The following is a 60,948-nucleotide window of genomic DNA, read 5'->3' as shown; positions in this document are numbered from 1 at the left end:
TTGGGGTAAATACATTCTCCAAATGTATTTTTTTCTGAAGTATTTTTTGCTCACTCTCCGTTCTGAAGGCGTATGGGCGACTCATATACAATAGGGCATTGCATATTTTCACAGCTACCAGAGACTATATTCTGTTTTCCTAGTAGGGTCTAAGTTTTTCAGATAATTTCTCGGGTTAGATTCCTTATTAATCTTTAAGGCGACTTGAAGTCTTCTTTGGGACTGATTAAGTTTAGCCTTTACGTTCAGAGATCGCGATTGTTGCCATTGACGTCTTTGAGTGTTCTCTTTTCTTTGATAAGAGACTCAATGTTTTTAGGACCTTTTGAATGTTTGTAATTCCCCAGGGTGACTGGGGGTGTGGACACTTTAACGGCGTTTGTTAAAATGTCTGTAAATATATCGACAGCGGATTATATTTCATATTCATTTTTCAATGAGATGTTCTGTGACAAGTGTGAGCTAACATACATTTTATACTTTAACCAGTTCGTTTACTTTTTAGGGAAACAAGAGTAATAAGGAGTGAGATCGAAAAATTCTTAACACACGTTTTTCATTACATTTTTTAACCCAAGTATTATTTGAATTTTTTTTTGATCAAGTTACCTTTGAAAAACATGTCAGTTATTATGTGTAATGTCAATTATATTAATTTTTTTGTTAATCTGATTAAAATGAGTGACCAGAAAAAAGTGCGTACTGAAATTATTAAATATTTTCAACAAAACCCAACTTGGTCTTACAAAAAGTTGGCCAAGCATACAAAGGTCTGCCGTCAAACTGTTTCCAATGTTATTAAACAGTACCGGGAGAACTTGTCAGTTGATAGAAAACCTGGTTCAGGTAGAAGGAATGGTCCACATGATGTTTCTAAAGCCAAAAAAATAGAACGCATTTTCAAAAGAGCTCCCAACACATCCGGTAGGAAAGCAGCCCGGTTAGCTCAGTGCTCGGACTATTTGGTACGAAAAGTTAAAGCTAATGCAGGTTTAAAAACATACAAGGCTCAAAAAGTTCCTGACAGGAACGCTACTAAAAATTTAGAGGCCAAAAACAGAGCACGGAAATTGAAGTCAAGTTTTATAAAAAAATATTCTTGCTGCATAATGGATGACGAAACGTATGTTCTGGCAGATTTTTCGCAACTTCCAGGTCAAAAATTTTATGTTGCTGATGCTCGAGGGAATGTTGAAGAAAAGTTTAGGACCCAAAAGCAGACAAAATTTCCCAGAAAGTTCTTGGTATGGCAAGCAATATGCAGTTGCGGCAAAAGAAGCCACTCATTTGTTACAACGGGCTCTATAAATACCGAAATTTACATCCAGGAATGTTTACAAAAAAGGCTGCTTCCATTCATAAGACTTCATAATGTGTCCACTTATTTTTGGCCTGACTTGGCATCCTGTCACTATGGCAAACAAGCCCTTGAGTGGTACAAGAACAATAATGTGGTATTTGTACCAAGAGAGGCAAATCCTCCAAACTGCCCGGAGCTAAGGCCAGTGGAGAGATATTGGGCTCTTGTTAAAAGAGAATTGAAGAGTACAAAAAAGGTGTCCAAAAGTGTGGTAGATTTTAAACGGAGATGGACTACATGTTCGAGCAAAGTGACAGAAAGCACTATAAAAACGTTAATGGAAGGGTTTCCGAAAAAGGTTCAAAATTTCATCACTAGTGATTAAAACTATAAAAATAATTTTTTTTGTAAATTGTAATAATAATTTCAATCAAATAAAAAAAAAATTAAAGCTGTAAGTTTAGTGGTTTCTTTTTTATAAACATATATGTATGTTAAGAATTTTTCGATCTCACTCCTTAGTTTTCCAATTTACTTGGTTTCCAATTTACTTCTAATAACGTTAAAACTGACGAGAGGTCCATCGAAGGGATCACTGAAATAAATTCTCGTTTTATATTCTTGATTACAGCTAAGTCAATTAGATCGGTAATCTTATTAAGGTCTGTAGGCCAATAAGTAGGTTGGCCACTAGATATGGCATCTAGTCTGTTAGACGATATTGCTTCTAACAGTTGCCTCCCTCTAGGAATAATAAGACGAGAGCCCCAAAATGTATGCTTTGCATTGTAATCACCAGCTGCTATAAATTTTGGACCTAGAGACCTAAAATATTCGTGAAACTGCTCTCGATTAATATTATACCTAGAAGGACAATATATTGAAGATATTGTAACTCTCTATCCATTTTATATTCTGTCATTGGGAAATGCCTAATATCTTTCCCACTAATATAGCTGTTCCGCCACAAGCTCTACCACTTGGACATTGTGTATCATAAGTATAGTATCCGTTAATTCTGAAACAGTTATTTATGATAAAGTGTGTTTCAGAAACGAGTAGTACATCAATTTCCTGATGGTGGAGAAATTGTTGTACTTCATTCTTATGTTGGCTAAGGCCGTTAGCATTCCAAAAACAAATTCTTAGAGAATTCTGAAGGATATAATGAGTAATACATGGGTTACCCTTATATAGGTTCCTGGCCATGGTAAGATATAGCTGCACGTAGATGTTTCAATTGAACACCTTCTCCCTCATAGTCTGGCATTTGGGGATTAAATGTATCACAACGGAACCTTTTACTTAAACTTTTTATCTCAAAACAATACAGTGTTAGTACCAGTAACTTAGTAGTCTTCCGGATTGAATGTGTTAAAAAATACCAAACTTGTACATCCCTGGCAGAAATGTAATTATTGTGTGAGTGTAGTAAGTACGTGCGAATACGATTACGAGGTACGTTTGACATACAACAGCAGGTACAACAACAACAACTATCAACTTGTACTCACAACTTAATGAGACAATTACGCAGTATAGAACCAAAGAACGAACGAACGGATGGATGGCTGAATGGACTGTGAACGTAAGATATTTTTAATAAATAACAACAACAGCAAGGAAATTATAAAAGAAGGCGTATCATTTGTTGGTTAAACATTGAACACAACACGAATTCCATGTTATTGATATTTGTGGTTTTAATTTTAGTTTTTTGTTTTGTTTTGAAAGTTAAATTATTATTGCCTAACTACTAGATATCCATGTATTGTAATAATTTGTACTTGTACACACTACTTACTTATAAATTTGACCTAACTCTTTCATTCGTTTGCTTGGGCAGCGTGCCTTTAAAAGGTCAGATGGTTGGGTTCTCATGACACGAACTGAATGTTTGAACGAACTCAATGAATATTCAATAAATAAGGAAGTTCCTGTACTATTTAGTGCTTAGGTATTGTTTGAGTATGATGGTGTGTAATGTAACTAATTTCCGTTTCAATAAATTTTATTTAATAAATATGAGTTTATTATACAAAAACACCACATACTAGGTAACTATACGAAGTGCATGCTTAATATTAATAATAGTTTTAGTTAATTTATATAATATTTAATTTGTAGTTTCTATACATACTGTAGATATTGGAAATGTATGGTCTACCTGTGTTCAATTTATGTAAATTAGAAGCCGAATAAGGATGACAAGTGTCAGTTGTCGTTGAAATTATGCTCGTAATAAATAATTTAAATGTGAATTAAGTAAATTCCATTTAAATACACATATTAAAGTACGTAAATCCTTTTATATTCAAGATATAGACAGTTATATGCAAATTTCACAAAATTCCAACTGCTGCATTTCTGCGATTTCCAATGGTATCATTTTAACGGACTTACAGAAAACACTTACATTTTAATGCCATGGCTTTTGATAATCTTCAGGTCCTGCTATCACTTATTTCATGTCCCATCAAAATGGCCACCATACAAGATTTTCTTCATCTCCAATGGATATGGAAGCATCCCACAGCTATGATAACGACGTTATCGATATCTTGTCTTTTCTACTTAAAACACTGGAAAGGATCATTGATGTCTATATCAGATCGTCTCTCGGACCAAGTTCTCTATCAATAGCTCAACATGATAATACGTAAGGTATATCTACCGAAATTACGCTACACTATAAGGAATACAATTCCAATAATGTTAAACCAGAAACCGGCTATTAAAGCTATGAGCCAACTGTTTATTGATCCTGTGGTCATCGCATTTGTTGGAACACTTTTAAAATATAGCGCATTGTATCTATTCTAAGGAGGAGGAGTACTCTCTCCACTGCTTTGGAACATTAATATCAACACTCTGCTAAATACATTGAAGAAAACATGTTGCATTAATATTGGAGATGTGGCAGTGTAAGGTACAATGGAGTAACACCAACATTATCCCATATTGCCAAATATCTTAGACTGACACTGTCAGTAGACAGCGGTTTGTTGGCTAGCCCTCGAGAAAACAGATTCGAACGTATTATGAGAATGGTGTCTGTTGTGTTAAAAGATGTACAACTCCATTTAAAGCATTGTTCACTATTCTTAAATGATTACCACGAGATAAATAGCCACAAACACATCAATGAGTCTAAATGCTACGAAAGCAATGAAATAATGGTCATACCCAAATGTTTGATACTGTCAATGTGGATCCTGTGGACTATACCTGAACTATACGATACCTGAAACCGTATTCGCACAGATCCGATTGTGACAATGGCCTCCATCTTTCGGAGAATATCATCCAGATCTCCATCTTTTAGGTCCAACTGAATCTGATACTGTCCCTAAAATAATGGCTAAGTAGCAATAATGTTTTATTGAAGTCCATATTGTTCGGAAATGCTTAAGGCCTTATTCATAATAATATTTATACCATACACCACCATAGTGGGGAGGGTATTATGCGTTTGTGCAGATGTGTGTAACGCCCAAATATTGGTCTAACACCCACCTTAAAGTATACCGATCGACTTAGAATCACTATCTGAGTCGATTTTGAAGATATTTCGATTAAATTTGGTACATATAATTTTTTCGGCCCAAGGACGAAGCCTATTGAAACTGGCTGAAATCGGTTCATTATTTCACCTAGCCCCCATACAAATGTCCTCTCGAAATTGGACTTTATCGGTCATAAATGTTTAATTTATATATGTACCTCCACAAATTCCGCTCCAAATAAGTTTTATTTATACAAAATTCATATCACCAAATTTTGTTACGATCGGTCCATAATTAGTCATAGCTCCCATATAGACCCGCCTCCGAAAATCACATTAACGTGCTTAAATCACTTAAAAATGTATGTACATATATACACAAAATTCAACATAAATAACTTTCATATAGACATAAATCACACGACCAAATTTTATGGTGATAGGTCCATAATTGGTCATAAGGCCCACTTCCGAAAATCACTCACGAATATAAATTATTGATATTTTAAAAGAAAAATATTTTCACTCATTTACTTGGTGTAGGGTATTATATGGTCGGGCTTGACCGACCATACTTTCTTACTTGTTTTAATTTAACAAAGGTTTATAAAACATATTTTCTATGGAAATTTAGTTTTATGTATAAATTTAAAAGTTGATTACACTATGCAACAAATGGTAGGGGTCAGTGATCGGCGGGTGTTCTGCCCACCGGAGAAAGGTATGTACAGTGGTGGCCACCAATTTAAGACAAATACTTGAATTTTTTTCATCAACCGAATTTTAAGTGCGATAGAGCCAAAACAAAAAGGGTATAAAATTTATTATTAATGTTTCTAGTTTCTGAATTTTTTTTTGGAAAAATCGGTAAAACATATATGGACAAAGATATGTGGAAATACGTTGACCCACCTCAGCGAACATCCGCTGTTAATAACATGATATGACCGAAATATAGTGTCCAAAAAACCGGCAAATTTAAAAAACCGGTTTCCGGTTTAACCGAAAAAATGTGTTTTTGAAAAAACCGGTTTCGATTATTGTCTTTTAAAAAACCCGGTTAAGCGGTTTCGGTTTTTGTTTTCAAAAAAACCGGTTTATAGTAAATTTTTATTTAATGGAAATTTAGCATTTTTGAATTCTTTATGCAATTATTTTAAATCTTTTACGAAATGTTGTCAAATGCTAAAATTTTCTATAAAATAAATCAATATTTTTAAAAATGGTATCAATGTTTTTCATAAATATGTTTGAATGAGCTTTAGAAAATATATTTCATTAAAACCGGTTAACCGTCTTACAAAAACCGGTTTGTTAAAAAACCGAAAAGTTAAAAAAAAACCGAAACCGGTGGAGTTAACAAAGATGAAAAAACCGGTTGACCGGTTTCGGTTTTGGATACTCTAGACCGAAACTAATGGAACTAAAAATACGAAATTTGGTCCGAATATTTTATAATAATAAAAATATAATGATACAAATGTGAGAAAATATGTTTATTTAAAAAAAAATTATTTTGGTCAAGTTGTAGAATAATTGTATGTGTTCGTGGTGAATATGTATGAATTGACACAGTCGAATAAAATACACTTGTGTGTTAAAACAGTCCTCATGCATACATATTTGTGGAAATATTTGAAAAAATAATTGACAATCAATTGGAATTTAGCAAACAATTTTTGTCTTAAATTCCTGGCCACCACTGTATATCGCTAAAAAAAAGTTAGACCTGTCCCCGCGTTTCGCTGGGGAAACGCGAGATATGTATATCTATGTATTTGAAGTTGGTAAGTATCGTATAGGGAAAATTGTAATTTGTGTGCCTTTTTCATACATTTTAACCATCTAATATGTAGGTATACACATTTTGCATGCAATATTTAAACAAGTTAGAACGGTATATTCGGCTTTGCCGAATCTTAAATACCCTCCACCTGCATACATATTTTTTAGGTTGATATATATGGTAGCTACAACCAATTATAGGCCGATCATCATAGAATTAGGTATAGCGATTTTGTTATATATGGGGATTATTTATGTCGAATTTCAACTTAATAGCGATATTTATGCTAATTTAAGTGATTTTCGGAAGTGAACTTTATATGGGGGCTATAGTCAAATATGGGCCGATCCACAAAAAATTTAGTGTTGTGATTTCTTTTAGCACGAAACTTATTTTTGCTGAATTTTGTATGGATACTGCAATTCTGAAGGCATTTATAGACCATAGAACCATATTTTGGGAAGAAATTTGTATGGGGGCTAAGAGAAATCATGAACCGATTCTTATAATTTTCACCAGAGTTAGTCCTTTTATTATAAGAATAACGTGTGTAAAGTTTTATGGTATTATCTGCAATATATTTACACAAATAACCAAAAATATGTGAAAATTGTTATTATACCCTTCACCTTCGTTAGAAGGGTATATATAAGTTTGTCATTCCGTTTGTAATTTCTACATTTTTCATTTCCGACCCTATAAAGTATATATATTCTGGATCCTTATAGATAGCGGAGTCGATTAAGCCATGTCCGTCTGTCTGTTGAAATCAGTTTTCTGAAGACCCCAGATATCTTCGGGATCCAAATCTTCAATAATTCTGTCAGACATGCTTTCGAGAATTTTGCTATTTAAAATCAGCAAAATCGGTCCACAAATGGCTGAGATATGAGGAAAAAACCAAGACAACCTCGATTTTTTACCTATATCTGGATTACTAAGACATTAATGTAGACAATATGGATATCTAATGATAGATATTTCAAAGACATTTGCAACGACGTATATATGACCATAGTAAGTTGGACCTACAATGGGTCAAAATCGGGAAAAATAATTTTAACCCGAATTTTTTTTTTTCAAAAAAAAAATTTAAAAAACCAAAAAAAAACTTTTTAAAATTTAAAAAAAAAAATTTTAAATTTAAAAAAAAATTTAAAATAACAATCGAAAAATTTTTTTTCCAAAAAATGAAAAAAACAACTAAAAAAAAATTAAATTTTGTTTACCTAAAAATATTTAAAATTTTGAAGTATAATTTGGTGAAGGGTATATAAGATTCGGCACAGCCGAATATAGCACTCTTACTTGTTTTTTTTTAGGTTGTCTCACATTTTGGTTCATAGCTCTGGTTCTACTGAACCGATTTTGCTAATTTTTAATACCAAACTGCTTAGGACAACAATAATCATATTCTTTGCAAGTCTACCAATTTTGTTTGCGTATTTTGGACACACAGACTGACAGACAGACGGACATGGCTCAATCGACTTAGAATTTCATAAGGATCAAGAAAATATATACTTTGTTGGGTCTCAGATGAATATTTCTCAATGTTACACACGGAATGACAAACTTATATATACCCTCATTCACCACTTGTGGTGGTGGAGGGTATAAAAAAACTTTATAATTTTTATAATATCTCTAATAGTTCCCGAAATACCGAATTATTTCCAAAAAAAAAAACTTTTCTAAACCACTGTGCGTGCACTCTTAGTTGATTGAGATGCAGTAAAATATTTTTTTCTTATTTGTATTAAAAAGCATGCTAAAGTAGCTTTTCAAAACAGTTAAGTTTAACTCAGCCATTTTCTAACAGATTTTTTTCAAATATTTTCTGTTTAAAGATTAAAACTCATAGCCATAGAGAAATCTACATAGAGACGAGACACTCCGATTATATCTTCGGCATCCAAATCTTCAAAAATTCTGTCGAGAAGTTTGCTATTTAAAATCAGAAAAATCGGTCCACAAATGGCTGAGATATGAAGATAAAACCAGGACAACCTCTTTTTTTTACCTATTTTTGACGTATATCTGGATTACTAAGTCATTAATATAGACAATATGGATATCTAATGATAGATATTTCAAAGACCTTTGCAATTTTTAACCCGATTTTTTTTTCATCAAAAGTTTTTTTTCAATAAATATTAAAAAAAAATTGAAAAAAAAGAACAATTTTAAAATTAAAAAAAAAAAAAAAATTAAAACAATTCGAAAACTATGGCGCATATTCATAAACGATCACCAAGTGTTGACTTTTTTAAGTACCTATTTAAGTTATTCACAATTGGTTACTTTCAGCACAATTAGTTAGCACTTAATCATGGGTAAAGTTGTAACTAAATGCCAACTACTAATACATTCAAAAAACAGCTGATTGATTTCATTTTAATACATGTATACAGAAAGAAAATAATCTAGAGATGTGTTTTTTTTTTGTCAACAACATTCTATTGAAAAATTTCATTCTATATACCCTTATTTTAATTGATTTACATACAAACTATAACTATAATTTTTTTATGTACTTTTAGAGAACAAAAATAGTTTCTTAATAGCTTTATAGGCCTTTTATATATCGATCAAAATATTATCGATATTTTGTTTTCTCTATATGTCAAAGCAGTAACTAATACCATGTTCACACGACGGCATTATTCGCCATTCAAGCTCTCATTCGTCATTCAACTCCCTATTACGAACTGAATTACATGATACGCCATACAAAATTTCAAGTGCGAATTACCTTGTTCGTACGTAATTCAGTTTGAATTACCTTATGAATTACGAACGAATGACTGTCATCTCTAATTTTTATCGATTATGTATGTATCAAAATCAGCTGCCCAAACAAAAATGTCATAACAAAACAAAATAAAGAAAAAGATTTTTGTATTAAATAAATAAATTAAAATAAATAAAAAGTCTGATTAAAGTTAAATTCGTTTGTAGAAGTAGCAGCTCTTCCATTCTTTAATAAAGCCCGCTCGCTGCCCTGGTCCCACTTGCTTGCACTTTTTCTTTTTTCTAATAATGAAAATAATAATTAAATTATATTTGTTTAATTAATAATGCTACAATTTTATGTTTTTACTTATCTTTTTTATCCATTGCCAAATTACAAATTTAAAATTCGCACCAAACAAACAAAATAAACAAAACATGTAAACAGAAGAAAAAAAAACAAGAAGAAGAAATAAATAAATAAATGTCAAACTGAATTACGAATGTTGTCGTGTAAACAGGTTGATTCGCAATCGTAATTCAAAACCCGAATTAAGTAATTCAGACTGCCGTGGAAACATGGCATAAGCTAGTTATGAATTGTGAATAAGATCTACAACTATCTATGAACTATTTTTTAGTTTCTATTTTACTAGTTCCGACTTTAGTTATGATTTCTGAATATGCGCCTATATTTTCAACCAAATTGTACAATTTTATAATTTATACCATGTTCAGGCATACGTTAGACTGATCAAATATTTGTCATATAAATAAAACGGATTTCGAATACGTACCTGCGATCGCGCCTTGGTCTTGATGTATAACTTGTTAATGGCATTTAATATGAAATGATAACACATTTAGAAGAACGGTGTTGTTTAAAGTAATCGATAATTATTATATGTAATCGACAGGTTCGAGACAAAAAACCCGGTTTGTCGAATAACTTGAAAATTTAAAAAAAACAGTTTTTGGAATAATTCGATTGTGCTTTTTCCTATCAGCCATAGGCCCATGTTATGCTTTGTATTTTACGTTGAAATCTCAGCATCTTAGCGATTTTTATTACACAATTTTACCATAAATCTTTACTGTAAATCTGCATATTTACAAAAATTATTTGTAAAAGTGGGATACACACATTAATTAACATCAAACAAATAATGTTAGCTGAATAAGGATTGTCATTCTCAATTTTTTTTTATATAAAAGCCGCGATGCGTCGAAAAGGAAAAAATACTTCGTTAGAGCAAATAATATTTGAGATTTTCATTACAAAATAGGAAAAAAATATAAATATATTGCTGATATATTGAATATGAGGCCGAATTCTGTCGGTGACATTATCCGAAGATATAAAAACCAGGATCGAATTGATTTTAAAAAACAAACCGAGCAGGCAAAAAAGCTAACCGAGATGGAAGTGCTCCGTTTTGTTAGAAAAATCAAGGCTAACCCATGCTTAAGTGCCCCCAAAATTGTTACTGAAGTTAAAAACCTTTCGTGAATTTAATGGCTTTTTTCGTGCAATACGGCCGTTGAATAATCGGTTAAAATTTATTAAGGATCTTATAAAAAAAGATGTAAATTGGTGGGAAGACGTAATTTTCTCGATGAAAGCAAATTTAATTTATTTGAAAGTGAAGCCGAATTAGGAGTTAAAAGGAAAAAATATTACTCCAATATTAAGCATGAAGGAAGAAGTGTAATGGTTTGGGGCTGCATATCAGCGAAAGGGGTTGGGAAACTGGTATTAATCGAATGCATAATGAACAAGAATGTTTATTTGAACATTTTGAGAGATTTGAAACAATCTGCAGAAAAAATGGGAATTGCAAGAACTTTTGAATTGTGTCACGAACGATTTAGATCGCCGAGTCCGCGGAAATCCTGTTTCTTATTTCTTAATATGACTTATGAATAAAAAAATATCACCGGTTTTTATTATTTTCTATTAGTTTTGTTGACTTTTAATAACTCAAATAAAAAACCGAATATTAATGAGAGTCACTGTATATTTTGAAGCTACCTATAGCTTTAAAAATTATAAATTTTTCTTCAATTCAAATTTATTACAAAAAGGCTTAAGACAATTTTTTCAATTCAGACTGTAAAATAATATTGTAAAATAAGCTTTGTAAGCTTTGTTTGATAAAGATTGCAGTAAAATTATAACTGTTTGCAACAAAATAGCCACGTAACGGTTAAACTTGACAATGCTGAATTTGTGGTGCTAATTGTTTATAGAAGCGATTGCATTCGACATATTTTAAGTTAAAACTGGACTTTTTTATAAACTATTTTCAAAAACTTTTGTTAGGTTTAAAATTTTATAAAAAAAGCTTAAAGCAAAAAACGGTGGGAACCCCTGGTGTGTTTATGTTTTAGAAAAAATTATCCATTACAATTGTTGAAAACACAATTTGCACAAATGTATTTTTTTTTGTTAATTTGATTCCTTATAAATTGGTCACTTAAAACAGTCCAATTGTGCTTGTTTATTAATGAGCGGGCGTGGTAATTTTCTTGTCTGCTTATAATGCGGACAATTTCATCATTATAAAACGAATCAAGCTGAACGCAATTAAGGCAAAGAAAACATACAAACACACACTCTCAAATAAACAAACAACAACATTAGAAAGAAAATACAAAATGATTCATGATAAACTAAACATAATTAGCCACAGGAAAAACAAACATTCAACTATAATAACAACAACAACACAATGTCACAAACCACAGCAGTTTATGTTGTTTTTGCTTCACACACACTCAGGCACTTGCATACTTACATGTTTGACCAACAACAATTCTTATTTGAATTCTCATTGGCATGCGCCATATTGAATTGGTATACACAAGAAAGGAGGAGCCAAAAACAAGTGAGCAAACAGTGTTGCTATTCGTTTATTCTCCGTCATGGAAAGGTGGTTGTTCTGAAAAGTACCCAAGTTGAGGAAGGGGGCATGAATGAAAGCCATAGGTGGTAGACAGTAGACAGCACAATAACAACAGTGTGAGTTTGTCAACCAACAACAGCGCAGTTAGTACGTGATGTTTCTAAGCACCGGTTGTGCGTACAACGACAACATTTAGTACGTCAAAGACCTTTAAACGGTTCACTGCTTCGTGTAGAGTACGTGTGTAATCAACAAACGTTTTTATAAAATATATTTATTGAGAAAAGAAATACCCACAATAGAAATTTATTAAACTAAACAGAAAGTAATGAACGAAAAAATAACTTGATTATGCGGTAGTGAACAAAAAATATATGAAAAAGATAATTTAAAAAAAAATATTCCTATTTAAAAGAATTTATTATTTTCTTAATAATAGTGTATAAACAAGGTTTATTTTAACATCAATAAAATGGATAATACTACTACTCATAATATGGATACCATAACGTCAACAAAACTTACCAAATTTCCAACACCATTTACCATAGAAAGTTTAATAGCCAACCACCACCAACATGCCGCCACAAAAACTTCAGATGATTCTATGAATTCGGTGGAAGTTTCGGAGGAATTGAGTGCCCGCGCTATGGTGGCTTCATCGGCCTTAGGTTTAACCAATTTCCCCCTCTATAATCCCTGGCTACATGGCTACTTTGCCCAAAATCATGATCGAATTACACAACTCTTTGCCAATGGCGGTGAATACAATATGCCTCTTAACCTGCTGACAAAAGAACCACCAAGTGCCAACGAAAACTTAGGAAATAGCAATTTACCACTAACACCCAATTCCCAAACTTTAAATCTATCAAAATCCTCTAGTGATGCAGAAACTCGACTACAGTCACGTTTGTTATTTAATCCCAACTTTGGTTTAAGCATTGGCTCGACCTCCAATAACGTTTCAGCGGTCCACACAATCTCACCGCCCATGTCGGTCAATGAAGCTCTGCTGCATCAATCTGCCCTGGCCGCCAGCGATTTAAATTCACGCCAACGTCTTGCTGAAATAATGGCCGCTAGCGGTTTAAGTGATAATGTACAAAATCTAAGTATGGCTAATCGTTTTGCCCAGAATATGGGTAAAGTGTTAACAGATGCCGCCGCCTTAACCTCTAACACCGTTCCACCGTCTTTGTTTAGCCACCACGTAACGGCAAATTCACTACAAGAATCGTTGTCGAATAGTGCCAGTGTGAAGAATCATTCGGAGGCATCGTTGGATGTTGGTGGCATGGAAACTGATTATGATTGTAGCGGCGATTCTTGCAGTGATATAAGTTTGACAATGTCACCAAAGAATTACAGGACTGAAATGGATAAAAATCAAGGTAAGATCAGCTCAAGTATTTAGAAGTGGAAACATTTGTTGGCTTTATCAATTTACATGCTTTTACACAGAGAAAACAGATTCGTAATAGCAACCGAATTTGTTGTCAATCGAATGATTCGGTTGCACACATACAATTTTTCGGTTCTATCAACAGAAAGTCAGTTGATAAAGAAGAATTTCGGCTGAAGCAACTAAACTTTTGTTACCCGTTCTAAAATTTGGTAGCCAAAACTGTAAAATTCGGTCACTAAGGTAGAATCATTCGATTGGCAACAAATTCGGTTGCTATCACGAATCTGTTTTCTCTGTGTATTAATATTCTGTATTAGAAATTTGAAGAGTAAGATATCTCCTGTTCCCCTCCGGTCTCCGATATCTAAAATTAATTGATTACACATTTGATGATAACACGTGCAGAAAATCTATTAAAGTTGTAAAATTGAGTATATGTTTACAAATAAATTGCAATTAAAAATACATTTTATTTTTAAGGGCACGATTTTTAACAGAATAAATAAGTACATTAGACCTGCCCTTTAAAATAGAATTGCATCCAAAGCAAGATCTATTTTTGTTCTTTAACAGCTAAAACTAACTGACTCAAAATATAACACTAGAATACTAAACCCTGCAGAGAGGTACAAATTAGATTTTTTCTTTTCCGGCACTTTTTCCTTTCCCGGGAAATCGGGATTCATTTTTAAATTTCCCGGGATCCCGGGAATTCCCGGACTTCGTTAAAAATCTGAAAAATGTCTTTGGTTTTAAAATGCAATTGGATACAATTTATGCACGTTAAAGTGATTTTCGGAAGCGGGTCTATATGGGAGCTATGACTAATTATAGACCGATCGTAACAAAATTTGGTGACATTAATTTTGTAATAAAACTTATTTGGAGCGGAATTTGTGGAGATACATATATAAATTAAACATTTTGACCGATAAAGTCCAATTTCGGAAGGAAATTTGTATGGGGGCTAGGTGAAATAATGGACCGATTTCAGCAAGTTTCAATAGGTCCTTCGGCCGAGAAAATAATATGCCAAATTTGATCGAAATATTTTCAAAATTGCGACCTGTACCCTGCGCACAAAGTTTCCATGACGGACGGACATGACAGACGGACGGACATCGTTTAATCGACTCAGAAAGTGATTCTAAGTCGATCGGTATACTTTAAGGTGGGTGTTCGACTAACATTTTTGGGCGTTACAAACTTTGCACAAACGCATTATTACCTCTGTCATCTACAAACACAAGAGACTTGCGCAACTAAATTGGCTAGTGTGAAAGGGGTCAAACTGACACGATTTCCAATTTTGGTTATATACAAACCTGTCACCATTTGTCCTTTGTATCGGAATGGCTTCAATTTCTATTTATTTCTGGTAATTCGCAAAAAAATAAATATGTTATTTTTTTTAATTTTGCAATGCAATTCAAAATTATTAAATAAAAAATTAATTTTTTTTTTCATCATTTATTTATTGTATCTTCATTATTTAATGAACTAACAATAAGTGGTTCAAATCTTATATCTAATAATTATTATTTAATTAGTCCAGCCAGTGCCGGACGAAAAAATTTTGTATTCATGGTTGTTTTGGTTAAATTGGAATTCTTCCTTCTAGATTAGGTCTGCAGTGTCCCTCCTTCTTAATCGAGTGTGGCCACGGTTATCTAATATGTTGCGGGTTTGGGTGAACTTCAAGTTTTTTTAAATATTTTTGTACATTTTTCAAAATATTCAGTTCTTTTTTAACAATAGCCCAATAACTAAAATACTAACCCACATTTTCTCAATCTCTGGTTATTTTTTATCGCGACGATAAACTGACAGTTCTCATATAAAAACAAGTAAGAAAGTATGGTCGGTCAAGCCCGACCATATAATACCCTACACTAAGTAAAAGAGCAAAAAAAAATTTTCTTTTAAAATTTCAATAATTTATATTTTTGAGTGATTTTCGGAAGTGGGCCTTATATGGGGGCTATGACCTATTATGGACCGATCACCATGAAATTAGGTCGTGTGATTTATGTGTATATTAAAGTTAACTATGTTGAATTTTGTGTGTTTACCAACATTTTTAAGCGATTTATGCACGTTAAAGTGATTTTCGGAAGCGGGTCTATATGGGAGCTATGACTAATTATGGACCGATCGTAACTAAATTTGGTGACATGAATTTTGTGTATATAAAACTTATTTGGAGAGGAATCTGTGGAGATACATATATAAATTAAACATTTATGACCGATAAAATCCAATTTCGGGAGGACATTTGTATGGGGGCTAGGTGAAATAATGGACCGATTTCAGCCAGTTTCAATAGGCTTGGTCCTTGAAAAAATAATATGTGCGAAAAAATAATATGTGCCAAATTTCATCGAAATATCTTCAAAATTGCGACCTGTACTCTGCGCACAAGGTTTACATGGACAGCCAGCCAGCCAGCCAGCCAACCAGACGGACGGACGGACATCGCTTAATCGACTCAGAAAGTGATTCTAAGTCGATCGGTATACTTTAAGGTGGGTGTTAGACAAATATTTTTGGGCGTTACAAACATCTGCACAAACGCATAATAACCTCCCCACTATGGTGGTGTAGGGTATAAAAATGTTAATTGGAGGTTTATCGTTACGATAAACGATAACCAGATATTGAGAAAATGGGGGTAAGTGAAATTAAACTACATGATTTTTTTTAGTTTTTTTTTATAAAACCTTGTTCATTGTTTTCCATGTTTTTTTGAAATTTGTTTAATGCAGATGTCTAAAAATTTACGCAAGCTTTGAATTAAATAGAAAACACACAGTTTTTCATTAGATTATTATACCCTTCACCTTCGTGAGAAAGGTATATATAAGTTTGTCATTCCGTTTGTAATTTCTACATTTTTCATTTCCGACCATATAAAGTATATATTCTGGATCCTTATAGATAGCCATGTCCGTCTGTCTGTCTGTTGAAATCAACTTTCCGAGAAAATCTATTTAAAATCGAGAAAATCGGTCCACAAATGGCTGAGATATAAGGAAAAATATAAAAAAAATTTAAAAAACCAAAAAAAAAATTTTAAAATTTAAACACAATTCGAAAAAAAAAATTTCCAAAAAATTCAAAAACAACTTTGGAAAAAAATTAATTTTGTTTGCCTAAAAATATTTAAAATGTTTATTTTGAAGTATAATTTGGTGAAGGGTATATAAGATTCGGCACAGCCGAATATAGCTCTCTTACTTGTTTTTTAATTGAATCATAAAGAACGTAGAATATGTGGAATAGAACATCGAGCAAATTACCTTCATGACTTTGCTGGCACATACGCTCTCTTTTGCAGAAATATTTCTTGACCATATTGTTAAATGTGGAAGAATTACGTTGATGCAGCATTGAATTTCTTCCTACAATGCATGTTAGCATAGTTTGACTTCGAATTCAATTAACCCCAAATGCGAAAATTATCACTAGCAACAAACCATCAAATAGAAAATGTGCCGTCAATCTTTAATAATTTTTTAAATATTGTTCAATAATAAAAATACGTCGTTCTCTCCTTTAATTATCGTTTTTTAACATCCCTAAACTGTCAGCTGTGACAGTTTATTTATCAGCTGTTTAATACCAGTTGTGCCTTGTAACTTTTCATAATAATTTTTTACAACTAACAACAAGAAAAACAAAATTTTAGCCCGATTTTTGTCATAATCCGAAACCGAATAATCGGTTGGCAACATTCTAATGCAAAAATGGCGTTAAATTCAAAACAAACCTTCCAGAATGGGATCAAGCTTCATTTTGGAAAATGTCAAACCCTCCCCAAAGTTTTTAAATCACTGAGAAACTATATCGAGGGGGCTAGGTCCCGAACCTATCATACAAATAGTACTTGTTTCACATTCATAGTACATACTAGGGTATTCAATCGATTAACCGAGTAATTTTGGTTGACCGTTCGAATAATTCAAAATTTAAAATTAACCGATTAAATCTAAACACCGATTAATTATTTGCTCGATTAACCGATTAAACCAGAAACCCTAGTAAATACTAATTTTGAAAAAGACAGGATTGCAGTTGTCTTCGCACCACTCAAAATGGTTTACGAATCTCTTATTTCACTACGGCGGAAGTAACCCAGTAGAGAAAATTAACACAACATTCTTATACAACAAATAATCGTCAGAATGTGTACATTTTTCTTTATAAATAAAATTGAGATTTGTAATTATTTATGGGAGTAAGTACCACGGTACTTTTGAATATGAATTGGTTGCAACAAAAGTACGATCGTATTAACTTTTCCATACCTGGTTTCTGTTATTTATCATTCTATTTGCTTGTTGGTTCATCTTCATTTTATCGAGCATATCAGATCGAACCAGACTATACAGTACCTATCATAAAAAATGCAACGCTACACTAAGGGAAAAAACGTGCTAAAATAAAGATTTTACGTCCAAAATCAAAGCATTTCAATCTTAATAGTCTGTTAAATGCGAAAATTCTTAATTCAAGAATAAAATCTTATTTTTTTACGATTGCTTATTTTAAGATCGTATTTAAGATTGTGTTATTATTTACAATCTTAAATTAAGAATACATTTTGCAAAATTTAAGAATGTAATCTTAACGAAGTTCTTGATTTGAGATCGGTTTTAAGAACATAGTCTTGTTAAAAATCTTAATTTAAGATTGTATTCTTTAATATTAAACAAATTGAATTAGAATGTCGAAATAAATGTATTATATTTGTATTTATATTTAATGTATTATATTTGTGTATTTTAAAAAAAAAACGCAATTATATTATAATACATACTTAATATTATATCAACTTTGGTCTTACATATATTCTTCCATTATTGATTGGATATAAATGAAAAGGAAGGCCAACAAATTCAGAAATTTTAATAATATAAATTTTACTAAGTAAAGAACCAACTTCATAGGATCAAGTGTTTATCGAAAGTGTTTAAGGATTGCGTTGCAAATAACATAAACTTCTTCGTTTTGAATTAACAAAATTGATCTTTTCCTGGGTACATAATTTGAAAGTCAATTTTAATCTGAAATTTGTAAGGGAAAATAACTTAATCTGAAATTAGCAATCGAAAACAACTTTCTCACTAATTCCGGCACTCTTGAATGACTTATTTTTGGCCACCTTCGTAGTAACTCAAGACTTCCTATTTTTGCCAAATCTTTCGGGAGCTCACTGTATGTGAGTTTCCATTTATGACAAACTTCCTCCCAATCAGCGCTATCTCTGCTCAAGTATAGTTTATAAGCAGCTGCAACTGATTCATCAATTTCAGAACTTTGCATTTGATTTGTTGATCCCATTTCAGCAATATCTTCTTTATCCAAACGAGATGAGCTTGTATCTAGGCTATTGTTGTTGAATGATGCAGCTTTAATAATAATTTTGTAATAAAATCTATAACAATATTACCTTAAGTTCATTCTCAGTGGGAAAAACTTTGCAAATATCAGCCAAGTATGAAAGTGTATCCTTTCTTACGGCGTTCTGCTCAGATGATATTGTCCATCAGCCAGCGTCAAGAAATCTTCACTCACAGATATACTTATAAGAACTAGTTCGTCTGAGATCTGATTTTCTATTAATAATTAAATATTTTGTATTTTGTAAATATATTTATAACACAACAAGCTTTCATTATTGTCAAATTTCTAAAAAATCAAGAATTCAATCTAAACTTTGAGAATATGTTCTTAAATTCAAAAATACAATCTTAAAATTAAGATTATGTTCTTGATTTTTAGAATGCGTTCTAGAAATCAAGAAATTATTCTTAAATTTGAGAACGTAAATCTTACTGACCATAATTTAAGATTAAAAGTTGAAAGTTCAAGAACTTTTTTCTTAAATTTAGATCGTCATATTTCTCTTAGTGTATGCTATGTGATTTTCAACATCACCGATTTTGCTCAAAAATTTATTCAATTGTCCACGTCTACTGTTTTTATATTCTTAGTGATCATACGCAATTATTGTATGACATTTTGTCATGATTGTAGGAATTCTCTTCAAAATATTGTTTTCTAATTCTAGTCAAAAGATATTTACTTCTTTCTAATTCTGGCAACTTGTATTGTGAAATTAGCTCATTTAAGTATTGTTGTTACATTATATTTTTGATATTGTTACAAGAGTTGGCACAATCACACCAAAAACATATACATTGTATACTCGATCAATCAGCTGGGCCCCTTTAGCAAATTATTTATATAGAATCCCAATAAGCATTTTTACTGGAATTCAAGTTGAATGCAATTGTAATTCAAGCCTTTAATGTTAGTCAAGCAATTGAATTACAGTTGTATTACACTTTATTTCAATAGCATTCTCCAGTAAAAAGGAAACATAAATTCAAGCCATAAGTTTTTTGTTTGAAAAATATTTAATTTTTCAAATATTTTTCAAGTTAAAAACATTTAAATCAAATTCCAACAAAATGTTCAAGTGCTTGAATTTTTGGGGCTTTGGTGCTTACTGGGATAATACTATTTTGGAGTTTTGAATAATGAACCCAAATTGCATCTATGATTGTTCCTAACTCTAAAAAAACATATTCCCTATAGAATTTGCCGAAATTTTGTTATTAAATATTCATCTGGCGTGTAAAAGAGTATAATTCGAATTTGAGAGCACAAAGAAACGTAAAATTTGAAATGCAAATTTTTGATTTTTCCTATGCCTGCATATTTTCCAGTTTTATTGCTCGCTTATTTATTTTGTTTTTGAAAGTTAATTCTGTTTAATGTTTAATGTATATATTAATTATCATTTATTTAATATCCAACTTTTTTCTTTCTAAATTTCCTTTTTCATAATTAATTAAGACAATTTAAGTGTAACAATAGAGAATAACAAAATTAGCATAATAAACATTAAGAAATTCTATGTTAAATGTCAATCAAAAAAAGTAAGACTTTTAACTCTTGCGAATGCTTATCAAATATTTCTGACATCTTGACACTTGCTAGACTTCAACTACTAAAGTATGTACCTCTTTTTTGTAACACTATGCTATGGATGAGCAGCGACAAATGGGAAACAATTTATAAGAAAGTATAAATTATATTCAGCACAGATGAATGTAAAATTTAAATCATATTTCAACCAAAATTCATGAGGATACAATAACGCAACAGAACGATGACGAATGTTGATTAAATGTAAAATGTGTGTATAAAGATGTTGATGTTGACGTCCATTCATAAATATGACTTGGGAGGGTTAACGGACAATACTAACTGTATCACTCGCTTTCCACACAAACAGGATTCCAAGCATTAACAACAACGGCCAACATCAACAACATTGATAAGCATAAAAATTCACTTTAAATTGATATAAATGTAACTTTTGCTACAAAAAAAAAAAACAACATTACCATTAACTATGACAACAACAACAGCAACAATCATCATCATCATCGTCATAATTTTTTATACATTTGTTGTAATGCCAACCAACAAACACATTTAAAAGCCAAATCAAATTGAATGTTAATGTGTTTGGTGTCGTTGTTGTTGCTACAAATTAAATATTCATAACTGACATTACTCCGGGGCTCCATACAATCACCCACCCACCCCACACATGCACAATTGTCTGCTGTCATTATTCAAACCACAATTGAAGCGACATGACGCCACAGTGGCACATTTTGGGAAAAGGAGGGCGAACATTTTCTATTTCATGGTTTATAACTTTATTTATAATATGTGTACATTAAAGTTGGAATAATTATTGTAGGAATTTCATTCAAAAAAGAGAATAATAAACAAAAATCAGAAGTTTTTTTTATTAAATAAATTATATGTACACGCAGAGAAAAAACATGGTTCGACATGGTTACGACAACTATACTATGTTCGTTGTAACAATATATTGTTGTCGAAAACATATAATGGTTGTTTTAATTTAATTTAAACAATATTTTAGTTACTGTAAATATTAAATGTTATAAATATGAATATGGTTCACCGAATGGTTCGGACAACTAAATAATGATAAATAGATAAACACAGGGTTTAAAATTAGTTAAACGTTTTTTACATTTGACTACCGACTGCGCAATAAATATGAATCGTTTTCATATTAATGTGCACAAATACTGAAAATATACAAACTATAAACCAATGCCATATATGCACAAGCTTCATGGTAGAAATATTTGTCGCAGTTTTTCCAAAAATATTTTGCCTTACACAATATTTTACGTTGCAGCTAGAAGACAAAATGAAAATTTTTCATTTTTAAAACATTTGCTGCCTAAATATATGTATATTTTTGGTTAGCAAAAACAAATGAAATTGCTTGTGTATAATATACAAAAAATTTACTACAAAAACATCATACATGCAAACAAATTTCAGCGTGAAACCCATAAACTGCAAACGATATGCGCAGTGAAAAATTCAAACAATGAAAATATGGAAGATGCTAAAAGTAGACTGCCAAACCATACGAAGTTGAAAAATGTAAAATACGAAATTGTGCAAAGTTAAAAATGTTTAAAGCGAAAATGTTTATTTTTAAAATATTTCCGCCGCATATATGGTTTTGTTTTGCCGCATATAGTCATTGAGTAGAAAAATGTGAAAAAAACTATGAAGTTGATTTGGGTGTACAAAATAAAAAATTGTATTGAAATGTGTGTTAATAAAGAATTTTAGTGCAATAAAATAGAAGTTTTATTTTTTGAGGTATGTAATTGTATGTATTGTGAAAGATAGCAATGCAGTGAAAATTAAATTAAATAAGATTCTGGACAAAGGATAGCTAGCGGAGGATATTATTATTGAATTTTTTGATTGATTGGCTTTTTTAAAACGAATTCAAATGTATTCATGCTGGTGGTAATAGGAGTCCAGAAAAATTAGTAAGAAAAAAAAATAATTTTGTATGTAAAGCGGTTAAAAAAGGATATATAATGCAACAACAAAATGTGACAACAACAGCCAAATACCATAAATATCATTCATTTTATGAATAAAATCTATCATAATAAAGTGTTGTACATTCAAATCTTTCGTAAAATTTGTAACAGGAGAACAAACAAAAAAATAAGCAGCATAGAAAATAATTGCGGAAGAACAATTTTATGTGTAAGATATAATGCAAAAAAGGCACAGGTATAATTACAACAGGAGCAAAAGGAAATTAACTGCAACAACATCAACTTATACACACAAGTAGGTAATTATGATATAAAATTGCTGTTTGTGTGTACATACAACAACAATTTATGCAAAAATCATAAACAAATACATAAATAGGTTCAATCGTGATCGTGAGTGATTTTGTAGCAGGAGAAAAAAGGATAAAGAGGAATGATAGAAAATGTAAGCATCAACAAAAGAAAGGAAAAGAGTTAAAAAGGGATAGAAAATGCAACAACCAGAAGGACACATAGATGAAAGCAAGAATAATTTATCACTACAAATGAATACAAAGAGGTTATAAATAACAGGAGATACGAAATTTAAGAAAGTTCTTGAAAATATAATTCTGCAATGAAGAAAATTTTACTGTATACAAATATCAAGTGAGAGCGAAAATGATCGACTTTGATTGTGTTTTTAAATGCTCATTCATATGTATCCATTCGTAGTATTTCTAACAGGAGAACAAAAAAACAAATAAGCAACAGAGAACAAATTATGCAACGAAGGCACAACAAATTTTTTACATAGGCACGAGTGCAGCAGGAGAAAAAGGAAATACAACAACAACTACTTAACTACTACCTCAAGTAATTTTGAAATGCAACTGTTGTATGTGTGTCCTCTAGCTGCATAAAGCAACAACAACACATTCAAAAAATAGGAACAAATACAAAGCAAAGGAATTGCTAGACATGTGGTGGAGTACCGTTGCAATTAATTGCATTTTGTTGTTTCTTTACTGTTAATGTAGAAAATTAAAAAGTCAACAACAACTTGTGCAATCTGAAATGCAAATGAGTATGATTGGCTGAGCGTTTGTAACAGGAGTAAAATAAAAAAAAGTATAGAATGCTAAAAAAAAATATGTATTGTGAAGGATAGGAATGCAGTGAAAGTACATTCAAGAAGGTTATGAGCAAAGGATAGCGGATGATATTATTATTGCATTGTTTGTGTAGAACTGATTTTTGTTGAATACCGTTACAGATCATTTTTTATTACGCATTTTGGTTTATTTTTAGATCGAGGAATTTTTGTCATGTACACTGAGTTGTTGTTTTTTGTAAAGGATTTTTGTGCTTATTTGTTTTTTATTATTTGTACACTTGTCATTGTGTAATTCCTTTATTTGTTCACTTGTCATTGTGAAATTCCTTTGCTTTGTATTTGTTCCTATTTTTTGAATGTATTGTTGCTTTATGCAGCTAGAGGACACACAAACCACAGTTGTATTTCAAAATTACTTGAGGTAGTAGTTAAGTAGTTGTTGTTGTATTTCCTTTTTCTCCTGCTGCACTCGTGCCTATGTAAAAAATTTGTTGAGCCTTCGTTGTATAATGTTCTCTGTTGCTTATTTGTTTTTTTGTTCTCCTGTTAGAAATACTACGAATGGATACATATGAATGAACATTTAAAAACACAAACAAAGTCGATCATTTACGCTCTCACTTGATATTTGTATACAGTAAAATTTTCTTCATTGCAGAATTATATTTTCAGGAACTTTCTTAAATTTCTTATCTCCTGTTATTTATAACCTCTTTGTATTCATTTGTAGTGATAAATTATTCTTGCTTTCATTCATGTGTCCTTCCATAATCTGGTTGTTGCATTTTCTATCCCTTTTTAACTCTTTTCATTTCTTTTGTTGATGCTTACATTTTCTATCATTCCTCTTTATCCTTTTTTCTCCTGCTACAAAATCACTCACGATCACGATTGAACCTATTTATGTATTTGTTTATGATTTTTGCATAAATTGTTGTTGTATGTACATACAAACAGCAATTTTATATCATAATTACCTACTTGTGTGTATAAGTTGATGTTGTTGCAGTTAATTTCGTTTTGCTCCTGTTGTACTTATACCTGTGCCTTTTTTGCATTATATCTTACACATAAAATTGTTCTTCCACAATTATTTTCTATGCTGCTTATTTTTTTGTTTGTTCTCCTGTTACAAATTTTACGAAAGGAAACATTTGAATGTACAAGATTTTATTCATAAAATGACTGATCCTGTTATTTATGGTATTTTGTTTTTCTTACATTTTGTTGTTGCATTATATATCCTTTTTTAACCGCTTTACATACAAAATTATTTTTTTTCTTACTAATTTTTCTGGACTCCTATTACCACCAGCATAAATACATTTGAATTCGTATTAAAAAAGCCAATCAATCAAAAAATTCAATAATAATATCCTCCGCTAGCTATCCTTTGTCCAGAATCTTATTTAATTTAATTTTCACTGCATTGCTATCTTTCACAATACATACAATTACATACCTCAAAAAATAAAACTTCTATTTTATTGCACTAAAATTCTTTATTAACACACATTTCAATACAATTTTTTATTTTGTACACCCAAATCAACTTCATAGTTTTTTTCACATTTTTCTACTCAATGACTATATGCGGCAAAACAAAACCATATATGCGGCGGAAATATTTTAAAAATAAACATTTTCGCTTTAAACATTTTTAACTTTGCACAATTTCGTATTTTACATTTTTCAACTTCGTATGGTTTGGCAGTCTACTTTTAGCATCTTCCATATTTTCATTGTTTGAATTTTTCACTGCGCATATCGTTTGCAGTTTATGGGTTTCACGCTGAAATTTGTTTGCATGTATGATGTTTTTGTAGTAAATTTTTTGTATATTATACACAAGCAATTTCATTTGTTTTTGCTAACCAAAAATATACATATATTTAGGCAGCAAATGTTTTAAAAATGAAAAATTTTCATTTTGTCTTCTAGCTGCAACGTAAAATATTGTGTAAGGCAAAATATTTTTGGAAAAACTGCGACAAATATTTCTACCATGAAGCTTGTGCATATATGGAATTCGTAAATAGTATTTATATTTTTAGTATGTATACAATTAAATATTATCTTGTTAAATATTTGTTGCAGTTTTCATGTAAAATTATGATTTTTTTTGCAATTTTTTGACTAATATAGTAGTAATTTTAAACTCTGGATAAACATATTATGTTATGTACAACCATTAAATATTAAGTTTCTATACGCGTAGTCATATGTTTAAGATGTAAACATAATATATTTACAACAACTAAATAATGATAAATAGGTAAACATATTATATTATGTAGTCATAATATGTTTAAGATGCAAACAAAATATGTTTACTTTTATTAGTCTTTTTTCCCACCATTTGTGAGTGTTGGTGTTTGTCTAAGCTGTTTTATTTTTACAAGTAAATTTTGAGTGTCTGTAATTCTCATTCGCTCTATAGTATTATTTGTATATTATCTTTAACTTTCCTAAACCGAATAACAATAAATTTCAGTGAATTTATCAATAATATTTTAATTGGGAATTTAGTGCCTCAAAACTAAAACCTATTAAAATAAAATTTTGTATTTATAAAAATAAATTTAATAATAATAATATGATTACTTTGGATCATAATATGATTTCATTGGATCATAATATGATTTAATTGGGTCATAAATATGATTACTTTGGGTCATGTTATGATTGATTATATCATAATATGATTGTTTCAAAACATGTTATGATTGATTTGTATCATAATATGATTATTTCAGAACATATTATGATAATTCATGAAACCAATAATGATCATAATATGTTTTGGACTACAAGCATAAATCTGATCATAATATGTTGCTCCACAACCATGTTTTTTCTCTGCGTGTAGTTTTGTCCGTAAATATGTATGTAATCCGCATATCGTATACTAGTTTAAACAAACATTAAAAAAAAATCTGGTAAATTATTGATTGATTTATTATCTCCGAAAGATTTCTAATTTCTTAAGACATTTAAACAAATTACTGCACTTCGGTTGACATTTTATTTCGTTTAACCGTTTGTAAATACTTTAATAGTTTCAATAGTAAGATTCAAGGACTTCCGGTTATTGATCAGTTATATAATAAATGTATGTGCCAATATTGGCCTAATTACACTGTACAACACAAAAAGAAATTACAATGTCCAACCAATAAATTTTGATAGAGGAAACAAAAAAAAAATTCACGTGTATCGGCGTTTTGAAAGTTTATATCGGCATAAGAAACCATGTGATCCTTACATTTTAGGTAAAAAATGTGTTCAGCAAATTTATGTAAAATATTACGGAGAACATTTTTGTAGAATATGTTAACCCTCTAAATCGTCAAGGCATTGGTCTTTTTTGTCCTTCTTTAAAAAAAGAGCAAAAAACACCATTAAAACAGGTATTTAAGGGGTTAAAATATTCCGCAAAAATATTATCCGTGAAATTTCAGTATAAGTCCCTGAATACACCAAAACTGAAAATTCAACCAGAAAGTCAAAAATAAGACACAACAAAAGAGAGAGCCTATGGTTAATTTCGCATTTATTAAGAATTTATTTTAAAGTACCCTAACAATTTAGCATGAAAAAAATGGTTCAAATTTATCTAAAAATCACTAATATCTCTATTATTTTACCTTCGATAGCAAATTTGGATAGGAAGTATACATATCTGCCATTTATTCTCACTTTGTTATTGAACATTATAGTTTTTTTTTTTTGCTTCGAAAATTTCGAATTTTGTATCTACAAAGCGTCATATGCGGGAAGTTCTCCGATTGCTCAATAAAGCTTATGGTGAATGTGTTAAATTAATTTGTGCGGATCAGATGTGGTGATTTTGACACGGAAGATATCACCAAGGCCAGCCAAAAAAGTTTGAAGACCAAGAATTGGAGGCATTACTCCATGAAGATTGTTGGAAAGCTCAACAAGAACTTGCAAAATCATTGAGAGCTACTCGAGCAGCAATTTCAAAACGTTTGCGAGCAGCAGGATTTATCCAGAAGCAGGGAAATTAGGTACCATACGAATTGAAGCCGAGGGACCTTGAAAGACGATTTTGCATGTTCGAAATGATGCTTGAACGCTATAAAAGAATATAAAGAATCATTACTTGCGATGAATAATGGATTCATTACGATAACCCAAAGGAGCCGAATCGACACCAAGGCCAAATATCCATGGCGCTAAGATAATGCTCTGTACTTGGTGGGAGCAAAAGGGTCCTATTATAATAAGCTGCTGAAATCTGGCCAGACCATCATAGGGAACCTGTACTGAACCGATTCATTTGACAAAGCTCGGCTACATGTTACAATACCTGTTAAAAATTATTTAGAATGAAGTGGTTTGAAGTTTTGCCTCACCCGCTTTGTAGTCCTGAACGCACTCTCTGGTATACGCTTCACTTTGGAACAGAATATCCGAAATTAGCATGATTCGTGTTTTGCCTCAAAATATGATCAGTTCTTTTGGCACGGAATCCATATGTTGCCAGAAAGATGGAAAAGGTCATAGCTAGCAATGGCCAATACTTTGAATAAATACATATTTTACAAAAGCTAAAAATTTAAAAAAAAATATCCCGCAAAATTCGTGTAAAAACGAACGATGAAATAAATTTATTTTGGATAGAATCTCAGTTAATCTTTACTAGATTAAAAATCGTTTCAAGCTTAATTTCTACCAAATTTGCTTTTCATTTCTTCATTTGTTTATCTGCAATTTTGGACATCAAACTTTTTTCAGCAGATCTTTCCAATTGTAATTCAAATCATTGGATCCAACAAAAATAAGTATGCATCAGTCTGAATGTATGTAAATTCTGGTTCAAAAGTCAGTACGAAACTGAAATTTTTTGCTGGAATTGTACGATTCAGTTCAATACTAAATTGTTATTTGGATTAAATAAAAATCATGGGGAAATTCAATTCCACTGTGCGATGAATATATAACAATTTATATTAAATACAATTTTAAGAAGAGGTGCGCTGCTGCGTTATTGCCTTTCGCCAAGCAATATGGTTCGAAAGATCTTTATTACTTTTAACAGAACATGACGTCTGTATTGGGGGTTGTTTGTCAATAAGGCTGGATATGAAATATGTATGTACTATGTACGTATGTACAAATATTTAGTGGTTAGAGTGTGAATTTGAAACGATGAATATAAATCTCTGACTCTGAAATTAAGTCAACCGTGTAAGTGCGAAGCAAAATAAGCAAATGATACATTTAAACAAGAATCACTTAAGTTCTGTGTCTGTCTGTTTGCCTTTCTGTCCGTCATATATTTATGCTTTAGACTTCAATGTTCATATTTTAACGCTGTTTTTTTTTTCATTCATAATTCATGTCAAGTCAAACGTTAAAATTTTTGTTATATATAAAATTAAACAAGTTGTTTTGAAATTTGTATAAAATTTCAAATGTATTTCACTAGAAAATAAGTTCAAGAACATTATAATCATTTGATTCGGTTCATTACAAATGTTCGTTTGGAAAAATAATAATGAAGTGTAGGGATAAATGAGCTTTGTCCGGCTGCTTTCAGTATGATACATACTATTTCCTGTTGTTTAATTTGACTGGAGTATGAAATTTAAATCTTAAAGCCGACGGAAAAAATCTGGCCATTTTTATTTGAATACAGAATTTAAAATAATTACCACTTTTAAGTAATCATCAATTAAAAGACATTTTTACTTTTTGTATCCTTTCAGCATACCCTCACTCAGATAGCGAAGACTGCTCTGATGACGATGGTAATTCGGCGGGTAATAAAGACTCCAGCAATAGCAGTGGTCAAAATTCAAAATCCCGACGGAGAAGAACCGCATTTACATCCGAGCAACTACTAGAACTGGAAAGAGAATTTCATGCAAAGAAATATTTAAGTCTGACCGAAAGAAGTCAAATTGCCACTAGTCTGAAATTAAGTGAAGTTCAAGTAAGTGTCGAAAAAACCAAGAGAATAAAAAAAAGAAACTGAATTTTAATTCACTCTCTTTGTCTTTGAATAATTTTAGGTGAAAATTTGGTTTCAAAATCGTCGCGCCAAATGGAAACGCGTCAAAGCCGGACTTTCCTCACACGGTTTGGGTCGCAATGGCGCGACAGGCACGAAAATCGTGGTACCCATACCAGTGCATGTCAATCGTTTTGCCGTGCGCTCACAGCACCAACAAATGGAGAAAATGTGCCTGAGCGGTCCTAAGCCAGATCTACGCAAAAAGATTACCTCCGACACAAGTGGTTTTGAGAAGTTTAGCGGCAGTTTAAGTGTCACGAACGCTCCTAATACGGTAAATAATACACCTGCGGCAGCATTAATGGCAGCGGCGGCAGCTAATTTAACGGCTGCCACCAGCGCCGTAACGGGCACACTAGCGTTGGCACGTAGTAGTATCTATTAATCATTTATTTATTAGATTAAATTATATTCATATTACTATTATTATAAATACCTATTTACATTTTAATTTTCACTTGCGAGTATCTACTATAATACTATATTGTATATTGATTGTACTTAATAATGTATTAGTTTCTTAAGCATTTCTATTTCTATTAATTTTATTTTTTGTTTTTGTGTTAATTTTGTGAACTTGTGTTTTAGTATTATACATTTTTTAAATTTAAAACCCAAAAAAAAAACTACACCAAATTGTAAATATTCAAATAAAAATACATTTACATACATAAATAATAAATTGAAAAGTGAACAAATATAAATCAAACTAATTTTTAAATTCTTTTTTTTAATATTCAATTCAATTCTACAGGTAGGAATTTCTATGCAGCAGGCATTGTCGTGAATCTCTACTATAAAATTAATTTATTTATAATTGAAAAGCAACAATTTTATTTGAAAGCCAACAGCCAAAATACCTTGAAAATTCTATTTTTTTGCATTCTATTTTATTTTTCTTAATAATTTGCCAGAAATTGACATCATCATACAGTAAAAAAACAAGTAAGATAACTATATTCGGCTGTGCCGAATCTTATATACCCTTCACCAAATTATACTTCAAAATAAAAATTTTAAATATTTTTAGGTAAACAAAAATTTTTTTTTTCCAAAGTTTTCCTTTTTTGGAAAAAACATCGAATTTTTTTTGTAATTTTTTAAATTTAAATTTTTTTATTCTATTTTTTTAATATTTAGCGAAAAAAAAACTTTCGGGTTAAAAATATTTTTTTCGATTTTGACCCATTGCACTATAGGAAATTTTACCCATTTTTTGGCCATAATTAATTACAGCCAAACGGCTGGACCGATTTAAATAATTTTTTTGGATTCGAATTTTTGAAGACTATTAAAAGGGAGGAAGGGACCATTAAAACTTTTCCATACACTGAAAAAAAAAATTTCAAAGATAAAAATAAAATTAACTAAAAATTTCTTCCAAACTGTGTTTACCGGGTTGTATGTTCCTGGATCCAGTCCATACCTGTAATTCTTAGGTATTTTCTTCTAATTGGTTTTTTGAGTGTAAACTAACTTTTGATAATAAAATAAACTCAGTTATGTTTAGAATTTTAATTTATTCATCAATTTGATTTTCTAATTCTATATTATCAACCATATTTAAAAAACAAGGGTTCAAAAGACCGCTCGATTTTATTTCTTCATCTTCACTTTCCGATTGCTCTTCATCTGTTTGGTAATTTTCTAATTTTTCAGCATATTGACAAAATGTTAATTGCGATCGAACAGGATTCAATTTAGTGGGGGTAGGGTGCACTTTATCTATTTTTATTGAGGTATTACCTTTAAGCCAAACAGCATGTTGTTTATTAAAATTATTTAAACTCCTATAACTTTTACTCCATTTGGTTTTTATATTTGCACAAAACATTCGTGACTGCTCCTCTAAACATTGATTTAGATTTTCTGAACAATCACTTTCATAAATATGTGACAAGAAATATGCATATAAAGCGGCTCTTTTTTCATTTTCACCATATTTCTCATGCCATACATTAAATAATTCTGAGTTTTTCACACGTATATACCTGAAAAAATGCGTTTTTTGAAAAAGTATGCAAATATATGCAGCTGAAATATGAAAAATTCTGTAGGTAATTGACTATCCTAAAGAATTGTTATGACGTTATAACTAACATCTGCTAACATTTTTTTGTAAGTCCAAATAAAATTCAGTTTCTTAATTTTATTATTTCATCGTAAGGTCACTTTAATTTTTCCAATTTAATCGGTCTAATAGCCGAGTTCACCAAGATTTCTCTATAGATTAATAAAGTACTCATTTGCAACATTATGAAAACTTTTTTTTAGAAATTGTATCAAAATTTGCTGCACTCAATCGTTATATGAAAACTTATTTAGGAATCGAACATAAAACAACTGATAAAGTGACAAATAATCAACTTTTTTGCAAAATTTAAAAATATATGTTTACTTTGTTATATTTATACCCTTCAGCTTCGTGAGAAGGGTATATATAAGTTTGTCATTCCGTTTGTAATTTTTCATTTCCGACCCTATAAAGTATATATATTCTGGATCCTTATAGATAGCGGAGTCGATTAAGCCATGTCCGTCTGTCTGTCTGTCTGTCTGTCTGTCTGTCTGTCTGTCTGTCTGTCTGTCTGTCTGTCTGTCTGTCTGTCTGTCTGTCTGTCTGTCTGTCTGTCTGTCTGTCTGTCTGTCTGTCTGTCTGTCTGTCTGTTGAAATCAATTTTCTGAAGATTTGGATCTCCGGGATCCAAATCTTCAACAATTCTGTCAGACATACTTTCGAGAATTTTGCTATTTAAAATCAGCAAAATCCGTCCATAAATAACGGAGATATGAGCAAAAATCCGAGACAACCTCTGAAAATTTCATCAAAAAACACAATGTATTGCATGCTTTGACAAAAAAACAACAAAACGTATGTTTGGATGTGCAAGCTTTGTGTATTTTGTTTTTTTTTTGTGTTTTGTTTCTTTTGGTGTTGTTGTTGTTTTTTATACAACTAAAGTTTAGTTTGGTTGTGTGTTGGTTTTTTTGACAAAAAAACAACAAATCGTATGTTTGGATGTGCATGCTTTGCGTATTTTTTTGTGTGTTTTGTTTCTTTTGGCGTTGTTGTTGTTTTTTATACAACTAAACTTTTGTTTGGTTGTGTGTTGGTTTTTTTGACAAAAAAGCAACAAATCGTATGTTTGGATGTGCATGCTTTGCGTTTTTTTGTTTTTCTTTTGTGTTTTGTTTCTTTTGGCGTTGTTGTTGTTTTTTATACAATTAAACGTATGTTTGGATGTGTGTTGGTTTCATTGCCTTGCGTATTTTGTTTTTGTTTTTTCTTTTGGTGTTTTGTTTCGTTTGGCGTTGTTGTTGTTTTTTGTGTTCTTGATAAATTTAGGATGCTGTACGCTGAAAGTGGGCAATGTAAATACATACATATATACTAATTATAAAAAATAATAATGCATCCACAACAAAGGTGAAGGGTATATAAGATTCGGCATAGCCGAATATAGCACTCTTACTTGTTTTATTTATACTAAAGCATAAAAAATGTATTTTTCAAAAATTAAAATTTTTCATTTTGGCCAAGAAATGGGGAAAATTTCCTATAGTGCATTGTAGGTCCAACTTATGTCGCACAGTAGCACCATTTGAGTTTTTTCGTTGCAAAAATCATAACTTTTGAACCAAATGAGATAATCAAAAAGTTTAAAAAGCATATGATAGATAATTGATCAGCATATGAAATGAGTGTTTGAAAATGGTTCTACGCCATTCAGGTGCCTACTTATGGGTTAGAAAAGTGGAAATTTGTGGAAAAATCAATTTTATGGGAAGTAAAAAAAATATTTTTTAAATTTTTTTTATCATTTTCTTTGTTCTGATTGTAAAAGACGTCAGTTGAATATTTTTTTGGGGCACATGCAATTTTTGATTTTTGCAACCTCACTTGTTCTACGGGCGCCACTGTGCGTCGTTGCAAAGGTCTTTGAAATATATATCTGAAAAGTTGTGTTTTTCAAGATAGAGGGTTTTGTACATAGACAACAACTAGATAGGTAACTGAGTGCCAAAAACCTAACTCTGTTGTCAAAAACCTAATTCATGAGAATGTATTGCATGTATTTTGTTATTGTATCACCCGTATGTGTGAAAAGAGAGTAATTTGTCAATATATATTACTCTCTTTTTGTGTAATAACAAAAATGCAAATAAAACAGCAAAAAAAAAAATATTTGTTATAAAATTCACACCATATATGAGGGCTGTTTTACTGAACATTTTTCAAAAAGTAATTTTCGTGAAAATCAATGATAGGGGGTTTTGAATATATGCCCTCGATATTTATACCCTTCACCTTCTTGATAAGGGTATATATAATTTTGTCATTCCGTTTGTAATTTCCACAATATAATTTTCCGACCTTATAAAGTATATACATACATATATTGAAATCAACTTTCCGAAACCCCCAAATAACTTACATACACGATTCATACAATCAATATCTCCGGAATTCTTCTGGTTCGGTTGCTATTTAAAATCGAGAAAATCGGTAAACAAATGGCTGAGATATAAGGAAAAAACCAGGACAACCTCGAATTTTGACCTATATCTGGATTACTAAGTCATTAATATAGACAATATGGATATCTAATGATATATATTTCAAAGACCTTTGCAACCTCACTTGTTCTACGGGCGCCACTGTGCGTCGTTGCAAAGGTCTTTGAAATATATATCATTAGATATCCATATTGTCTATATTAATGACTTAGTAATCCAGATATAGGTCAAAATTCGAGGTTGTCCTGGTTTTTTCCTTATATCTCAGCCATTTGTTTACCGATTTTCTCGATTTTAAATAGCAACCGAACCAGAAGAATTCCGGAGATATTGATTGTATGAATCGTGTATGTAAGTTATTTGGGGGTTTCGGAAAGTTGATTTCAATATATGTATGTATATACTTTATAAGGTCGGAAAATTATATTGTGGAAATTACAAACGGAATGACAAAATTATATATACCCTTATCAAGAAGGTGAAGGGTATAAATATCGAGGGCATATATTCAAAACCCCCTATCATTGATTTTCACGAAAATTACTTTTTGAAAAATGTTCAGTAAAACAGCCCTCATATATGGTGTGAATTTTATAACAAATATTTTTTTTTTTGCTGTTTTATTTGCATTTTTGTTATTACACAAATAATTTTTCTGAATGCAAAACCCTCTATCTTTACAAAAAAATTATTTTCAAATATTTTTTTGAAACAATTTTTTCAATCAAACTTTAATATTGTATTATTAGACGCTATCTTAAATAAATTAAGTTATATTAAATAAATCACGTTAAAAACTGATTTCATACATACACACTGAATATTTTTGAAAAGCAAACCCGTCTATCTATCATAAAGTCCACAATAATGCAAAATTTTAAAATCCAATTATATATGAGATTCAGTAGTTGCTTTAAAAAAATATTGTAGTATACCGAATTTTAATAACTCAAGTAATACGCGAAAAAAAAACAGTTTTTGGCTCTCCTGAAAAGTTGTGTTTTTCAAGATAGAGGGTTTTGTACATAGACAACAACTAGATAGGTAACTGAGTGCCAAAAACCTAACTCTGTTGTCAAAAACCTAATTCATGAGAATGTATTGCATGTATTTTGTTATTGTATCACCCGTATGTGTGAAAAGAGAGTAATTTGTCAATATATATTACTCTCTTCTTCCGTTCTATGTGTTTATTCTATGGTTTTGTATATAGGCCCTTGATATATTCGTATTGACGGGATTTTATGGTATGTCTTTTTATGGCGGAGTAATCAAAAATTATGTGATGAAAAAAGCTTCAGATTTACCCGATTTAGTTCAAATTAGTAGTGGGCAGTTTAACTTTTTGATGGGACCGGAAAGTCGATGATCCAAACCATATGTTGCTCGAGTGCTTGAAAAACATTACTCTTGATTTGTAAAAAAAAACACTAAATGAATATCCTTTATTCAATAAATATTTTACTTATCATCCCCCCAGTAACATATGCATTCAGCAGTCGTTACAATAGGGTAATAATAGCGGAACTAGGATACTATTCGCTTATACTGAAAAAAATCAGCCCAAGTTAAGAAGGAACCAAACTGTTATAAGGGTTCGACATGGGCAGTATATCTGATATACTTTTATAACTTTCTTCCAGCGCACAGTGGATTATATAAAGTGTATGCATCTCATAATTGATTTTTGCAAATGATTGAAATTAACCATAAAACAAGTTCTATTAAAGTTAAGATGTCAAGCAATAATTATTTACAGAAATTATAGTTATTATGTCAACATACTTTCGACTTTAAATATTTGAGGAGTTAAAATTACACCATATTCAAGGACGTATTTTTAATATTTATAATTATTTTTTTTTTAGAATTGTTATACCTTGTTGGAAAGGAAATTATATCTTTGTAATGAGTTTCGAGTTTTGATTATATCTTTTTTAATGAGTTTTGTATACATTGTTAGCAGATTTGAAATTTATTCATTTAAAATATATAATGATTTTTGGCTTACCTACGCAACTTTGACTAGGATTTTCACTATTGGCGCCGTTTGCCGCCGATCTAGTTTCAACAGAGAATTAAAATTTAACTTATTATCTAAAAGATATATGAAAATTAGCTGCCTTTTGGTGCCTATAAAGAAATGGCACACAGTGGTATGAGAAAAAAAAAGAGGGAAATAAATCTGTAACTTCTAAACCCTTAGCCCGATTTGAATGAAATTTCACGTGCGCAAATGGGAAGTGTTGTTGAGTTTAAGTTTTGAACGTGGACTTCATGAGCCCACCCGGAGCTGGGCCAAAGGTCCCTAAAGTTCAATTTTAAAAATTATCCTATTTCTTCGTTTGAGTTTCTATTTCAAAAACTTACATATATAGAATCTTCTCATCGAGCACTACATAAATCCTCGTCGTAGCTATCAATTATCTTTTATAGCTTAGGAGATATTCGCATTTGAAAATTAAATTTTCAACATTTTTACCCACCCTACTCCAGTTTTTTGATAACTTAAGTTTCTTACGTGACAAATTAATTGGGGAAAACTTAACAACTCGCAGATAATTTACCTAACATAGAAATTCATAAAAAAGCATGTTGCCTACATAACAACATTTTTATGAATGTAAATAACAGTGCCAGGTAAATTCTCAGCGAGTTGTTAAGTTTTCCCTAATTAATTTGCCATCGGAACACAAACGAAGAAATACGATGATTTTTAAAATTGACCATACCCGAGGTGTCCTACTTTGGGGCCTTATATGGGAGCTATGACAAATTATGGACCGATCACCATAAAATTAGGTCGTGTGATTTATGTCTATATGAAAGTTATTTATGTTGAATTTTGTGTATATATCAATATTTTTAAGTGATTTAAGCACGTTAAAGTGATTTTCGGAAGCGGGTCTATATGGGAGCTATAACTAATTATGGACCGATCGTAACAAAATTTGGTGACATGAATTTTGTATATATAAAACTTATTTGGAGCGAAATTTGTGTAGATACATATATACATTAAACATTTATGACCGATAAAGTGCAATTTCGAGAGGACATTTGTATGGGGGCTATGTAAGGGTAACAAAAGTCAATTAACTGGACCATAAGAAAAATTTAACTAGATTTTTAAAAAATAACTGGACAATTTAAAAATGCTCTTATAGTTCAAAAAAGTTAAATTTAAGTTAAGTTTTTTTTACAAAAATAAAAAAATAACATAAAATATAAAGAAACATTAAATTCAGTCCTACATATATAACTAATTTTGGCGAAATTTTTGGCATACCACCACGTGATGGCCAATGTTGTATTAGTAATGAAAATCATTTTTTTAGGTCATTTGGAATCATAAACATCACACACCAACACCAATTTCTAAAATAAACCAAATTTTTGCTCTAAGTACGTAATATCAAATTTTAAAAATTGATTTGCTTCGAATTTTAAAGTTTTTGTTTCGAGAGATAACTGGCTCTGTCGCTGGCTGCGACCTGTGCCTATATGTTGAGGACAGCGAATTTAACCAGTCTCAAATAAATGAACCACAAATTTACAATTAATGATGCATATACTTGAGCAACCGTTTATTTCTAAAAAAAGAACTTATTACAAAAAAATAACTTATAAATATATTAAGCGACTTACCGCAGTCTTTATCCCCAACAAACTAAATTTTAATTCTAAAGCCAGTTATTACTGAGCCTACAAATTTCTTTTTGTTTATGTACTATTACAACAGTTCATTTCCAAATAAATAAACTGAACGAAAATACTGCAGTATAATTTAGGGACAAAAAGTGCGATTAGTTCGTAAACAAATATGAACAAAAGGGAATACAAAACAATATAAAAAAATCCTAACGGACAAATGAACCAAACAACAATGATCATACAATTGGTAAATAAGACAATTTAAGTAAACATTAAGGTAGCTCACAAACAATAAATATAAACAGACCGAAATAATTAAAATTAATAAAAATAAAAATGGTAATAAATTTAAATAAATAAATATATGAGCCATCGGCGACATTCCCACCCCCGTGGATCGGCAACGATTCACTACTCCAAATCAAGGACTGCTAGTTTGGAAACTGGGCGTTTAAGTATTCCACTACTTGTTTGGACATCAGCTCTTCGGATTACACCATCACTGCCAGGAAACACATTTACGACACGACCTCTCTTCCAATCTCGGCGGGAAACAGCTGGATCACAAATTAGTAGAAGATCTCCCGGGGCCACAGGCTTCGTATGTTCGCACCATTTGGACCGTCTTGTAAGTGTGGGCAAATATTCCACAACCCATCTTTTCCAAAAATGATCTCGTAGCTGTCGAGCAATTCGCCACTGCTTCTTCAGTACCACTGGCTTTGTAATTTCAATACCTTCTGGCGTTTGAGCCGTATTTGCAGAACCCAACAAGAAATGATTAGGCGTCAATGGTTCTTCGTCTTCCGGACTGACAGGCAAGTGAGTCAATGGGCGAGAGTTCACGATGTTTTCGGCTTCAATTAAAAAACTTTGCAAGGTGTGCTCTTTTGGGGCGACTTCTTTTAGGGTTACTCTTAAAACCTTTTTAACACATTGAACCATTCGCTCCCATATTCCACCTTCTGCAGGATTATGTGGACAATTAAACTGCCATTCAATGCCCCTTGTGGACAACTCATCTTCAATTTTAACCAGATCAAATACTTCATCAAATCGCTGGGCTTCTTGGTTAACTCCAACAAAATTCTTTCCATTATCACTCCGAATCTTCAACGGGGTGCCACGACGATTTATAAAATTCCGTATAGCCAAAATACACGAATCAGTAGATAGATCATAGGCCACTTCTAAATGTACAGCTCTGATTGTAAGGCACGTAAACAGGGCAACCCAACGTTTTTCATGGCGTCTACCAACAGTCACATTTAATGGGCCAAAATAGTCAACACCAGTATAAGTAAATGGCCGGACATATGGAGTTAGTCTATCACTTGGCAACGATCCCATAAAAGGAGCTACTGGAACAGCACGACGAATCTTACAAATGTTGCAATTTGATGTGGTCTTACTCAACAGATTTCGAAGTCGTGGAATCCAGAATCTTTTCCTTATTTCGCCTATGGTAGCCTCAAAATTTTGATGTCTCATTTTATTATGCACATGGGCAACAAATAGTTGTGTAAAGCGGTGACAGGGCGACAAAATAATGGGGTGCCTGGCATCTAAAGGCAACCAACTCGCAGCATCAATACGACCGCTCACTCGAAGTAAATTATTTTCATCAAAATATGGCGAAAGGGAAAATAACACGTTATCCTTTTTTAAAGAACCATCAGATTTTAAAACGTTTATTTCAAAGGCGAAACACTCTTCTTGGGACAGACGACACAGACTAGTTTCAGCAACCCTTAACTCTTCAGCACACAGGCATCTCGAACCATTACATTTATCACAATTTCGGCAGTGATTGATAAATCTCAGAACCCAAGCCATTGTTCGTTTAAGCCTGAGAAATGAAGAAAAACGATTAAAATCAATAACTAAATTTGTACTAACCAGCATAACAAATTTGGGGCGTAGTTCTTCTTCACACAAATCATCAGATTTCTCAGAATTCTTATTCGGCCAGTCAGCTTCGTTTTCATACAAAAATTGTGGCCCTTGGAACCAACGTGTTTCAATGGAAAAATCAACTTCATTTTTAGCTCTTGTAGTATCATCGGCAACATTGAGATCTGTAGGCAACCATCTCCAATCAGTTGGGCGTGTCGAATCAAGTATTTCGGCAATTCGATGGGCAACAAATGGTTTATATCTCCTGCTTTCAGAACCAATCCAACTAATGACGGTTGTAGAGTCACTCCAACAGATTCGACGAGAAACTTTGAGTTCATGTTCCTTCATTATAGTGTCCATCAATCGGGTCCCCAAAACGGCGGCTTGTAGTTCTAATCTGGGAATAGTCATACATTTCAATGGGGCACATTTCGACTTGGCAGATATAAACGACACTCCTATTTGTCCATCAGATGTTGTATATCTCCAATAGCCAACTGCACCGAAGGCATCTTCACTGGCATCAACAAAAACATGCAGCTCTAACTCCAAGGGCAAACCATTTCCAAAATAAAATCGTGGAACCTTTACATGGACAACATTTCTTAACTCTTGGCGCCATTTATTCCACATCGCTTGTAATGACGCGGGCAACATCTCGTCCCAAAGTACATTATGTCTCCAGACTTCTCTCATCAAAAGTTTGGCAGTTATCATAAAATGGCACAAAAAACCAAGTGGATCAAAAATGGACATTACGACACATAATAACTCACGCTTTGTGGGACACCTTTTACCAAGGATGACGTCAGAATTCACACGATGGAATTTCAAAACAAATTTGAACGTGTCGTCCTTTGGATCCCAAAACATGCCAAGTACCTTTTCAGTTGAACCCTCCAACTCATTTAATCCACCTGAGAAACTAACCTGATGATCTGAACATCCTTCTAGAGCCACAACCACCTCCGATGAATTCGATGTAAATTTACGCATTTCAAAACCAGCAGCTTTATGTATTTCACGAACTTGTATGGCTATTTCAATGGCTTTTGACGGATTTACAAAACAGTCTACAAAGTCATCTACGTAATGATGGTCCAAAATTGACTTCACGGCTCTAGGGAAACGATTTCGATGCTCCATTGCATTTGTTTCCTTCACATAATGGGCAATACAGGGCGAACAGGCAGCTCCAAACGTCATCACAAGCATTTCATACACTTCCGGTGGACCACTAGCATCATCTCGCCACAAGAACCTCTGAGAACACCTGTCTTCCTCAGCAACAACAACTTGATGAAACATTTCCTTTATGTCCCCACAAACAGCTACGGAACCGATTCTAAAATTAAATAAAACTGATGGCAACGGTTTGTACTGCTGAGGGCCTTTCAATAACTTTGAATTCAACGAGACACCTTCCACCTTTGCTGCTGCATCGAACACCATACGAATCTTCCCTGGCTTATTAGGGTTTACGACACCAAAGTGGGGCAAGTACCATGTTCTCGGATGAAACGTATCGACTTCACTCAATGATAATTTGCGTACATACCGCTTCTGCAAATATTCACTCATTATTTGTTTATAGGCCGCACCAAATTCAGGATTATTTTTCATTTTTCTTTCCATTCCAAAAAATCTATTAAGGGCCATGGAATAGCTATCCGGCAGGACTACGTCATCATTACACCATAGTAGTCTGGATTCAAATCTTCCGGCAACCCTCTTCGTCGAATTTCTCAATATCTCTCGTGCACGTAAATCATCTCTTGACTCAATCACTGGTAGAGCCTTAACACCAAAATTTTCAGTTTCAAAATAATTTGCCACCAAATTATTTAAATTATCCAACTGTGTCAGCAAACATGTTTGGGTTCCAGGGCGACCTCCTTTCACGTTTCCAAAAACAACCCATCCAAGAGGAGTATTGGCAGCATATGGACCAGCATCTTCCAAAGGGACTATTTCATCGGGCAATCCTAAATGGCAATGGTCCAATCCAATTAGTACCTTTGGAGCCACACATTCATATGAGTTTAAAGGCACACCATGATTCTTTACTAAATCCGCATTAAAACTCTGACTAGGCAACTTCAAATTCGAGACACCATACACATTTTTCAAAGCATATTTCCTCTTCTTATTAACACCGCTCACATGAAGATCCACCACCATAACTGGTTCTTGTGCCGATTTACCACCATACCAACTCAAATTCAATTGACTTTGTCGACCATGCAGTCCAAGCTGTCTCACTAAAGAGCTATCCATCATCGTGACCGAAGAACCTTCATCTAGGAGTGCATAAGTTTCAATAGCACAATTTGGTCCATAAAGAACCACTGGGAGCACTCTGAACAACAAATGACTTCTTTCACTAGCACTTGAAACACAACTAAGCACTGGTTCGACTGTTGAAGCTCTCTCTGTTGGCGGCACATTTACGGATCGTTCACTTGGTTCATTAGGTTTAGTTTCATGCAGTAATTTATTGTGATTTCTTTGGCACTTTTCCATTGGACACTGCTTACGCCGACGACAATCTTTACTTGAATGACCACCACTGAGACACGAAAAACATAACTTCAATCTCTTCACTTCACTCCATCTATTAGGCACACTCAATTCTAAAAATTTCTTACAATCAAAAATTTTATGTGGGCCAACACAATAAAAACATTTTAACTGACGTTCTGGGCCATCAGAAGCATATAAAACCACTTTTCGTTTTGGATCACTGCTAGATCTATTGCCACTTAAACTGCTTATTTGCACACTTCTTACCAAATTTGCAACACGCTGGAGCCAGGTACTAAAATCCAAAATAGTCGGCAACTGAGGTAAAGTTGAAGCAAACTGGGCCCAATCCAAACGTTTGCTCATTGGAAGCTTCTGTACTAACTCCTCCATGAGTGTTGGATTCGACAAATGTTGATAACCATTGGCAGATTCCAAAAATGCTGCTAAATTTCTGACCTTAATGGAATACGGCACCAATTTATCGATCACGTTTTCTGCTATGGGCTGAACTTCCTTCATCTGTTGCAATTGGCATCGAATAAGCAACTCTGGGCGACCATATTGTAGCTTTAATTGCTCTATAACTGTTGGCACATTATTTGGGTGGATGAGCAATGACTTCACGCACTCTCTGGCTTCACCTTTCAAAGCCTTCTGCAATCTCAAACAATTTTCAAAATTATTGTATGAATATGCCGCTGTCGAATGTTCAAGGGCAGACAAAAACATTGGCCAGTCCTCGGGAGTACCACAAAATTCGGGCAGATCATAAAGTTTGCGTTGTACTGGCATGGGCACTGTAGCAGGGGAAACAATAAGAGGCTGAGATGTCATCAACTGGTCTGACTGACTAACATAGGAATATGGCGTTGGATTCCGGCGATCAACCATGTTCTCAGGGCCACTGCTAATACTTTGGATGACTGGCGCATTATGCCCATTAACATTCGGCGTATTTAAATTTTGATTTGCTCTTAAAGCACGTTGAGCGTTTGCCAATTGAGCTTGCAGGATATCAATTTGTCGTTGCAGGTTCTCATTATCAGACGATATGGTTTGTGGTGGCTGGGTTCTCACATTAGGACCGGGCACTAACGGCGGCAGACTAAAGGGCTCTTCACTTGTTGAACTGAAAATGTTTTGCGTTGATACAGCAGGTGTCGGTTCTCTAGGGGCACTTATAAAGGCACTAGTTACGGTTGTTGTCGTTCCGAGGGCAACAGAACTGACATTTTGTATCGACGGCATTTGAGAAACATTTGCTGAACTATTTGTTCCGGCAGGCGTGGAACTATTCACATTTTGGCTAGTTGCTGTCTGCAAACGAGAGCTTTTTCTAGATGGTGACCGTTGCATCTTGAATCACAAATATTTTCAAAGGGCACACAAATTCACAAATATTTAACAGCAACACACTCCAAATATTTTACAAAAAATTAATTTGTTCCGGCAGGCTTGGGGCTTCACAAAAATTCACAACTTAATTGCTATTCACTGCAGATTAAAATTTAATTGCTCCGGCAGCCAAGGAACCACACAATTTATCACAAATAAAAAACACAATTTGTTCCAGCAGGACAGGTTACAATACACACAAATTCAGCTTAAAGTTTTACTCGTTCCGGCGTGTAAGGAACCACAAAAATTTCATACTTTAGTTTAAACACTTGTACCGGCAGGCATGGGACGGCTTCACAATTATTTCTATTTGTTCCGGCAGCTTGGAACAACAAATTCACATAAAGTACAAGTAAAATGTTCCGGCAGGCAAGGAACCACAAAATCCAATAAAATTTGTTCCGACGGGCAAGGAACCACAAGATCGCTCAAAAAATTGCGAAATAAAATTTGTCGCTGGCTGCGACCTGAGCCTATATGTTGAGGACAGCGAATTTAACCAGTCTCAAATAAATGAACCACAAATTTACAATTAATGATGCATATACTTGAGCAACCGTTTATTTCTAAAAAAAGAACTTATTACAAAAAAATAACTTATAAATATATTAAGCGACTTACCGCAGTCTTTATCCCCAACAAACTAAATTTTAATTCTAAAGCCAGTTATTACTGAGCCTACAAATTTCTTTTTGTTTATGTACTATTACAACAGTTCATTTCCAAATAAATAAACTGAACGAAAATACTGCAGTATAATTTAGGGACAAAAAGTGCGATTAGTTCGTAAACAAATATGAACAAAAGGGAATACAAAACAATATAAAAAAATCCTAACGGACAAATGAACCAAACAACAATGATCATACAATTGGTAAATAAGACAATTTAAGTAAACATTAAGGTAGCTCACAAACAATAAATATAAACAGACCGAAATAATTAAAATTAATAAAAATAAAAATGGTAATAAATTTAAATAAATAAATATATGAGCCATCGGCGACAGGCTCATTGTACAGTTCTATAATAATACAGGAATAACTTTATAGGGCTAAATTCATGCATTACGTTATACATAAAATACAAATATGCCTCTGACAAACCTTCATCTATATATTAATCATCATCATTATAACAAATTCAAATGACTTTTACCTATTTACTGCTGGCCAAGAATATATTAATCGGTCGGTTGCTGGCTAGATACTAATCACTGTATGGAAAAAATTCAACTGACTATACATTTCACAATTGTATAACTATACAATTACATAATACCGGTAAGCCTCCATATACACGGTACTTTATTTACGCGAATTCGATATAACGCGAACTCAAATTAGCAACCATTTTTTCAAATACGCGACTTTTTTTACACGATTTTTATATAACGCGGCAACGAACAACAAGAAATGAAAAAAAAACACAAGCGAATAACAGATTTCTTTTTTGAAAACTTCGTTAATTTTTATGAATATTTTGTTTTTTTAATTGATTTTTTTTCCTTAATTTTCGATAAGAAATAATTTTTTTAGTTGAGTGTTTTTACTTTAATTTTTTTAAGTAAGTTTTTAGAAGTACAAATAAAATAAGTTTACTTAAAGTATATATCGTCGCCTTAAATGCAAACGGACGTAACTAAATTTTTATTGTTTTTACAGGATACGTTATAAAATCAATTGTTCAATCAATCAAAAACTCGATTTTGAATTTTAGTTTTCTATTTAGTGTTTTCTATTTAACGCGATTTTTAAGTCCCAATTTCTTTTTTGTTATGTGACTGATGTATTGTTTTACGCGAAATAAAAAATTATTGTTCCCACAAAAGCATTTCATTATAAATTAAAACCTCGTTTTACGCGAATTTAATTTAATTTTAGGCCCAAAAAACCGCGTAAATGGAGGCCTGTATGTAATAATAAAAAATATAATTAATACAAAAAATATTTTTCTAAATGAAAGAAATTATTTTTTAACTGGACAAATTGTATTTTAGCTGGAAACTGGACAAGAAACAAAAAACTGGACAATCCAGGCCATTCCAGGTCGTCTGGCAACCCTAGGGCTATGTGAAATAATGGAGCGATTTCAGCCAGTTTCAATAGGCTTGGTCCTTAGCATCAGAAAGTGATTCTAAGTCGATCGGTATACTTTAAGGTGGGTGTTAGACTAATATTTTTGGGCGTTACAAACATCTGCACAAACGCATTATACCCTCCCCACTATGGTGGTGTAGGCTATAACTATGGTGGTGTAGGGTATAATTAAAGCTGGATGGATGTCTAACTTACCAGATGGAATTTTTTTATAGTAGATGCAGGGAATGCCAGGTACTTTTTATGGCTGTCCCCAACCAAAATTAAAACAAGTAAGAAAGTATGGTCGGTCAAGCCCGACCATATAATACCCTACACTAAGTAAAAGAGCAAAACATTTTTCTTTTAAAATTTCAATAATTTATATTTTTGAGTGATTTTCGAAGGTGGGCCTAACATGGGATCTATGACCAATTATGGACCGATCACCATGTAATTATGTCGTGTGATTTATGTCTATATTCAAGTTAAATATGTTGAATTTTGTGTGTATACTAACATTTTTGAGAGATTTATGCACGTTAAAGTGATTTTCGGAAGCGGGTCTATATGGGAGCTATGACTAATTATGGACCGATCGTAACAAAATTCGGTGACATTAATTTTGTGTATACAAAACTTATTTGGAGCGGAATTTGTGTAGATACATATATAAATTAAACATTTATGACCTATAAAGTCCAATTTCGGGAGGACATTTGTATGGGGGCTAGGTGAAATAATGGACCGATTTCAACCAGTTTCAATAGGCTTGGTCCTTTAGCTGAAAAAATATGTATCGAAATATCTTCAAAATTGCGACCTGTACTCTGCGCACTAAGTTTACATGGACAGCCAGCCAACCAGACTGACGGACGGACGGACATCGTTTAATCGAATCAGAAAGTGATTCTAAGTAGATCGGTATACTTTAAGGTGGGTGTTAGACCAATATTTTTGGGCGTTACAAACATCTGCACAAACGCATTATACCCTCCCCACTATATCCTGAATAGGTTTTACTTAAAATTCATAACAGTAAGGAAATAGAGCTCATTCGCCAAAAAATTGCCAAATAATTTGTTTTTCTCGAAAAATTCAAAATTTAAATCGCAGGTACGGAAAAACTATAAGAGATATTTTCATAATTTTCACATTTTTATTCCCTATTATATTCTCAATAAAGCCCAATGAGATGATCAACAAATTCTGAAATTTGTTTAACAAAATTTTTAAAAATTTGAAAATGGAGTTTTGAAACTGCCATTAAAAAATTTTATTTTTTTGGTCATACCTGCGAATAGGTTAACGGTATCCTACGAAGACAAAAACTCATATACAAGTAAATATGGATATATTTTAAGTAAAAATTAGGTTTTGTTTTAATATTTATCAAAATATGTTAATTTTGTTCATACATTTCTTGTTCTAGTTGCCTGAGACACGTTAATGGCCTGGCGAATTGTTAATAACTTTAACATTTATTGACCAATTTCTGGTTTTTATGTCTCATTAGAACGACAATTACGTACACATTTCAATTATTTTAAACAGAATTGCAAAAGTAATTTTTAATGGCAAAATTTTTGCAAAAACTGAAAAAAATGCATTTTTTCCCCTTGTGCATCTCAAAATTTCAGAGGTCTTATGAGTTATAACTTATAACTTATAAGTCGTCTGAATCTACAATAGTTGTACAAATGTTGTTGATAATTTCTATATAAATATTTTGTACAACACCTACAACATTTTTACATATGTTTTTCGTATGTATGAAAATTTAAGTGTTACCAAAAGTTCATATTTATACATAAACAAAACAATTTGTTCATTTTAGTGTCAAATAACAACCAAACGGTAACACTGAAATCAGTTGATTTATTTAATTTATGAAAAACGATAATTTGTTTTAAATATTTGTCAATTGTTTGCATTATGAAACAATTCAGACATTAGTTTGCTATTGTTCACTGCACTATTAATTTTACATATTAATAGACTTTGGGATGTTTTGTTTTTATCTGTTTCTTTTGGCATTTTCAAGGCTTCCAAAGGTAAACTTACGACTTTGCGAAATTTGCGTTTACAACCACAATAGTTGTATCATACAACGTACAACATACAACTACGTTGTGAATTGGACCGATGTATTAAATATTTTACTAAAAACAATATTTGTGGATTTTTGGGGATATTTTTAATTTTGGTTGGGGACAGCCATAAAAAGAACCTGGCATTCCCTGCATCTACTATAAAAAAATTCCATCTGGTATGTTAGACATCCATCCAGCTTTAATTATACCCTACACCACCATAGTTATAGCCTACACCACCATAGTGGGGAGGGTATAATGCGTTTGTGCAGATGTTTGTAACGCCCAAAAATATTAGTCTAACTAACACCCACCTTAAAGTATACCGATCGACTTAGAATCAATTTCTGGGTCGATTAAACTATGTCCGTCCGTCTGGTCGGCTGGCTGGCTGTCCATGTAAACCTTGTGCGCAGAGTACAGGTCGCAATTTTGAAGATATTTCGATGAAATTGAAACTGGCTGAAATCGGTCCATTATTTCACCTAGCCCCCATACAAATGTCCTCCCGAAACTGGACTTTATCGGTCATAAATGTTTAATTTATATATGTATCTCCACAAATTCCGCTCCAAATAAGTTTTATATACACAAAATTCATGTCACCAAATTTTGTTACGATCGGTCCATAATTAGTCATAGCTCCCATATAGACCCGCTTCCGAAAATCATTTTAACGTGCATAAATCGTTTAAAAATGGTATACATACAAAATTCAACATTAATATAGACATAAATCACATGACCTAATTTCATGGTGATCGGTCCATAATTGGTCATAGCCCCCATATAAAGCCCACTTCCGAAAATCACTCAAAAATATAAATTATTGAAATTTTAAAAGAAAAATGTTTTTGCTCTTTTACTTAGTGTAGGATGTTATATGGTCGGGCTTGACCGACCATACTTTCTTACTTGTTTTTGATATGCTATATAGTTCTCATCAAGTCACTCAATCCATTAATTTAGGTTCACTGCAACACTTCGATCTACTGCTTATGAATGGTCTCTGGTCCAAAATAATATGATGTTCACGGCCCCAATCAGTGAAAACTTACACTAAATCGTACACCGCACAGTGGTGGAACTAGGGTATTCAATCGGTTAACCGATTAATTTTGGACGGTTAACTGTTCGAATAATTCAAAATTGACGATTTTCAAATAACGAATAAACCGATTAATTTGTGACGATTAACCGAAATGTGTTCTTTTTTGCACTTTATATAGAAATATAGTTTTAAACACACACATTTTATTTCTTAACTCGTAAACATTCCCTTCTAGCAATAGTTTTTTTAAGTATAGCACGAAAACTGACTTAGGAATTTGGAAATGACCTTTTTTCTAGAATGTTCTATGATGATTTTTGTCCTAATGAGTCGGAGGTCGATATGGTAATAGACGAAACTGAAGACATTACTGAAACGAGTCTTTTTTAAAGAAAGTATTAAAGTATTCAAAATCTAAAAATCCATATTATGATGGAAGATTTTATATGATTAGAAAAAACTAAAAAAAGAACTGAGAAATTGGATATTCTTTATCATGAATTACTTTCGATTTCTCCAACATCTACAATCAGTGAGAGAGTTTTTTTAAGTCAGTTTTATTAAAACTAAAAAAATAATTTAAAAAGAAATCATTTAAATTATATTCTTTTTTTAAAATATTATTTCAGAAGATCGCCATAAAATCCTAAAAAAAACTCACATGTTTATTTATTGTTTTGTTGAAATGTTATGTTTTTGTTCATTTTATTACCAAAATGCTTATGTAAGTACACAAAATTCTTGTTTTTCTTTTCAATTTAAAATTAAAATGGAAATTATTCGGTTAATCGAATAATTTAAAATTAACCGATTAAATCTAAACCTCGATTAATTATTTGCTCGATTAACCGATTAAATCAGAAACCCGATTAATTGAATACCCTAGGTGGAACTGAAACAAAAGTGGAAATGAATCTGTAGCTTATAAACCAATAGTCCGATTTTAATAAAATTCCATACGGCTATACAGAATGTGTAGTTTAGTTTAAATTTTAAACTTTAAACACCAATGGGGTACCCTTAAGGCACCAGAGTGGGGAATCTCGAGTTTATGAAAAATTATGCCAAAAAATTAAACACATGATAAAGTCCACATATGTTTGAAACTACACACATCATATATTCATACTGAATTTTAAGTTTTCCTTTTTTTCTATAAACGGACTTTAAATTTTCAAAGGAAGGCAAATTTGAATTTCTTATTTTTTAATTTACACGAAGAAGAGGAGATTATCTTGACATCTCTAGAGAAAAATTTGTTTTAATTTATCAAAATAAAATACTGTTATAACGTTAATCCGTTAATATCATTGAAAGTTTTCATTCCATTTGTTTAACAACCATAATTCACTTACTAGCATATGCTGAACCCAAAAATATATAAATCTGATAATAAATCTGTCTCTTCTAAACTACTGGTCCGATTGGAAAATTAAATGGTACAGGAGCTTTCCGAAAATTAAATTTGTGACCACACTTTTAGATCACAATGTGAGATACAAGATGTCAATGTTTACACCCTAAAGGATAGATATTAAATTATTTTTTTTTAAAGCCAATAGGATAATAGGAACAAATCCTGTATATTATACTTTAAAAGATATTTAAGTTTCAATTTTGAAATTTTTCGATTTTTTTTTTCGCAAATATCTTTCGTAATAAAGAGTACGCACGAAAAAAATGTTCTTATGATTAGGTTTATAACTTTGTGTACAAACAAGCGAAATTGGTACTGGTTTAGTTTTTACATTAGTCACTACTGTCAGAAACGTCAGGCTAAATTTAAATTTTCAAATTATTTATGAAAATTTAAAATACATACAAATATTGGTTTAAAGTGAATAAATACAATTTGTAAATCATTTTCAAATTTGAAATATTAAAAAGCCGTTATTCATATTTCTCATTTCCTACAAAATTACACTGCAAGACCAATAAATCAAACTGAGACTATTTTTAAAACATTTCATGAATTTATTTCAAACAAATTTTTTTTTAATTTTCAATTCCAATTGATATTGCAGCATTTTAAAAGTAAACTACTCGTTTATGTGGTATACAAGAGTAAAAGCAATGTAATCCTACAAAATCCCTTTAAATTAAAAACTATTGTACGCTAAAGTTACAAAGATGGGCGTTAACATGCCTTATGACAAATTATGACAGCCACCCATAGCGCAGTGATTTATGACAATAAAATGCCAAAGCAAAATATTATTGAAAATTTTCGATTAAACAGACACACATAAGGGAGCAAAATATACATCCATACATTAATTTACAAATAAATGCATGGAACATAAAATTAAACAATTCCAATTAGTAGTTCGTTTTCGTACGACAAATTTTTTTTGTTTGTAATTTAGTATTTTTTGGCTGATTTTTGATTAAAAGTTGTATGTATATTATTAACACTTTTACTTCTTGACTGACTTATTAGTTAAATTATGTATACTTATGTATATAAAATATTTCAAAATAATATCAATAATGCCATGAATAAGTTCTAAACATCTCTGAAATAGTTCATATGTATGTACATTAGGGCTATATCCAAATGTTGGCCCTAGCACCACGCGATGGTAAATGTTGTGTTATCTACGATAATTTTTTTACAGGTCATTTTGGAATAAAAACCTTACCCACAAAACGATTTTTTAAAGTCAAATTTTTCTAAAATTTTTATTACTTTTTTTTATTACTTTTGGCTGTTACCGCAAATTTTAAATATAGATTCTAGCCAGGTTGATATACATATTTTTAAAAGCAAACGTGATTAAAAAAATAATAATTTGTTGGACCAAGGATAAGTTTTGGCTGGAATAGTGTCAATAAGTTTTTTCTGACTCACTCTTTATTTATTCGAAAAAATATTTAATCGATTTTTATTTTAATTTAACAATTTCAGTAAACAATTTATATGACATGTGGTTTTTGGTCAATTCAAAAGGTCAATATGACATGATAAGAGACCTTGTGAATTGATCAAATATATTTGTCATAATTTCGAATAAATTGACTTATAATTTTACCAGAGAAGTATAAAATGACTGTATTTGGTTGTTGGTCCAGCCTTTATAAGGGTTTCTGATATAATAGTGGCATTTGATCGGTATTGCCACAGTCGTAGTTTTAATCAGTATGAAATCAATAAATTCATTGTTTAATTAAAAAAACCATGTTAAATCTACAAAACATGCGTAGCTAGAGAAATTATTGTTATTATTTTCTCTAAATATTAATAATGATCATTGAATATTCCTAAAATATGCAATGTTAAGCATCTTAATAATTCGTTTAAGAGCATAAACTTTAAATTTGATTCATTCTTATTAACCAAATTTTTCTGCTGTGACTTGAGTTGAGTGAAAAAATTCGGTTATTTCAATTTGTTGTTAGAACCGAAGAAATCTATGGATATAATAGAATAATTCAATTAGCAACAAATTTGGCCATCGAAACGTATCTGAATATAGTAACTTTTAGAAGAAAACTTATGAAGAAATTCCCGACAAACATTGATTACAATTCGGCAACTGAATTAATTTAGCCAAATACATATATAGAACTGTACATAAACAAATCTACTAAAAACACTGTCCAACAGCATTTTTGGAACAGACTAGCGACCCTATAATTCTGAAAGGCCATGTTAAGTAGATCATTTTTGTAGAATAAACAAATAGTTCAGCTGGTCTGAATTTTTTTTACAGTGGGTCAAAGTTTTAATTTTTTGATCGAAGGTAAACTAACTGAAAAAAAATGTTTTAAGTTAATATCTGAGAGAATTCTTATTGTCAGAGTTATATTGTGGAATTTTATGGGGATAATTTTTGTGGAAGATCTTAACCCCCTATCTCCTCTCTTTAGGGGTCAATTTGACCCCTTTTTCGAGAAAATCGAAAAAAGACTTTTCAAAAGGGATATTTAAGGATTAAAATATTCTACGAAATTTTTTGCCGTAAAAATTCAGTGGGGGTCACTAAAGATACAAAAGTTGTAAATAAAGCCCTTTACACGCTATTATCGAGTCTCATATTTTTAAAATACTAGTTGACCGCCCCGGTTTCGCCCGGTAGCATTTACTAATGTTAGTTCTTCAAATTTCTCCAAACCACATACGCCTGTTCTTATTTATTTGCAAATAAAATATCTAAATTTGTACTGCATACTTTAGGGAGCTTTTTATTACTGTTGACTGGACTCAAAACAATATATTCCGAGTTTTACCCGGAATTTTTTAATTTTTTTTCTTTACAAACCATCTCCTGAAAATTTCGAATCGAATAAAAAATCAGCCAAATCGCTCCAGCCGTTCTCACGTGATGACATTACATACATGGACCATTTCATTTTTATATATATAGATAAATAATCCTTAAGGAGAACTAAAAAATATATGCATTCATATGTAAGTTATCTTTTAGTACAAGAGATATTTAGTTTATTTATTTATTTTTTTAATTCTTCTCGATCTTTTTTTGGTTTTTTAAATTTCGTCTGTATTTGCGATAAAATTTCGAATACAATAACAATAACATGCTAACAGTTATCTCATCCCTGTAAAAAGTTACACGCATCCAAAGTTTGAACATGAACAAATTATCGTAATTTTACGTAGAAAAAATTCAGACCAGCACCAGGACATAAGTTTATTCTACAAAAATTTTCTACTCAACATGTCCTTTCAGAATTATAGGGTCGCTTGTCTATTCCAATCAAAAAGTCTCAATTTGTTGGACAGTGAAATTAAAAAAAAAAAATTCAATGTCAGAATTAATCTACACAAATTTGTTGCTCTTTTTAGGGTAAGTATTTTGTTTCTTTATTGTTTGTTCCCGTTTTCAATTTCGAAATCAAAAATGCGATTATGCATAATTAATTGCTAAATAATGCTAAATGAAAAATTACAAACCAAAGTACTAAATGAAAATTCACTTAAAAATGCATAAATAAAATAAAAAAGGCCTAAAAGCTGAATTGAATATTTTTTTTTGCGCCAGTAGTTAAAGTAGTAAAAGAAAAGTTCCTCAACTCATTTGCACATAAACGGATGTGGTTGCGCATAAAAGACGAAGAAGAAAAAGGGGGCATCCAAATGAACAGCAGCCCTTCGTTAAAAAAACATCATTGTCGTAAATAATTATATAGCTGTTGTTGTTTTAAAATCTATACAACAAACAAGCAATATGCGGCAACAAATTATCCACAAAGTGTTACAAAGAGGCCTTTTTATAGTAGTAGGAATATACACAAATAAAATAAAATTATAAAGTTCTTTTTTTTTTTTGTTTTCCAAAAGGGGCGTGTCACACAACATAATAGTTCTTCGTTCCTCGTTGTCGCATAATAATCGTATACATACATATGTATGTACGAATGCCTGTGTGGGTATCAGAGTTGTTTTTTTTATTTAAACGATTCACATGAGGGTTGTTTGGTTTAGTTACCATTGAATTTGAACTGCTCGCCTATAACAACGAGGGCCAACTGAAAAGTTATATGAAATGTTATTTCGAGTTCTCTGAAAATAAATAATCAGTATCAAATATCTCAACACTTTTAATATTATTTCAAACGTTTGCATCGTTTTAACTATAATTATAGTATTATTTCAAACATTTTTATATTCAACATATTTTTAAAACTTGGTCACATTTTTTAATTCAATTTCAAAATAATCATTACTTTTTGAATGGTTCATAGTGGTCTCCTATTTGGTTCTATGTTGAACAATCTATTCTTATTATATGGATTGCTCAGCCTGCCCTCGTATTTGTCTTGGTACTTACAATTTACTGCTCATTTTGCTGTTTATTTATTACACTGTATGAATTTGTTAATGTGCAATTGTGTTAGGAAGCACTTCTTTATGTTCGTGTGCATGTGAATGAACAGCAATTTTGTACAAATACTTAAACAATTTGTCGCATTTACTCAAAAGTCACTTTGTCAAAAATTTAACAACAAAACAAACACAATGACTATTAATATTCCCCCCTCTTTTCGTATTTAATTCTGTATGTAGAACGATTTTCATACTCAAATCACGCATATGTAGCGAACAATATAAAACAGTGATTCCTAACCAATAACATAACAACAAAATTATAATTTCTAAATCTTTGGTTCACTCCTTAAGGAATGTTTCAGAAGGTTTTAGATGGCATTCCACTGCCATGACTTTCTTAAGTAACTATGTACATAAAAAGCAGAGATTTGTATGGAGCTATACATAAGCTAATAAAGACTCCTGTACTCGGTGGAAAGCCCTTAAGGGATGATAATGGGGAGCTAACAACATCAAAGGAGCAACAAATGCAGCTTTGGACAGATTTTTATAAGAACATGCTAGCGCAAACTACACACATGATCAGGCACTATGCGACTGCGAGTCACATGAGGTAAACTGAAATATCACCACGGAATTTCCCTCTATTCCCGAAATATGTGAGGCTATAAAAGAATTGAAGAACAACAAATCTCCAGGTCTGGACAATATCCCATCCGAATTGCTGCTGGTCGATCCAATGACAAGCTCAAGACTACTGCCATCGCTCATAGATGGATTTTGGTCTTCCAATTATTTATCAGATTCATTCTTGGAAGGTATAATCATGAAAATACCGAAAAAAGGAGACTTATCAGAACGTAGTAACTGGAGGGGTATCACTCTTTTGAATATGATGCTGAAAGTTATTGCCCACATCATCAGGAAAAGGCTTTGTGATGCAATCTCTCCCGGTATGAGGAGAGAACAAGCCAGTTTTCACCGCGGAAAATCCTGTGTTGACCATGTCAACAGCCTCAGGATAATAGTCGAGTTTTATTGCATAATAAGAATCTACATAACTGATTCTATATGTGGTCAAAATTTGGTGAAATTCTACTTCCACAAAGTGGGTCAAAAGATCAATTGAAATATTACTTTTGTTCTAGATGTCTACTAACAAAAAAATTGTATACACTATTGTTTTATTAACGGGACGATATCTCCTTTTTATAGATTTTGAATAGGCGTTTCACACGCTCAACCACACAGCAATTTTTAACGCGTTAGCCTGTAAGAGAGTTCCACAACAGCTGATCTCAGGGATGTGTGCTCTCGCCACTTTTCTTTAATATTGTGCTAGATGTCATTATGCAACAAGCTACAACATCAAGAAATTTAATTGTGTGGGGCCTTCAAGATAGACTTGAAGACCTTGACTATACTGACGATATTTGTTTCCTCACACATTCACATGCTGCTATGGAACACAAGTTGCGCAAAATTGTCGATCATGCCCTCACTGCTGGTCTAAAGATAAACATCGGTAAAACGAAAATAATGCGTATTATTACCGAAAATAATACCTCTTTTCTCATTGGTGGCACACAACTTGATGAGGTAGAATCCTTTTGCTAACTTGGAAGCATAATTGACAGGCAGGGCGGCTCCAGCGCAGATATATCAGCGTGGGTAAAGAAGACAAGCATTTGGAATGTTGACCAACGTGTGGAGATCGTCAATATTTCTCAAGGAACGAAGCTCAAAATCTTTAACTTCAACGTGAAGTCAGTTCTATTATATGGATGTGAATCATGGAATACAGCCAGCTCTGATGCTCACTCTATGCAAGTTTTTACCAACAACTGTCTTCGCAGACTTCTTAAAATATACTGGCCAAATACAATATAAAACTTTCGTCTTTTGGAAAACAACTCAACAAATTCCAATACGAACAGAAATATGTAAACGAAAATGGAAGTGGATAGGTCACACACTTCTTAAAGATGATAACGATATTGCCAAGCAGGCAATCGAATGGAATCCCCAGGGAAGCAGGCGTAGAGGACACCTGCTCATACATGGAAGCGGAGGGAAATTAAAGCCATTGCATACGACAGATCCGAATGGAAGGAACTAGTTACGCCCCTATGCTCCTTATAGAAACAACATAAAACTTATTAAGGGCAAGGTTTAGGTTTGGTTTCCACTCTTCCAGCAGGTAGTACCCAATGGCCAAACAGCAGGTCCCTTAGTCGACAAGCGTTGTTTTCTTGTCAAACCAACAAGATTCTCTGATGAATGCATATTCATCATCCACAAATCATCAAATCAGGTCATCAAATATACGCATATGCGGATGATTGCCCTTAAGTCATAACAGCAATGACGCGAGAGCTCTTTCTCCACCCAGATCTGAATTACGACACCCCGGTATTCTTTGACTAACATAGATGTCGAGTAGAATCCATTTTTACATTTAACATTCTATAATTAAATATACAAATATCCCCGGATATCTGTCTCAAGAGCACTACGAAAGTCAAGTAGCCTGAAAGAGGATCTATTCCCATATCCTTCATGACACTTGTGGGGTGGGGGATTAAGGTAAGTGTTGATAATTGCAGAAATCTCTAGATATGCAGTTGTCGATATTCCTATGTGTAGTCCCATAGTATTTCAATATCCTGGATTCTTTACCAGACCATAAACCACATTCGTTACCCTTCGGACCAATTCCCCAATTAGCACCAATTGCATTTTGCATGAATATATGGCCGCTTTGACCTTACTTACCGTATTCTGAACATTGAGATTCTATGAACTATCCGTAGTTTTCAGTATGATTTCATTTAGATTCTAGGGAAGAAATTGATAAACTTTATAACCCCCTTGTAAAAGTACCAGTTCCGTCTACATCGCATATGCGACTGCTTTAATCCTCTTGTTTATAACTCAACCTCATAGTCAGTTTCCTTAAAAAGGTAGATACTACTCCTTATTGAATGAATATCGATGTACTTTTCCAGTGTCTTTAGTTTAATGGTTGCAAGACCGATTGGTCTGTAGTACATATGTTTAGTTTGTGATAATTTACCCACTTTATGGATAAACGCATTATATTCAATGTATTCTATGGATGTCAGGGTAGCATCCTGGGAACTGAGAGTGATGTACGACCTCAAGAGTCTCTCTACTACTTATGATGCAGCAACCATAGGTTTTCTGTACCCGAGAGATTGCTAGTATCATATGTAATCGGTTGGTCCTAGAGGATTCTTTAATACTGTCACAGAAGTTTCGCCGAGCTACCCTATTTACATTTAGGGTTTTACACATGAAAAAAGGGTCTTCCAATAGGGTCTTCCGACCTTTAACACTTGATAGCAGCCATTTTGTTGAATCTACAGCTGTCGAATTTTCTTTCGCCAAATCACGAGCAACTGATAAAATTGTTTTATCAAAAGGGTTGTTCTGTCCGGGCGATGTTCTACGCGCATAGTTAATTTTACGGTCACCATAATCGTCCTACAGAGAGGAGTCCACTAGTTCAGTAAACAATGAACTCAGACCCGAAATGCAGTATCTGTCGAAAACATCTCCGCTGTCGGTGAGAGTGTGCAGGAGAATCCTTTCGCAGACCACAACTTGGCAAACTCTGCGTCGTGACTTGGGCCTGCAACTGACATTCAACTGAATCAGGATCTGATCTATGCAAATTACCCCAAACCACATGACCCCCAAGTCAACGTAATCCATGCCTTCGGTCAAATTCAGCGAAGCCTCTGCTGACATAGGCCATTTCGATTATATCTCATACACACTTTGTTTTATTTAAATTTAAAGCTAGGAAGTGCTTAATGAAATACCATTTACAGTAGCAAAATAAAGTCTACATACAGGAATTCAAATTAAATTTCTTTCTTTGAAAGCTGTATTTGAAAGTTAAAAGTAATGAAATATATTTGTTAAAAAAATAAATTCACACTAAAAAAGATTAAAACAACTCACTTAAGTCGAGTTTAGCAACATTTCCTATCACGTCCAAAATTTCACCGTTATTAGAATTTTTGATTCTGAGTCAAATAACGACATTTTTTTTGCTTTTTTTGGGCTTTAATGTTCAAAATATTATGAAACTTAATAGCCCCGCCCACCCAAAAGTAGGCGTGATCGAGAATATTTTACTCAGAATCAATAAATCTAATAACGGTGAACTTTTGGGCGTTATTTGAATTTTTTTTGCAAAATGGACATAAGACATGTATTATTATATATCTCAAAAAAAACTGCTTTAAATTAAAGTAACATAATAATTTTTCCTGTATGTAGACTTTCTTGGGCTACTGTATATGTTTAATCAATTGTTCGAATTTTTCCGACCAAAAAGTCGACTGTTCTTACAATCCTATTCGCACTCTTTGGGAAATTCTTGAAATGATTCTCTAAGGTCTTATAAGTTGGTCTGTTCTCCAACATTCTGACATGGGCATATTCAGAGTCCATCATTATCTCAATATCGTAGTTGTTCGCAATTACGGCTGGACATTCCAGAGACTATGCGAGTTCTAAATTATATTGAGACCGACCCACTAGCAGTCACACTGCGGTGCTCAACAATCACTTGCATTAAATCAAGAACCCCTCTTCTGTTTGAAACAATGAAAACGAATTCTAAAACTCTATTAACTACTTCTAAACTACCATTAAGTATTTAGCTGATCTCGCATCAGCCAAACGTTCATGAACTCACTTATTGACAAAAAACTCGGTTATTTTGGATATTATACTTCAAAAGTACCAGAAAAATATTATATTCTCGATGATAGTGCCATTAAGAATGCTAATGTAAGAGATGGGAGTTAGCAAATATCTATATGAGGAGCCGCAGAACAAAAGGTACTTTTTCGCATTTTTTCAAAAATGGGTTTTTTGGTATTTTTATAATATTTGGGTTGAAATGTATTTCTCAATGGGTTGAAATCTTCTAGAAACAATCAAGTATAAAACCAAAAAAATTATTTAATTTCAATGTGTAATTTATTTACATATATATTAGATCAGGATTAAAAACATTCATTTAAATTATTATCGTTTCTTAATTATATTTTTTAACAAAAGTTTATTTTTTCGATATTAAAATGGTTTTATATCAAACACCCTTAACATCTAATGTGGTGACTTATGGCAGTTAGATGTATCTATTGATAAGTAAGAAACTTGTTACCATTTCCAGGTCATGCAGTTTTTTAAAACTTAATTTCCCAAAAATTTGAAATGTGCAAAAAAGTTCCTTTTTGTTCTGCGGCTCCTCATATCATTTATGGTCCGATTGGGAACCACTGCACTGAGAGTTACAATTAAAAATAAACTGATGTCAAATCGACTAAACGATTTGTATATTTTCTTGTAATAATATTCATCCATTAGAAAGCTAATAAGTCAAATGCACACTATTGTCAAACTCACCATCATCATCATCATCTTTATAGTACGATTAATAATAATAACAACAACAATTGGGGTTGTTATACTACACCGATATATTTACTCACACAGTACGAGTAAATGTGCGAGAATGTCACCTTTTATTCCTTAATAGCAAAAGTAGGCAGAAAATCTGTTGAAGAGGCGTGACGCGTGAGACACCTGGAGTGAATGTTGTTTGTTTATTTATTTGTGTTTCATCAGCACAGCAAGTATTAAGTGAGAATGAGTGAATGAAAATTACTTGTGTGCGATTGTAAATTGTAGCAGCAGCATTTTTTGATTTCTCTTGTGTTTCCTTTTGAGCTACCTAATTTTTGTTTTTATTTTATTTTCGATTGTCACAATTTGGACCATTAAATTGTTACAATTAGTTACAGCAACGTTTTACTTTCATTTACCACAGTTTTGTTAAAATTACTATTTTGTTGACTCTCGAAATTTGTTTTGAAGCGTAGCGAATTATATAAATGAACGATTTTAAATGTAATCTTAACTAGTCCTTTATCAGTTCAATGAGTGTCCATTAACCTTAAGAGCCCATGACAACAACTAATAGTACATAAATGTCGGCATAAAGAAATGTGTATAGTTTGATCAGAAATATATATAATTTGTAGCAAAATATACGAAAATACGCCCAGGCTATAAGTCTTTCATTCTGCAGAAAAAAAGCAAACAAATTGGCACAATCCTTTTGTGTGCTTTAAAGCCAAACTTCAATGAGTTTTTTATTGATTAAATTAGGTTTGCGAATTTCTCAATTT

At 32.1% G+C, this 60,948-nt stretch overlaps 2 protein-coding genes across 2 annotated transcripts; one reads left to right on the top strand and one right to left on the bottom strand.

Annotated features, from left to right (window-relative positions):
• Window positions 1-12,724: 12,724 nt before the first annotated feature.
• unpg (unplugged) lies at window positions 12,725-30,219 on the top strand. Its single transcript, XM_065513127.1, has 3 exons — window positions 12,725-13,624; window positions 29,400-29,626; window positions 29,706-30,219. The coding sequence occupies exons 1-3, from the start codon at window positions 12,727-12,729 to the stop codon at window positions 30,090-30,092; spliced, it is 1,512 nt and encodes a 503-aa protein (XP_065369199.1). The 5' UTR covers window positions 12,725-12,726; the 3' UTR covers window positions 30,093-30,219.
• An 8,071-nt stretch (window positions 30,220-38,290) lies between these two features.
• Window positions 38,291-43,660, bottom strand: LOC135961283 (uncharacterized). Its single transcript, XM_065512779.1, has one exon. It carries the CDS (start codon window positions 43,658-43,660, stop codon window positions 38,291-38,293), a length of 5,370 nt encoding a protein of 1,789 aa, XP_065368851.1.
• Window positions 43,661-60,948: the final 17,288 nt, after the last annotated feature.

The sequence above is a fragment of the Calliphora vicina genome, chromosome 5, assembly GCF_958450345.1.
Source record: "Calliphora vicina chromosome 5, idCalVici1.1, whole genome shotgun sequence".
NCBI classification, from domain to species: Eukaryota; Metazoa; Arthropoda; class Insecta; order Diptera; family Calliphoridae; genus Calliphora; species Calliphora vicina.
This window is presented reverse-complemented; position numbering and strand designations above follow the sequence as displayed.

Coding starts and splice junctions, on each gene's coding strand:
- LOC135961283 (XM_065512779.1), bottom strand. CDS start 43,660: ATGCAACGGTCACCATCTAGAAAAAGCTCTCGTTTGCAGACAGCAACT.
- unpg (XM_065513127.1), top strand. CDS start 12,727: ATGGATACCATAACGTCAACAAAACTTACCAAATTTCCAACACCATTT. Junction 13,625..29,399: donor TGAAATGGATAAAAATCAAG/GTAAGATCAGCT, acceptor GTATCCTTTCAG/CATACCCTCACTCAGATAGC. Junction 29,627..29,705: donor TGAAATTAAGTGAAGTTCAA/GTAAGTGTCGAA, acceptor GAATAATTTTAG/GTGAAAATTTGGTTTCAAAA.